General features: G+C 39.6%; 1 protein-coding gene across 2 annotated transcripts; it reads left to right on the top strand.

The window, feature by feature from the left end:
* Positions 1 to 31,552: 31,552 nt before the first annotated feature.
* On the top strand, positions 31,553 to 71,814 carry LOC126481512 (zinc finger protein on ecdysone puffs-like). 2 transcript variants are annotated; one of them, XM_050105310.1, is made up of 16 exons: positions 31,553 to 31,656; positions 49,620 to 49,907; positions 52,016 to 52,168; positions 53,270 to 53,478; positions 55,276 to 55,411; positions 55,489 to 55,569; positions 55,881 to 55,982; positions 56,648 to 56,794; positions 61,437 to 61,538; positions 61,692 to 61,779; positions 61,858 to 62,082; positions 62,169 to 62,305; positions 62,402 to 62,488; positions 64,618 to 64,797; positions 70,870 to 70,969; positions 71,051 to 71,814. In XM_050105310.1, exons 2-16 carry the CDS (start codon positions 49,620 to 49,622, stop codon positions 71,281 to 71,283), a joined length of 2,268 nt encoding a protein of 755 aa, XP_049961267.1. In that variant the 5' UTR covers positions 31,553 to 31,656; the 3' UTR covers positions 71,284 to 71,814. The 2 variants fall into 2 exon arrangements, with proteins under 2 accessions (XP_049961267.1, XP_049961266.1); XM_050105309.1 differs by having other exon boundaries at positions 70,870 to 71,814.
* Positions 71,815 to 72,089: the final 275 nt, after the last annotated feature.

Genomic DNA, 72,089 nt, shown 5'->3' with positions numbered 1-72,089 from the left:
TCTATGTCATGTGGAAGATCACAGAACTGTGTAGTACATGCTGCATGATTGGAGTGTTTGTTCTACATGGTTATAAAGTTTTCACTATGTTCTGTAAGAACACAGAGAGCACAACTGTGCCTTTGAATATGATTCAGGGAACTTATACCCATGAATATTTTTAGGTTAAAAGAGTAGTTATGGAGATTCACATTTTACTTCAGTCAGTATTTATTTGAAATTTCAGTACTTTATTATGTGCTGATCTTGTCTGTTATTACATTTAGTTATACGATTTGCCCTTATTGTTGTGTTTCTAAACTTACTTAAAATATTTCAAGGTGCTTCTTTTCTCATTATTAATGTTATTCATTTGATATAAAATATTCTGAGGTAGTAATTATTTACACAGAATTTTACTGTGTTATTTGTATTAGTTTGAAAAACATTTTGCACTGTGATGACTTTGAGTTCCACTACATATTCATTTAAACACATATTTGTGGTTTCCTTACCCATATATATTGAGGTATGTATGTTAAAGCTATATTCACGTCAAAAAACTATGAAAAAATTTATCAAAAGATGTGGGGGGTGTCGATAACACCGGAAAAATAGATATGAAAAAATTTTCTCAGCTCACTTCTCATGAAGAAGCAACACATATGCTGTGAGAAACAAATATATGATTGGAAGTCACATTCCTACCTGTTTTAGTACACTGTTATGACTTTTCAGTGATCCTTTGGTATTCACAACAATTTATGATTTCACTTGACGATATTTTCTTGTATGTGAAATTTACGTACATTGTGAAAAACATGTTCTATAATAATCACTGATGTAAGATTTATTTTCTTGTAGATTACGTAATATACTGTTAAGAGATTTCACCTCACATTTTTGATACATTTGTCTATTAATTCTTCTACTTCCAGCTCAGCTACTGGTGTAGTATGCATCTATAATATCTCATGTTAGGAGAACCTGGTTCTATGCATTTATGCTAAGAAAATGTTGTACGGCAAATGGAGAGTACTCTTTGAAGTGAAAAACTGCTAATACCATACCTGGACAGAGGTGTGACATCGAGAGGATGAATAATGGAATAAAGACCATAGCTATTTGTAAAAGAGAAGTTAGAAGAACTGATTTTAAGTCAAGCCCCGTATACATACTGTAAACACTTGTAAAATGTAATTTCGTAAAATTTCATAAAATATTTTGTATAGATAGTAAGGAAAAATTTTATTAGTATTGGCTTGAGCATCATGTTACTAACAGATTCCCACCCATAAATAGTTATGTGAGGAGTTCCGTATGATGGGACATGTAATTTAAGCAAACAAGTGATAAATTAGGAATCCTACACTAACAGCAGGTATCAATATCTTTGTTTACATAAAGAAGAATTCATATAGAAAACTGTGTCCATAAAAATCAATTATGTCATGCTTAAATATTTATGTTCAATGTATGTAAATTAAGTAGACGTTTTAACATCAAATATGGTAAATTTAGGTCCATTATTTTGCGAGATCTGTTCCAGCAGTTGTCTATGACAAAGAGGTAATCACTTCGTTTTTTATTGTATCTCCATTCTTCGTCTTTGTGTTCAGATTTGATGGGAGATGGTTGTAAATTGAATTCAGATCGTTTTGTGAAGCTGCAGAAGACAGATGTATTATTTGTTTCGTTTGTTCAAATTGTGCCGTCATGATATGGGAAATCTCACACAGTACAAACGTTCAATGGATCAAATACTCTACTTCAGTTAGTACTTCGAAAACTTCTCAGATTTCACAATCATTTCATCAGTTAGTTTCCTCCATTCTAGAAGAAAACATGTACACATTACCATCAAGATAATCAGTTAAGCAAAACTCCATATTTTCGTATGTGATGTACCTCTTGATGCAACTCATTTCGAAATAATGCCTAACGCTCCATCTCAGGACAGGGCACTTAATCTGCAGCATTGAAGAGGGACCGTACCAACCTCATCCACTTGCATTTTTAGATGCTTGTGAAGTCTTCTGTGACCTGCAATAAACTTAACTAAATGAACTTTCGGGTCCTGGTCCCCACTATTCATAACATATTTTTCTCTGTCAGAAGTCTGCTCCAATAATGTAGTTCTCAGCAGTTCACCTTATCCTCAAAGGCCCGGAATTTGACTGCCTTTGATAGGGTACCAATTGCGCCCTTGAAACTAATTGTACTCACTTAATCACTTCTTTTTGTTGGTTTTAAACAGGTTTCGTGAGGCCAAACTTACCTTCTTAGATGTATCCATTTCTAATACAGAAGTAACTCCTCTAGTTTTGATAGTACTCTCATACCATGTCTTGGCTTGTTCTCTACGATTTGCATTCTCTTCACAGAATTCCTGTTCAGTAACAATCTACGATTTTGAGATATATGAAATGTTTTGCACCACAATCTGGACGCCCTGTTGCCCACACAGGACTCCCATTGTACATATTTAGTTTTCCCATGTATTTTACTATTTTGTAATCCAGGCTGCTTATTGAACAACTGTCTCATTTTCTCGAACTGTTTCTGTTGCATCAATTATGTCAAGAGCATAAAATGTTTAGTGAAGGCAGAACGAATGTTCAAGATGAAGACCACAGTGTACGACCGTCAACCTGATCGATGGATACTAACTTGGCCAGGGTGCGTGAACTCATACGATCTGATCGAAGGTTATCTGTGAAAATGATTGCAGAACTTAAAATCAGTCGAGAAACGGTTCATCTAATAATAACTGAAGATCTTGCTACGAGAAAGATCTCTACAAAAATGGTTCCCAAAAATCTCAAACCATAACAGCGAGAAACACGGAAAAATGTGGCAGCCCATCTGTTAGAGCAAACGGAAATCAATCCACAATTGTTGAGCCATGTTATCAGTGGTGGTGAAAGTTGGTTTTTTCAGTACAATCCAGAGACAAAACGCCAAACGTCGCAATGTTGCTCAAAGGGATCACCCAGACCAAAAAAAGCTCGCATATTAAAGTCAAAAATGAAGGGCATGCGTCTTTGATTCCAAGGAAATTGGTCATAAAGAGTGGGTGCCTCCTGGACAAATAGTTAAGCAATATTACGACAAAGAAATTTTAGAAAGATTCGTAAAAGAGTTATTTGTGTCTGTGCCAACATTGCTGATAGCTGGATTCTGCATCACAATAATGCGCCATCCCATACTGCTCTGTCAGTACAGCAATTTTTAACCTCAAAACAAATTTCAGTACTACCACAGCCACATTATTCACCAGATGTCGCTCCTTGCGACTTTTTTCTATTTCCAAGAGTCCAAAACGGCAGTCAAGGGACACCATTTTCAAACAACACAAGATATCCAAAAATCTGCGACGATGGTCTTGGAGGATTTACAGAAGATGAGTTCCAGAAATGTTACCACCAATGACAGAAGCTCTGGAAAATGTGTATGCAATCAGAAGGGAACTAATTTGAAGGAGATAACACTACACTTGACTAAAACGGTAAACAACATTTTTTTCATGTCAGTCTCATTACTTTATTGTCGTACCTCGTATATTATCTGGTAGTTATGAATTTCTTGCTTGCTCTTGGGGTTCACTTCTCACTTCAAGTAACCTACACCATTCTAACCTCTCACATTAAATACAAAGAACATTTTCTCTTTCACCACATGCACTACGAAGGTAATTTTTTGAAATACACTCCTGGAAATGGAAAAAAGAACACATTGACACCGGTGTGTCAGACCCACCATACCTGCTCCGGACACTGCGAGAGGGCTGTACAAGCAATGATCACACGCACGGCACAGCGGACACACCAGGAATCGCGGTGTTGGCCGTCGAATGGCGGTAGCTGCGCAGCATTTGTGCACCGCCGCCGTCAGTGTCAGCCAGTTTGCCGTGGCATACGGAGCTCCATCGCAGTCTTTAACACTGGTAGCATGCCGCGACAGCGTGGACATGAACCGTATGTGCAGTTGACGGACTTTGAGCGAGGGCGTATAGTGGGCATGCGGGAGGCCGGGTGGACGTACCGCCGAATTGCTCAACACGTGGGGCGTGAGGTCTCCACAGTACATCGATGTTGTCGCCAGTGGTCGGCGGAAGGTGCACGTGCCCGTCGACCTGGGACCGGACCGCAGCGACGCACGGATGCACGCCAAGACCGTAGGATCCTACGCAGTGCCGTAGGGGACCGCACCGCCACTTCCCAGCAAATTAGGGACACTGTTGCTCCTGGGGTATCGGCGAGGACCATTCGCAACCGTCTCCATGAAGCTGGGCTACGGTCCCGCACACCGTTAGGCCGTCTTCCGCTCACGCCCCAACATCGTGCAGCCCGCCTCCAGTGGTGTCGCGACAGGCGTGAATGGAGGGACGAATGGAGACGCGTCGTCTTCAGCGATGAGAGTCGCTTCTGCCGTGGTGCCAATGAGGGTTGTATGCGTGTTTGGCGCCGTGCAGGTGAGCGCCACAATCAGGACTGCATACGACCGAGGCACACAGGGCCAACACTGGGCATCATGGTGTGGGGAGCGATCTCCTACACTGGCCGTACACCACTGGTGATCGTCGAGGGGACACTGAATAGTGCACGGTACATCCAAACCGCCATCGAACCCATCGTTCTACCATTCCTAGACCGGCAAGGGAACTTGCTGTTCCAACAGGACAATGCACGTCCGCATGTATCCCGTGCCACCCAACGTGCTCTAGAAGGTGTAAGTCAACTATCCTGGCCAGCAAGATCTCCAGATCTGTCCCCCATTGAGCATGTTTGGGACTGGATGAAGCGTCGTCTCACGCGGTCTGCACGTCCAGCACGAACGCTGGTCCAACTGAGGCGCCAGGTGGAAATGGCATGGCAAGCCGTTCCACAGGACTACATCCAGCATCTCTACGATCGTCTCCATGGGAGAATAGCAGCCTGCATTGCTGCGAAAGGTGGATATACACTGTACTAGTGCCGACATTGTGCATGCTCTGTTGCCTGTGTCTATGTGCCTGTAGTTCTGTCAGTGTGATCATGTGATGTATCTGACCCCAGGAATGTGTCAACAAAGTTCCCCCTTCCTGGGACAATGAATTCACGGTGTTCTTATTTCAATTTCCAGGAGTGTAGTATGCTGGGTAAGTTTGGCACATTTTGACAAAGAGAGTTTGATACATTGGTAATTATTCCTCACATAATAATTTTCATAGTTTAAAAAATCAAAACTATTTTCTCGTTAACTTCTGCTGATACTGATCTTTTATTTTTTGGCATGTTCTCAAAAGGCTATGATAAAATGTGTAAACTGATAAGTCATATAAACACTCCAAGAATTTAGTTCTTTGTCATTAACTGTAAACTTCAAGAAGTTTCTTATATGGTAAACAGCACATTTGCCAGAAATGATGTTTATAGTTTCAACAACAGTTTAATAAATATCCAGATTGTAGAAGGAATGTGCTGAGTGACTAGAGGACTTTTCACGTACACCTCTTGTGGCTGCTTTCGTCCTGTGTCTAGCTTGACTCTCCAGATTTTGCTTTCAGCATTCCACATTATCTTGTGGTCAATGACTGACATACTGCAGATTGTCTATTTTTTCAAAACACACGACACTTAGTAATAATTCCTTTATTGTATGTGGCAAAAGCTTCATATACTCCAAAGAGTAAAGTAGAATATACTCTGTCTACAGGATGGGCAGTCAAATAGTTTCTGGAATTTCGAGGTAATTGTTTTATTACACCTCATATTACTTTGAATTAATTGCTCTGATTTAATTGATTATTCTTGATTACTGTGAAATTATTTGCATGACTTTTTGTTTATTTTGTTCATTTACAGGTCAGAATCTGTGGTGATCTGTTGGCACAATGTCACAATTTGGGTAAAGGGCAAACATCGAGTACATGCACAGTTTGGGGAAATCTGCTGCAGTCTTTGTTAGTCTTAAAAACAGTTTATGGGGACTCTGCTTTAAAGAAAACAGCTGTTCACTAGAATTGTAGGATGGGCAGGAATAGTTGGAAGACGAGTATCTCTGAGGAAGACCATCAACCTCCAGAAACACAGAAATGGTCGAGCAAGTGAAACAGTCAATTATATCAGACTGATGATTGAGCTGGAACCAGAATTGCAGATATCTCATGGACCCATTCACGCAATCCTGACAGATGATTTGAAGATCGAACTTATCAGAGAAAAGTTTGTCCCACAGATGCTGACACTGGATCAAATGGAAACTCGTTACTTGACTTTTTCGAAACGGTCTGAAAAAAGCACAGTAGACCCTAACATTTCTTAAGACAATCGTTACTGGAGATCAGATCTGGGTATCTGCATACAACCTGGAGCAAAAAAGGCAATCAACAGAATGGCATTCAACGTCCTCTACTTTACCAACAATACACATCATGTCAAATCCAAAACAAAAGTTCTGTTCATTGTCTTTTCGACAATGAAGGTGTGGTTCACCATGAATTTATACAAGCAGGGCAAACTGTTAAAGGCTGTTGCTACATGCAGGTTTTGAAGCGACGGAGGGAGGCAATGTGAAGAAAATGTCCTCCAAAATGGCAAGGGGGATGGATATACATGATGACAATTCTCTCTCCCACACATCACTTGTTGTGGGGACATGGCTCGCAGAAACGAACTTTCCAGTCCTCTACTAGTCTCTCTACTCATCGGATTTAGCACCAGCGGATTTCTGGCTCTTCCACAAGATCAAAAAGCGCCTTAAACGTAACTGTTTTCACACCATAATAGACATCAAAATCAAAGAGACAGTAGTGGCATAAAGCGTCTTCTGGCATATTTTGCTTGTGCAGATTGTATACATTCAGGGGCAAGCACACATTCAGGGGTAAATTAACCTCCTCCCCCATCCATTAATATATTGTTCTGTTAAGTAGTTTTGTCCCTCTGATAGTTGATTTATGACCCCCCTGGGAATAATGTGTTCCGAGAAATCCCCACCACTGCTCCTCCTACTTCTCCTCCCTGCACCCCTCTGTTAAAAGGGGCACTTTTTGTCACCCCCTCTTCGGTTCTGAGCCACTTTTCCTCCTCCTGGGAAATCCCCAACCCTCCTCACCCCTCTCCAACACCCCTCCTTCCCTATCTGGAAATTGGCGGGAAAAAGGCCCAGTCTGTGCTGAGCTGCTGGAGAGGAAATGTCAGTTGACATAATAATGTACTGTTCTATGATTGCATATTCTTTATTTAATCAATTTGCGGGAGACAGAGCTCCCACACTTAACTACAGCTCACATCTGCACCCCTAACCCCCACTTCCCATGATGTAATAACTGTAAGCACTGAGGGGTTGAATGAAGTGCAGTATATTAGCTGCTATTTTAGTGGCCTGTGCATATGTCTTTTGGCTGGGTCATAGAGTGCCGAGCAAGTACCTTGGAGGTTGGGGTGGGTGGGCTCCACTGGGTACCAGGCAAAGAGTCGAGTATGTGCATCTCGTGTGGTGAATACTTTTCAATAAATAATGGCGATGCAGCAGAATGAATTTTGCAAGTCATAGAGACTACTGGTCATGCTGGAGCCGTTTGCGAGTTTGAAATGGTCAATCAATCCAAAATGCAAGAAACATCTTTATCCTATTCCACTAACTCAGGCAGAATGAACCATTGGTGCTCGCCCTTGAGTATGGGACAGAACTAAGGACGTTTGAAACGGGTTTTACTCCCCTTTCCTATTGCATATGTGTAGGTGTTTAGTTGGATGAGGGCCAATCAACCAGCACACTGGCTAGTTCACTATTCACCCATCCAGAGGGCGCCATGAGCGCCATCTCTGTGACTTGCCCCAGCAGCTGCAGGCAAGAGCCGAATAGCCTGCACCTTTCTTTATACCTGCTGGCTGTGCAAGGCTAAGCTTGTGGCTTCTGGTCCCCAGAAGCCTTGTGTCCACTACTACCATTGGTCATGGCACACTGTGATACAAGCATGCAGGGCATGGACATATTGTTCTAACTGCAATTCCAGCCCCAACTTAGACTCTCTAGGCGATGTTCTTTTCAAGGAATTATATTGAGAACGGACATTTGAAGCTGACTGCAGAAGGATTCCACTGGCGCCAATATACATTTTGCGTAAGGACCACGAAGGTAAGATACAATAAATTAACACTCATATGGCGGCATATAGATAGCCTTTTTTCCCTCATTCTACTTGCGAGTGAAACAGGAAAGGAACTGGCAAGTAGTGGTACAGGATACCCTCCACCACGCACTGTACGACGATTTGCGAAGTATGTATACAGATTTAGTCTACCTATTAAAATGTCAGTCTATCCATTTACAGGCACACAAACTCACAGAAGAATGTTGTCTCAACATTTATCAAGAAAATAAAAAACGAAACAGCTGCTTATCGTCCCTCAGTAAAAACCTTTGTATTAATCCTTAATTTGCTCAGTGCAGTCATTTTTCGAGACGTATGTGAGAGGTTGTAACATGTTTACCTACAACACTTAGAAGAAGCGGTGTAGAGCTCACCTCTCAACTCACCTTCTGTCGGAGTATCGCTTACCTGCCATATTCTCACGAATCTTCCAGTCTTCGATATTTGAATTCACGAAATTTCGACGAGTAAGAGATATGCTCCGCCAAGTCACAGACCCCTTCTAGTTCTCTCGCAATCGCATCATGTTCCAACAGCACTGTTCCGTTAGCTAGAAGACTGTCTAGTCCTCTACCTGTCACTAACTAGGTAGAGAGCTACCACGATGAGAAAAATATCATATTCACGTTCAGGATAAAATTCACAAACACGAAAGGATATTTGCATTGCACAAAGCAATTTAAAAGTGTAGCACTTGCAAATCGTCGATATCGAATGATTGTCTGTAAATATTCCTCTGCACATGTCCTAATCTCCTTTGTCGGATTCCTATGATTAATGCGCTAGAAATACGACAGTGTAATGGTAGCAGAATCCTTGTTGACAGCATAGTGTTTCGTGAGAATTACATCACCTTTTTTCAAATTGAGCACACCTCCTTAATACGAATCTAACACTATCACAGAGCTTCCAATACGCTATCCTTTGAACCATTTACATTGGCTCAACAGCCTTACAGCTACACACATAATTCAGAGCTACTGCAAGAATAAGGGGATATTAAGGACTTAATCAAAACATTGGTCATTTTTTATCCCCACATGCTTGCCTGCCCAAGGAACCTCCCTTTGTTCTTGTATAATGCAAGTTATTTATTTAGAAGCAACTATCACACATCGAGAGCCAATTAACCAACAAGTACGAGCCAGAGCAAATCAATGTCAATGTTTTCTCCATCAACAGCAGTCACCACATTACCTGTTACAGCTCATCCTGTAGCGCAACAGTCTCAAGGTGATATACCGACGGTATCTGCAGCCACTTGCCTCCTGCACTGTCTCATCTTAGTGGGCAGATCATACCCCCCTTAAAAATTCATGCAGATGAATTTGAGCCTGAGATATTCTTCTACGTTAGCTCATTGTTTTTTGTCAGTTCTTAGTGTTTGTGTTGCGTCCCTTAAGATTCCGGAAAATGAATCCGAATGCACTCTACTTCAGCTTGCTCTACAAGCTTACTGCTAGGCATTGTTTTTTTACGGCAGTTAACGCTTCCGATGACAGTGTATGGGATTTCTAGTCCCATTTATGTGTAACAGATTTAGTTATGTTCAGGTCGACTATCAACTCCACCATAGGACTTCCCACATGCTTGAAGACAGCTCCATTACCAACGAACATCCCACATTTTAAAACAAATCCGCTGCAAGAGACTGTACATGGTGGAGAGCACATCGCATCAGTATGATCCATTACTCACCTACCCTTATCTAACAAGTTGATCGAGTAAAAAATTGCCTACATATTTCCGTGTGTAGCCTAATCCACTCCTATGTTTCAGAGAGAAATAAGTCGTCTTTCCCAGAGATACACTCCTGGAAATGGAAAAAAGAACAAATTGACACCGGTGTGTCAGATCCACCATACTTGCTCCGGACACTGCGAGAGGCCTGTACAAGCAATGATCACACGCACGGCACAGCGGACACACCAGGAACCGCGGTGTTGGCCGTCGAATGGCGCTAGCTGCGCAGCATTTGTGCACCGCCGCCGTCAGTGTCAGCCAGTTTGCCGTGGCATACGGAGCTCCATCGCAGTCATTAACATTGGTAGCATGCCGCGACAGCGTGGACGTGAACCGTATGTGCAGTTGACGGACTTTGAGCGAGGGCGTATAGTGGGCATGCGGGAGGCCGGGTGGACGTACCGCCGAATTGCTCAACACGTGGGGCGTGAGGTCTCCACAGTACATCGATGTTGTCACCAGTGGTCGGCGGAAGGTGCACGTGCCCGTCGACCTGGGACCGGACCGCAGCGACGCACGGATGCACGCCAAGACCGTAGGATCCTACGCAGTGCCGTAGGGGACCGCACCGCCACTTCCCAGCAAATTAGGGACACTGTTGCTCCTGGGGTATCGGCGAGGACCATTCGCAACCGTCTCCATGAAGCTGGGCTACGGTCCCGCACACCGTTAGGCCGTCTTCCGCTCACGCCCCAACATCGTGCAGCCCGCCTCCAGTGGTGTCGCGACAGGCGTGAATGGAGGGACGAATGGAGACGTGTCATCTTCAGCGATGAGAGTCGCTTCTGCCTTGGTGCCAATGATGGTCGTATGCGTGTTTGGCGCCGTGTAGGTGAGCGCCACAATCAGGACTGCATACGACCGAGGCACACAGGGCCAACACCGGGCATCATGGTGTGGGGAGCGATCTCCTATACTGGCCGTACACCACTGGTGATCGTCGAGGGGACACTGAATAGTGCACGGTACATCCAAACCGTCATCGAACCCATCGTTCTACCATTTCTAGACCGGCAAGGGAACTTGCTGTTCCAACAGGACAATGCACGTCCGCATGTATCCCGTGCCACCCAACGTGCTCTAGAAGGTGTAAGTCAACTACCCTGGCCAGCACGATCTCCGGATCTGTCCCCCATTGAGCATGTTTGGGACTGGATGAAGCGTCGTCTCACGCGGTCTGCACGTCCAGCACGAACACTGGTCCAACTGAGGCGCCAGGTGGAAATGGCATGGCAAGCCGGTCCACAGGACTACATCCAGCATCTCTACGATCGTCTCCATGGGAGAATAGCAGCCTGCATTGCTGCGAAAGGTGGATATACACTGTACTAGTGCCGACATTGTGCATGCTCTGTTGCCTGTGTCTATGTGCCTGTGGTTCTGTCAGTGTGATCATGTGATGTATCTGACCCCAGGAATGTGTCAATAAAGTTTCCCCTTCCTGGGACAATGAATTCACGGTGTTCTTATTTCAATTTCCAGGAGTGTATTTTTCCTTCTTGTATTCAAGTGGATTATGGCAACCTGTACGATCCTAGCAGCATCCACACAATGCTTTGCAGATCAGTCACATACCACGAACAGATGTAGGCTCGCAGGATTGGTAGACAGTGACTATGTAGTATTATGGTGTCAAATCGATGTTATTGTTCACTGGTACGTATCTCTATCACAGAACATCGAAGTGTAGTATTAGATTCCGAGCCACAGAAATATTCAAACATAGCCAAATGTTGGGAAATTTACAGAATTAAGTTCCCAGTTAGACTGCGACCATGAAGCACTGTCGATCCAATCCCAATAAAAAGCTGACATTTTTGAAGTAGTCATTAAATGAGCTGAAAGAATTCCTTGGAAACTAAATCTAACGGTCGACAGACGTAATGGATCCTTTCATGAACAAGAGTTAGGATAGTGCATTGCTTGATGCGAATGGCCGCAGACGATTTAATACGATGCATAACTTTGGCGAAAGTTGGAACAATATTTTGATCATGATACCTCAGCAAAAACGACAATGCACGTTGCAGTCTTACACTACCGCTGTGAAGTTTATCCAGCGTCCAGACGTAACCATATATTTTCTCCCCATAGAAGTAAACAGTGTGAGCCCTGAGTTTCTCATCACATGTACAGTGTTCAAATAAATTACAGGAATTCCAGCAGGCGTCATAGTAGACAACTGCCGATATTTCAGCTCTTATACCTAGAAATGGTTGTTTTCGTTTAAATTCTGGAAAGAATCCTGCTCTCTCCAATGTCTTATAGATAACTTCTGACTTTGATCATCTTTGGTCTGTGTGATGGCACTTGTGTTTATAGTGTATGTGTGTTTGTGTGTGTGTTTGTGTGTGTGTGTGTGTGTGTGTGTGTGTGTGTGTGTGTGTTCTTTCTCGAGTTTTCCGCAAACCGAGATTTTAAATTCTCTTGCACAGCGTTTACTTGCTGCAGGTTTGCCTTGAAAGAGGCAGAATATGATCCTGTCAAAATGTCAGGTGTTGTTGACGTCACTCAACTGCATTCCTGTAAGTTGTTTGAACAATTTATTTTCAGTCACTGTACGTGCATTTTCATTGTATTTATCACTTCAACAGCAGAGTTTCGAGATTGTTCTTATTGAAGGAGAGCAGAATGTAGCTACCGTCACACCAGACAGTTTACCTGAAGGTCCTGAGAACCGCCTTGACATAGTGGAGCAAGTGCTGATACAAAGAATTTTCTGATGGTGGGTGGAATATACTACAAATACTATTTAGACAAATAGAAGATGAAAATCCCATTTGGTTTCAGATAAGGGACTGGTAAAAAACGAGCCAAAGAACAAGTGCATAGCTCATTATATTCTCAACCAATACCGATATGTATTATTTTATGGGAGAAGAACTGATACAGAGGAATGGTTAGTGTGCATTGCTAAGCAAGCTGAAAATAAGTTGACTTGACATATGAACAGAAGGCTTGAGATAAAGAAGGCTCTAAGTGCCAAAATCATAAATTTGAGGAAAATGAGTTTTAAGTATACTAGGAAATTAACAGTCATAAGTGCACTATTAATGTGTTTTATTTGAAATTTAAGCACAGTATGTACTTAGTTTCAAAACGAAGTTACAAACATTGTAATACAATAATACGAAAAACTGACTGAAACTGGAAATGCAATGAAAAGCTCTAAGTGCCATAGCTCAGTATTCAGCAAAAAGATAGTAAAAGTTCAGTCTGCTCTTGTAAAACTGTATGTGGTCACTATTTGTCAGGTACTGCATCATTTGAATCATACTTTTATGATTTTCTTCACAGATGTGACTCGTAACGTCGTTAAAAACCTTTTCTCAGAACAGGGATACCTTTCCAGGCCACAATTACATTTAAGCTTCTCCTGGTCTTAATGAGGCTCGTGTTTGTCCAACTATTTGTTGCTTTCTTGAAATATAAGGATTCAGATACGATAAATGACTTTGTCTTGAATGTTGTATCATGTCCTTCACTCCTTCTGGAGCAATACATTTGGTAATTCAAGAAGAAACATTCTGTCCAGCTACTGTGTAGGTTAGAGATCAATAATAAGACTTATGTTCTGTGCTTGATGAGCTTTTTCAGGAACTTATGTATTCATTCCCTCCATTTTTCAGCTTTCGCCTTCTTCCTGCAACATTACTTTTTCCTTTAGTTTGTAGCTTCTTTAGACTCAGATTGTTGCAAAAATCAGCTGCCTCCGCCATTTTATCTAATGCTGAGGAGTAAACGCATGGAACACAGAGCCTTTCATATGTTAACAGTAATAGCTGTTAAACTGCGTACTGTCTCTTGATTGTATTTGGTGTTACATTTTCGTTTGTGGCCATTTTAGCCTTTTACATGTTATTGGACTTGGCATATAGATCCCATTTCACACAAAACATCAAAATTGCTTATTATGGTACTTAGAGCCTTTGTTATTACAAGTCTTCAATTATGCACAGGGACTCTTTAGTATAGGATGACAATTATTGAGCTATATGAAATCGTCATAACGGTTTGTGTTAGGATGTTCAAACTGCATGGTTCATCGAGGGGCATGATGGGAATTAGTATGCTCTGTATGGTTTGGCTTAGCAACGAAATCAGTAAGCAAAACTGGCGGATTTGGCTGACTGAGAGTGTGCATTTCGCGATCGAGAAGTCTCTTCGTCCTCAACGGGTGACTGCATGGTGTGCAAAATCTCGCACAGAATAATTGGTGTGATATCCCTTGATGGCAAGGAGACTACCGAATGGTATGTGAAGGTTTTGGAAGATGATTTGATCATCATTATCCAAAGTGATCCTGATTTGGTTCATGCAAGACAGAGCTCAGGCCCATTGAAGCAGGAGAGTGATATCCTGAAGAAACACTTAGACCGTATTCTAATACTGCAATAACCCCAAAAGCATTGCTGAGCTGAAAACAGGAGGTCATCGACAACAATGATGTTCCAACACTTAAGCGAGTCATGCAGAATTTCGCTATTCGACTTTGCCACATCATCACCAATGACGGCAGGTGTATCAAATATATCAGAACCTCAATCCGAATATCTGTAGTGACGTTTACGTATTGAATAAAGTGTGTGCATGCTGTAATTTGTAACTAAGTTACGTTTTTCTTCATATAGTTCAATAATTGTCACCCTGTATTGTTAAATGCACTATAACACTTAACAATAACTGCTACTTCCATAATGTGCTTACAAAGTGCAGAATGTCTTAAAATCTTGTTTACTGTGACAAAGAACAAGACAAGCAATAAATGTAGGAAAGGGTACTAAATTCTTATATCCCTACCCAACTACACTCATAAAAAAAAAAGTTCTGCATCACCCCAGTTCCCAAATCTCCTGAAGATAGACGTTGACTGTGGATATTGTATCACAGACACAATCCCTTTGTCTGTTCAGAGATGTCACTCAACCCGCCTAAAGATGTAAACAACCATGCGTGAGCAGCGCCTATTAGATGGACGGGGTCCGACAGCCGATCAGCTCCAGTCATTCCACCAGGAAGGAGGTACACTGCTCGTGTTGTCTATAGTTCATCCATGCCTAGACGGTCAGTACCGCTGTTCGATCGCGTCCGCATTGTTACTTTGTGCCAGGAAGGGCTCTCAACAAGGGAAGTGTGCAGGTGTCGCGGAGTGAACCAGAACGATGTTGTTCGGACATGGAGAAAAGACAGAGAGACAGGAACTGTCGATGACATACCTCACTCGGGCCGCCAAAGGGCTACTACTGCAAAGGATGACAGCTACCTATGCATTATGGTTCGGAGGAACCCTGACAGCAACGCGACCATGTAGAATAATGCTTTTCATGCAGCCACAGGACGTCGTGTTACGATTGCAATAGGCTGCATGATGCGCAACTTCACTCCCGACGTCCATGGCGAGGTCCTTCTTTGCAACCACGACACCATGCAGAGCGGTACAGATGGGCCCAGCAACATGGCGAATGGACCGCTCAGGATTGGTTCACATTCTCTTTACCGATGAGTGTCACATTTGCCTTCAACCAGACAATAGTTGGAGATGTGTTTGGAGGCAACTCGGTCAGTCTGAACGCCTTAGACACATTGTCCAGCGAGTGCAGCAAGGTGGAGGTTCCCTGCTGGTATGGGGTGGCATTATCTGGGTCCAATATACGCCGCTGGTGGTCATGGAAGGCGGCGTAATGGCTATTCGATACGTGAATGCCATCCTCCGACCAATAGGACATCCATATTGGCAGCATATTGGCGAGGCATTCGTCTTTATGGACTGCAATTCGTGCCCATACCGTGCACATCTTCTGAATGACTTCCTTCAGGATAATGACATCGCTCGACTAGAGTGGCCAGCATTGTCCCTATCGAATATGCCTGGGATACGTTGAAAATGGCTGTTTATGCACGACGTGACCCACCAACCACTCTGAGGGATTTACGCCGAATCGCTGTTGAGGAATGGGACAATCTGGACCAATAGTGCCTTGATGAAATTGTGGACAGTACGCTACGACAAAGACATGTATGCATCAATGCAAGACGACATGCTACTGGGTATTAGACGTACCAGTGTGTACACCAATCTGGACCACCACCTCTGAAGGTCTCGCTGTATGGTGGTACAACATGCAATGTGTGGTTTTCATGAGCAATAAAATGGGCAGAAATGATGTTTATGTTGATCTCTATTTCGATTTTCTATACTGGTTCTGGAACTCTTGGAACCAAGGTGATGCAAAACTTTTTTTGATGTGTGTATATAATTGCTCTGGACATCTATGATGCTTTAGCAAAAGATTAAGGAGGAGAGAAATATGTTTCTATGCGTCTGAAATTATGCACTACAATGAATGCAGTCAGTATTGTGATAATAAAACAGGGCAGAAGTGACCATTTCATGGATGTTGGGTAACGAGATGCTACTTTATTAGGAAATGAGGGTCAATATACCTTTGGTCGAAGGCGAATTTTCAGTCAGATTCAAATGTTAGAAAAAACCTTTTTTCTAACTTTCATCTGAAACCAAATCCAGTGGAGACACTCTTAGGGAGAACTCATTACGTTAATGAGATTATACTGTTCTAAAAGGCAAGGAAGGTGATTTGGCTAATTGTGCCACTTTGAGAAAGTTACTACTCATTTGCTTCATTGATATATGGGCTAAAACACCACACAAATTAATGTTATGGCATGAGGAGTAGAAAGCATAAAAATGCCCTTTCTAAAATATACCTGTGATTAACTAGCACTCAAATAAAAAGTGAGAAATCCTGTCTTCACACTGATTAACGAGCATAGGAGATGAGAAGTATTTTGACAGAAATGATGTGCGCAAGAATGACTATAAAGTTGGAGATCAAATTCTTCTATCGGATCACAGAAAGTCATCACTCATAGCGATGTATATAAGACAATGCGAAGTGTTGTATACAGGACCATATAACTGCTCACAAAGCGCATGCAGTAGCATATTTACTAAGTTATTTAACTTTGGAATGTATTACAAATACATATGTACTCTGCAAGCCACCTACAGAGCATGGCAGCGGTACTTTGTACTACTGCTAGCCATTGTCTTTCCTGTTACAGTGTTACAGACAATGTTCACAAAAAACCTTAGTATACACTGCTACATTCCACTAAGCGGTGCCAGACAAGTATAAATAGGTGTTAGAACTTTCTATTATAGATGTTACTGAATTGCTTTACTAAGAAAATCCCACACTTGCCTTTATTCCAGGCTCTGTGATCGAGTCAAGACAAGATGTTTCAGTGCTGTCCAGAAATGTATATACTGGGCTCTGCTGGAGTCCAGCTGATGGCTAGTGGGCAGTGCACTAACAGGGAGGCAATTTTGAGGCTGATTTTGATTATTAAAACGTGCTTTTAAATAAATGAAATGATGAAATTGCATTGTCTAACAGGAATGTTAAAAAGTGGCATTCTTCTAGACATGTGCCTGTTGGTGTTTCAATGTACATAAGAATTCCTCAAAAGAAGTATAGTGGTATCTCTAGCAACAGAGATGCAAAATAGATAAGAGAAGATAATCTTCTTAGTAAAAATCTCTAACAGTGATCTTTATCTTCGATTACTGGCTTCTACAATCAATGTTAGCATCTCCATATCTCGACAGACAGGTAACTGTATATTTCTTAAAATAGCAGTAATAGTACTTTTTCTCATGAAGTGGCAGGTATGTGTCAGATTAGAAGACACATCAGCATGTCAGAATTAAAACAAGGATATATACAGTTATCGCCACTCACAATGAGCACATCATTGCAGCCAGGTCATCGCTAGAGAGCAAAATGATTCAAATCTCATCTGTCTATTAGAAAACAAAGGATGTCAGTGGGAAAGAGTTCTGTATTAATCTATTAGGCACCATCCATCTGTGTACTGAGTACAATTGGTATCCAAGAAGTTTCCATCTTAGGGCACTTACTCTTTCTTTTCTGTATCAATTATCTTTCATCAAAAACTTAAACAGATGCCAAATTTGTTTTGTTGACAGATGATACAAATATTGTAATAAATAGAAAGTAAAGTATATTTTGGTAAGACTGGTTAATGAAATTTACATGGACATTAATAATAGGTTCCTAGACAATTATTTGTCACTAAACTTAGAAAAAGTGAGCTATATGCAATTCAGAAATATAAGAGTTCCCTCCCCCCTGCCTCCCAGTGTGCACCTAAAATATGATGATAGGCAGATAGAAGAGGCTGACAGTATTAAATTCTTCGGTTCAAAAATAAATTCAGCTAGGAGGAGTATACCATAGAACTGTTGAAGCGTCTAAACAAATCTTTATTTGTAATGTCGATGTTGTCAGACATAGGTGATACAAAAATTTTAAAAAAGCTAGCGCACTTCACTTACTTTCATTACTTAATGTCATACAGTACGATTTTTTGGGGTAACTCATCAAGCCACACTAAGGTTTTCTGACTCAAATATGTGTAATGTGAATTATGTGCATATGCTTGACATTACCAAGTTGCAGACGAACTAGATTAATGTATAAACAAAAGTATTGTTATTGTACAGCATTTTTTTATGCTGACCAGTTTCAGCAAACCACATTGTCATTATCTGATCTTTTGCAGGACAGTTCACTGAATCTTGATCAAATGCATATTATACCATGTCATATCATAGAATGATACTTTATGAACATGAGAACAATAGTATATCAGCAAGTTAAGCATAAAATAACTGTTACATTAAAGAGTCTACATATTGCACTGACTACACAAGCTCACATTCATACATTAGCAAAATGCTTGACTTGCTGATATACTATTATTTTCATCTTCATGAGGTATTGTAATACGATTTGACATCTTATAATAAGCATTTGATCAAGATTCAGTTAAGTGAACTGCATAAGATTTTATGATGGCAACTTAGTTTGCTGAAACCAGTCATCACAATAAATGCTGTACAATAACAATCTTGGCTGTTTGAAGTTGTTCTTCTATTTATACATTATTTGTGGCGTGAACTCAAGAAAATCCTTCAGAGACCTGTTCAAGGAACTGGGGCCACTAACAACTGCTTCACAATATATTTATTTCTTAATGAGTTATGTCATAAATAATACACTTCTTTTTTCAAACTAACAGTTCAGTGCATGGAATCAATACTAGAAGTAACAATAATCTTCACAAAGATTTAAAATTATTTACTTTGATCCAGAAAGATACCATTAGTCAGGAACATATATTTTCAGAAACTTTCCAATAGCTATAAAAAGTTTAACTACACTATTAGTGCAGTTCAGTATAAGGGGAGCCTAAAGCGTCTATTGGCATTCAACTCATTCTACGGTTCTGACGAATTTCTTAGTAATACTGACTAATATTTGTGTGTTATTAACAATATTAAACAATGTAAGTATATGTACATCTTTCATGCAATGGTGCAACAGCATAAGAATTACCATATGCATCTCAGTGTACTGAATATTTACATATTTTGTGATAGAGTTGTTTTCACCTTTTAAATAAAAATATGTTTAAGATTTATTCGCTTACTCCACATCCATGAGGAACATTTCAGCTGGGATCTATAGAAGGTACATCATCATTTTTTCTTGTAAATGTGTATCATGTATTCCTCATTTTCTGAAATATTCTATGTCATTGAGGATCTCCTCACTGTGGATCTACGGGTTGAAATGTATATCTTATCTAATCTAATACAAGATATCCGTAAAATATATTTACAACTTAAGACTTTAAATTTTAAAACTGTACTAAATATTGACTAGTGGTTTTCAACATGTGATAAGATAACTCATAAATTTTTTTACCTTCAAGGTGACGCAATTTTAACGCAAAATTGAACTTAAAAACCTGATAAAATATGGACACCATAATACAAAGCTCAGTTTGTTGTCTGGCTCACACAGATAACGTCTGATAGCCAAGTACAACGAAATTTTCAAAGAGGGTATGGAAGGCAACCACAATTCTGACCAGCTATTTGGTTTTGGCTTAGGTCGTTTGTGGAAACAGGTTATGTTCTCCACAAAAAGGTAGGAGGTCGCCCATCTATTTCATACGGCAATGTGGACATGGTGAGGCAGACACTTGCAAGGAGTCCAACAAAATCGATATGTACAGTGGCCAGAGAGTTAGAAATGAGACAACAACAGTGCACACTGTCATGCATAAGAGGTTATGACTGTATCCCTACAATGTGTAGCTGCTTCAGGCATTAAAGTATATGGAAAAACCTCAGTGCAAACAGTTTGCAGTGGATATGCTTGGCAAGACTGATGAAAACAATGAATTTGCGGAAAAGATTTGCTTCTCTGGTAAGGCAACGTTTTACGTATCTGGCAAACTGAATCGTCATAACGTTCGTGTATAGTGTTCACAGCATCCTCATGATACCTGTGAAAAGGAAAGAGGCAGTCCAACAATAGTGGTATTTAGCTGGACATGTTACAAGAGTTTCCGGTGTCACAATTAGAAGGCCTGCAGCATGATGTCCTATTCCAGCAGGCTGGGGCACCAACCCACTGGTCCCTAAATGTCCATCCCTTTCTAAATGAAAAATATCCAGATAGGTGGATTGGACGAGATGATCCAGTTCGGTGGCCGCCATGATACCTTGACCTCAGACCACTAGACTTCTGCCTATGAGGTTTAGTAAAGAGTATGTTTACTGAACCAGGGTTAGTGACCTACAGGACTTGAAATTATGCGTTCTATGTCATTGTGGAGATCATGAATCATATGTGGAGACAAATGGGATTCCGACTAGACATTGTCCATGCCACCAAGGGCGCTCACATTGATGTGTATGAATGAGGAAACAAAATTTGATGAGTTGTCTTATCCAACGTTAAAAACCATTTGTTAATATCCAGTATATTTTTAAAGGTGTCATTGCTTATGAATGAAGGTGTGGTCCCTATAAGAGCGATGAGACAACGAAATCGCGTGTAGACCGACATGGGCGGACATCCACAAGAAGGCATAGTGAGCATGTGCATAAGTCAACCAGTCAATCTCCACTGCATTCACTCATGCTGAAAACAGAGAAATAGCGGCTTCGAAAGAAGAACAACAAGTTTTGGTGGGTGTCGTGATGTTATCAGAAGTATACGAACAGCACTGCATGTCCATTGCAAGAGTCAAGGCAGGACGACTGTCGTTGGCCGATGATGCACGATTTGGAATATCACACGTTGTTACTGACACCACGAGCGTCGGAACTACAATGGACATGCAGCACTCTCCGAACACATGTGCCATTTTTCGATGAATTTCCGTTCCCTACATTTCTTCCGACATCAGGAAACACACTACGCGCCTTTGCTCTTTTCCTGACGTCCATTTCTCTGTTTTCAGCACTGCTGAGTGCAGTGGTCGAGAGACACAAGCACATACTCTCTGTCGCCACTCAAGTGTGTCCCTCTAGAGGCGAGTTTGGGGCTGAGCGCTCTTAGAGGGACAACATCTTCTTCCGTAGGCAATAGTATTACGTTCCCTTCAGCAGTTTTCATTTTACAGCCTCCTGTTTGTGTCTTTTTGAATGGCTCGAATAATATCAGGAAAAAGGAAACTAGCGCTGAGGAAGATTGTTTGTAATAAATCAAGTGTTATAACGCATGTCCTTGACAAAGTTTATACGATAAAGTATTTAGAAGGAAACAATAGGTAAAGTGCTGTCCAAACACCTTCAAAACACCAACATACAATTGACAGAAAAAATGTACATGCAAACAATTGTGACCGTCGTGTTACGAGATGAATGAACAGTTAGGGACACATTAAATACTGTACAGAAGAACCATTACAACATAAATGTATTTATTTACAATATATTCATATAATCATGTGTAACTTTCTATCCTTGAGTCTCTCTGCTTCCTCTTTCTCTATTCCAGTAGTCCTGGTTATCAATATTCATTATCACTCGGAGTAGCAAAGTCGTCGAACTAGGTTCGTAAAGTCTCACTGGCATCGTCTTGCGTTGGTAAGATCCCACTGCACTATTGTCTGTACGCTTAGTGTACTTGGAGAGTAGTCCGATGACAATCTGAAGATAAACTGAGGAAGTCTGACTCGGAGTTCTGAGTGCAGTGGCTTAAAAAGACGTGTGGACCAGTCGGAGTTGAAGCAGTGAATTGGTGTGAATACGGCGTCCTCTGGCGGCGTAGGTAGGGCGACCGTGCACCAGCTGATGAATCCTCTCTAGCAGCAGCTCTTGGTGGCCGATTCAAACCTGTTTTCTGCAGAGAGGAGAGTGGCGCAGGACGCACCAAATTTGATCCACCAAGAAACCATCAATGACACATTCCTCCTTCTCCTCCCTCCCCCCCCCCCCATCCCCCCCATAACTGCACACCATAGTGTGAGTGCAAGTGAAGACATGAGGCGGCGTCAGTGGCGTGTTGCGGCCAATGGAGTTCAATGTGATGAGAGAGCAAAAGGTGTCAATGACCCCATGTTCCGACATTTGCTTTGGAAAGAACCGAGAACATCTGCCAACAAACCTGAAGTAGGACGTCCACACAACAGAAGAGAAGAGTGCAGCATTGACGCTGCTGTGGACGCCGAAGACTGTACAGCTGATGCAGTCTCGATGCCTGTGACTGACGTCGCTGTGAACAGCAGCAGACGCTGTGGTTCAGGAGGTAGCAGTGGCTGCGTATGTGGGCAAGGATCAACCTTCATGGCATGATGTTCCTTGCTCTCAAATGGCAAGGGCTGCTCAGGGGCAGCAGTCTAGGACGCAGGCAGCGTTTCTAAATCATGGAACTCTACGGTAGGTTCACAATAATCACGAAAACGTAGATGATGTTGGTGCTGTCAATAGTTGTCTTATTTGCCACGAATGGACAGTCATCTGCGTGATTCTCAATTGTGGCGTTTGTTAAAGACATGGTGGAAAATTTTGTCCTTTGTGTGGAACTTCATTATGAAGTTGGCATCTGAAGCAGGCTGTTGAGGGTGAAATAGATGCAGCAGAGTGGGATAGTGACGAACATGTAATAATTCCGCCGATGAAGCGACATGAAAAGGCAAAATGTGACAGATGCTGACAAACAACGGATAAACATTTTCCCACGAGTATGGAGCGCGAAGTTTGGGCATCTGAGCCTTGAAAATGCTGATGAAACATTCGGCTTCACCGATCGAGCGAGGAGAGAACGGTGCTTTTTAGATATGATAAATCCCATTTTGTCGCAGACTGTTGAAAATCCATTGAAGAAAACTGTGAACCACTGGCCAAACTGATGGTTTATGGCAAGCCTTCTAAACAAGAGACAGAATTAAGTGTTTTTATAGTGGTAGCGCTAGTTGTCGAATTCATTGGAAAGACAAATGGATATCTACTGTATGCATCGAAAATAATTAGCCCCCATGTGTTCCATAAAGGACAGCAAATCGATGTAAATGCGTTGCCAAGGCCTATCAGGTCGACGTCTATTGAAACATTCCTGGCACAGCACTGCCTGACATCTCAGCATGTGTGACAGTGGGCAGTCACCTGTTCAATCTACTTGTCAAGCCCGAGATGTGTACAATGCTACAGCACTAGCTACTTATTTCTAGTGATTCCCCAATGTCCTCTACGTAATAATTTAAAAACATATTCGTGGAATGATGCAAGAAATGACTCACATTTGTTGATTAGAAGTATGCAATAAAATTACACCATTTTAAGAGAAAGGCTGCTGTGTTTCCCACAGTATTTGCAGATTAATATATCTGAAACTGATTTCGGATTATGAGGTCAAACTATCTGAATGAAACTCTTTAGGAATCGTAGTGACTGATCCTGTTCAGTAGCGTCTGCGAACCACTGATAATAAACGGGAATGGGTTGCAGCATATGCAAATCAGATTGATCAATCTGAAGTCAAGGAACTTCTGATGCTTCGAATTCTGGATCATTTCCCATAGGTAAGCGAGACTGAGTGTCTGCGTTTGCATGTTATGCTTTAGAGCGAGAGAGCATTTCGTACATATAATTTGAAAGTAGTAGCGACCATCGTTACAGCTTCTGTGCTGTATGATAAGGCACATCTTTTGTGAGATGGAAAAGAGCAGTCTACAGCTTGTGATCTGTCATGAGAAAAAATTTTCTACCATGCAGATATTGATTTCGTGACACCATAGACAATGGTTAAGACTTTCTTTTCTGGCAGACTGCTGTTGGCTTGGACCTTTTTAAATATCTAGGATGTGAAAGCTAATGGGGCTTTCAATGTTGTCAACTTTGTGAGATAAAACATCCCCTGTTCAATATGATGACGCGTCAACTAAAAGCAGTACTGGTTTTTGGAGATCAAAATGAATAAGCCATGGATGACCAAGCAATGCATTTTTCAGCTTTTGTAATGATTGCTTGTACTATCCAGCCCTTTGAAATGGAACATTTTTACATTGGAGGCGAAGCATAAGAGCAACAACTTGCGCTGCATTCAGAGTAAATATGATATACACTGATAAGCCAAAACATTATGACCACTCCCCACTGCGATACTTGATGCTGCCTGGAGGTGTTGTGATCATGTCACATGGTGACAAAAGTATGTAAGCAGCGCAGATGTGGATGGAGGATCACCCTAGTGAAGATATAGGCTGCAAGTGAGGAAATCCATGGAGATAAGTGACTTTGACAAAGGGCAGATTATTATTATGCAGAACCTGGGACCACGAAAGCAGTGAAGATGGTCGAATATTAACATGTTGCTGTTGTGAGCATCTATGGAAAGAGGCAGAAGGAGAATGAAACTACCATTAGGCTCTAAATGGTAGGATGTCCACGACTCTTCGCAGAATGTGAGGTTCGGGGGCTTGTCTGCTCTTAAAATAGGATAGATGGTGATCTGTGAAGTATCTGCTCAAAGAGCTCAATGCTGGTGCATGCACAAGTGTTTTGGATCACACCATTCATGATACATTGTTGAACAAGGAGCTCCACAGCAGATCATCCCTATTTGTTCACATGTTGGCCCAACGACGTCGTCAGTTTCGATTGCAGTGTGCAAGAGACCATCGGGATTCAACTGTCGACCAGTGGAAATGTGTCGGCTCTTCAGGTGAAACATGTTTCTGCTTCACTAGGTCGATGTTTGTCTCCAGAAACGCCGTCATCGAGGTGGATGGCGCCTCGAAACGCGCAGTGCGCCACGGACGCAGGTTGGTGGGAGCAGTATTGTGCTGTGAGAGACATTACCCTGCGCTTGCATGGGACTTACAGTAGTAATCAAAGAAACGCTGACAGTTGTGAACATTTGCATCCCTTTGTATTGAATGTCTTTCCCAACAGCGATGTCATTTTCCAGCAGTGTAGCTACAGTGGTTTGAGGAGCAGTATAGTGAACTCACATTGATGCTTGGTGACCAGATTCGCCTCATGTAAATCCTATGGAACCCATCTGGGTCGTTGTCGGGCTCCATCACTGAGAACGTAAATCAGTGTCCTGTTATATATGTGAATTACCTGCACGTAGATGTCTAATGCCACATACCTCCACAAACCTACCAAGAAATTGTTGGATCCCTGATACACATAATCAGTCATATATTCTGTTCCAAAGACGAACAAACAAGCAATTACGCAGGTGGCGACACTGTTGTGGCTGATCAGTGTAGTAGGTCAGTTTACCCAGAACTGCCTGTAGTTCTTATGTATTTTGAGGAGGAGGTAATCTCCAGATGGCCTCAAAGTGCTTAGTCGATGGACAGGTGCCTTGGGCTCAATGAGATATCCCAAATACTCAGTTTCAGTACTGGAAATTGAACACTTCCGCAAATTACACTTAAGCCTGCGTCATTTACAGCTTTGAAAAGAGATTCTCAATTTCTGAGATGGTGTTTATGTGTTTGTCTGGACATAATGATGTCATCCAAAAAATCTGAAGATTACCAAACTTTCGCCATCACTTGTTCAAGAAACCATTGAAATAACACAGGAGCAGATGCGCTTCCATTTGAACGCACCGGTACTGACACAAGCTGACACTTGTACTGATCACCACAAAATTTTTAATGCCTTCATCCACAGGAAGTTGAAGGTAGGCATGAGATAAATCAGTTTTAGAAAAGAATTGTCCACCTGCTAGGTGATCCATAGGCTCCTTTATTTGTTGAATAATCATTTGACTCTTACCTATTGTCCTACTGTAAATGTAAACTCTGTCCACAGGCCTTAGCAGACCCAGCAGTACGGACCATCCGCGGTGTCATCCTCAGCCCATAGGCGTCACCAGATGCGGATATGGAGGGGCATGTGGTCAGCACACTGCTCTCTCAGCTGTATGTCAGGTTCCGAGACCAGAGCCGCTATTCCTCAATCAAGTAGCTCCTCAGTTTGCCTCACAAGGGCTGAGTGGATACCACTTGCCAACAGCGCTCGACAGACTGGATGGTCATCCATGCAAGTGATAGCTGAGCCCAACAGTGCTTAACTTCGGTGATCTGGTGGGAACCAGTGTTACCACTTCAGCAGGGACGTTGACAACTATTGTTTTAAAGGTGGCCAAAAATCTAATATTCCCGTTGGTCATTTTTTTATGATGACCGAAGGAGATGTCCATTGACTATCAGAAATAGGTTTCAAGACACCAATTTGTTCTAAGCTGTTGAGTTCAGAGGCAACTTCATTGCGAATGGCTTGAGGCACTGGACGTGCATAGTAAAACTGTAGTTACGCATTCTCATTAAGTATAATGTGAGCGTGAAAATTCTTTGCTACCCCAATGTACCATCGAACCAGTGTCCATATTTTTCACTCAGTTGGTGTATGCTAGCAAGAGAAACTTGCATATGAATAACATGCACATTGTTCTGAATATCTAATCCAAAGAAATCAAATGCATCCATACCAAATATATTAAGATTTGTGTAAGGTTAAACAACTGTGAATGGCAAAGATACAGTCCGATTTTGATATTTTGATTTCAGAGTGCACATCCTGGCAGAGATGATTTCACCATTGTAGTCTGTGAGACACAGATGTGTCCCAGTTGCCCATAGTAGTTTTACTGAGCAGTGTGACTGAAGTATCAGAAATGATACAGAGTGACTGCAGATCTGTAATAATATGAATAGTTTGCAATTTTTTCCTGAATATACTGTCAGTTCCAACTTTTGGAAGTCTGCTTTTATCTGTTTTGTGAGAGACAGAGTCGTTTCATTTTTGTCCATGTAAGGAGAGCCGATTGCAACTAGCCAACATTTGCATTCTAGAGCGTCGCTTTGTGAGTCATGTCCTTATGTCTATCGTTTCTGTGTGTATTGCCAGGAGTAGCAGGTAAAGATTCAGAATGTGATATTATATTAATCTCGATTTGCTCAAATCTAGATGGAAGTGGAATAGAGGGTGTTCCGATTTGTGACAGTGTAAGCATTCCACTTGGTGCAAGAAACAGTGTTTGCGAGCTTGTGTGACATAAAACTTGACACTCGACTTTGCAGCTCATGAACTTGCAGTATAAGTGACCAGGCCCCTTATGCCCATCTATGTTGTGGTGTGTGGGTACTGTCAACACGAGCTGTGTAGGGTAGAGCATGCTTAGAACTAAGCTTGACCAGTGCTGCAACAACAGGCACTTGAAAGTCAATTTGCGTGAAATCTTGTACTTCCTGAACTTCGATTACTTTAAGTACTTCATTGTACAAGGACTGTGATGCTTCAGAATCTCAGCTTGTATTCTGCTGTCTGCAAGATTCTACATAATGACATCGTGAAGCATTTCCTCGTGAAAAGAAGCTCCACAAGTTCAGTTAAATTTACAGTTCCTAGTCATGTCCTTGGGTTCAGCAATCTATTCCTTGTAAAACTGATGATGTGTATGATTAACTTTGAAAATAGTGGCAGCTACATGAATCTGTACTTATAAAATGTCATCAAGTTTTCTAACGACTTCCCCATATGGTAGGATTTGGAGCTCTACTTAGAGGAACAGCTTAGGATGCAGAAAAAAGAAAGAACGTTGTGCGTCTCCTGTGATTCTGTAGGCTGTAAAGGTTGTTCAAGCTGGCTGCAGTACTCTGTTAATTCCTTTTGTTTTTCATCAGAAAGAGAAGGGAGGAACTGCCACCTGGTCACCAGAATTCTGTGCTTCAATAGTAGTTTGTTGTCCTTGCTGCGCATATAGCAGTACAGTAATGCTCGAGAATAACTCTCGAATTTGTTGGCTCTGAATTAAATATAACTGCAGAGAGTGTTCAGTCTCCAGAAGTTGCCAATGCATACGAAATTTACATCACTTCAAGATTAGATATAAAGAATTCATAAACACTCTTATAATAATGAAAACCTAAAGAAAACCAGGCACTTTCCGCTGGTGGCTGTTTCTAGAAAAGAACAATTTCAACTCATTCCACCAACACTGAAAGAAATATTGGTTATTTTAGCATGCATAGATGTTAAATCACCTTCCATAGATTTATGTAGTCACAGATCACAAACTCATCACTATAAATATCTGTTGTGTCCATTAGTGTAATAAGATGGATGAACACACTGGAACACATATAAAGCCCGGTCCACACGCAACGATCTGTCTGCGCAGACATCGGCGCAGATGTCTGTACATGCAAAAGATCGCTGCAAGTGTGGCGTGTTCACACGACAGCCGGCCGAAGTGGCCGTGCGGTTAAAGGCGCTGCAGTCTGGAACCGCGAGACTGCTACAGTCGCAGGTTCGAATCCTGCCTCGGGCATGGATGTTTGTGATGTCCTTAGGATAGTTAGGTTTAACTAGTTCTAAGTTCTAGGGGACTAATGACCTCAGCAGTTGAGTCCCATAGTGCTCAGAGCCATTTGAGCCATTTTTTCACACGACACAAACCGCAATCTACTACTCGCCCGCCATCTGTCGGTGTAGAAAAGAAATATCAGTGGCAAGCGACTACGCTCCCCATAATCGTCAAAAATTTAATTCAGTTATTTTGAAATACAGAAATGGAGGAAGTTCTTTTGTGGTCTGTGTTCGCAACTTGTGTTGCAAAAAACATTCAGACCAACCGCAGGAAACAGAGAAAGCGGTAAAAATGGTGTATACAGTGGCTGCTAAAGCGAAAGCAGTTTTCTCACGTAAATTTACTGCGAGAGCTGCAGGGCGAACCTAACGACTGGCGAAATTATTTGCGGATGGATGTCGAAACTTATAATTATCTCTTAAAGCTTGTAATGCCTCAAAATGGTTCAAATGGCTCTGAGTACTATGGGACTCAACATCTTAGGTCATAAGTCCCCTAGAACTTAGAACTACTTAAACCTAACCAACCTAAGGACATCACACACACCCATGCCCGAGGCAGGATTCGAACCTGCGACCGTAGCAGTCCCGCGGTTCCGGACAGCAGCGCCAGAACCGCTAGACCACCGCGGCCGTGTAATGTCTCATACTATGAGAAAAAATACTTGTATGAGAAGGGCAATTTCTCCTCATGAACGGCTGGCGGTAACATTAAGATTCCTAGCAACATGAAGGAGCTACAAGGATTTGGAATTTTCAACTGCAATATCGAAACAAGCGTTGAGTGAAATAATACCCAACACATGTGAAGCTATTTACGCTGTCCTGAAGGATGAGTTCATGAAGGCAAGTCAAGTAAATTAAGTCTGCCAAGTTACAGATAATATTTTTGATGTTGTAGACGTGTTTGAAACACAGTAGGCCTATATTATTAGAGATTATATACCTACATGGCCAATGAACTATGGTTTACTTTGTTTCTGAGTAGGCATTTTCAGTTCACTACTGTGTAGAAGCAACCTGTTACAAACTTTTGTTACAGGATACAAAACTCCACTCTGAATTCTAGATAGAGTTCGCAACGAATTTTTTTTTTTTTTTTTTTTTTTTACTATTGTTACTGTTTCTCTGTTTCCCGAGGCGTCAACTGCCCGCAATTTTTCAACTAGAGCATTGTATGCTGCTGTCTGTTTGTGTCGGTCACTATATTCTTTACTTTTAATCTCACACAAACATGGGTGGTTTCTATATATTTCAATGAATTCGCTTACAAACTCTCGAGAACACTGACGAGTATCAGCCGTTTTAATGCCCTGTGCGTACAAATACTGAGCAAACAGCTGTTTCGCGCCAGATTTGCGGCGATCTCCTGTCCACACGCTCCAACTTGTCTGCGCAGATGTGGTTTGAACCCACAGATTTGAGAGGTTTCGCTCAAACCTCCAACTCCAACTTCCAGGTTTGCACACACCTCAGGTTGGTGCAAATCTTCTGTACACACGCAACGATCTGTCTGCGCAGATGTCATGTGCGCAGACATTTGCGCAGACAGATCGTTGCGTGTGGACGGGCCTTAACACTGTATGAGAAGGATTAAAACATAACTGTATTTATTTACAATATATTCGATACAAGCACACATAACTTTGTTTCCTTGAGTCTCTCTGCAGTCTTATACTCTGTTCCACAGCCCCTGGTTACCAATATTCGCTAGCAGCTGGAATGGCAGTGATATCGAACTAAGTTCACAAAGTCTCACTGGCATGTGTTGTGTGCATAAGATATCACTGTACTATTGTCTGCAGTCTCTGTGTGATCAGAAAGTAGTCTAATAATAATAAAAAGATAATCCGAGGACAACCTGAGATGAAACTCTTGAGTGCAGCAGTTTAAAAAGACACGCAGAACAGTAACAATTGCAGTCAGTATGGTGGTGTGAATACGGTGTCCTTTGGTGTCATGTGTAGCACTACATGGCGGTGTGCTGCATGATCTATCTAACAATGGCTCATGACAGCCGATTTAAATGTTCCTTTTGCAAGGATGAGAGCAGCATGGGATACGCTGAGTGAGATCGACGAAGACACTATCCATACCATGAAAAACACATCAAACATTATTCACAAGCAACATATAGAGCTTTTTGCCACAGGGTTTTGATTCCATCTAAGTATCAAATAACGTCAAAGTAAAATGTTATTGATGCAAAGTGTAGGTTGTAGATATCTGACTTCTTTTGTGGAAAAACTCTCGTGGAGAAAATACTCAGATCGTCAAGGAACATATGCAATGTGTCACTAAAACAAAACAAACAATAAAATGAAGACTAAGAAAACAATTAAGCATGAGATCACTACTATAACGTAACAAAGTGAAGCAAGAGTAGATTAACTTCCGATGTTGGCAGACGATACCATTCCTCCTTCCCCCCTCCCTCACCGCACCGCTCTCGCAGACACACTAATATCAACGTCATAAACTTTCTCCCCGAGGAACCTACATTTTGAGGTCCCTTTTCCGTTCCGTTGACGGCTTGTGCGAATGCTACCACTTGAAATGCATTATGGAATGTTTTGACGTTCCGTTTCTTTACGTTCTGTCAAACATGAATCGACTAGAACCAAAGCCATCTCGTCTCACTAACTTCATCTCAAAATATTCCTTACGACAACTCTTGATGTCGCCCTTCTATTTTTGAAGGTGTATGTATATGCCACCATTTGAAACTGATTGTGGTATGTTTTTTACGTTCCTTTCCGTGACGACCAGAATATAGACCGAGTCGCATTCTGAGAAAGGTCTATGACGGTTATAAAATAAGTTTTACATTACTTTTTTTCAAACGTTATTTAAGAAGCATTTTGGTACTTCGTACGGTAGTAATCTAACAAAGATATTAAACCGTTCTTACGTCGAATTTTCCATTGATCTTTGCTTAAGTCCACGCCAGAGTGGTCAGTCTTCGTTTCCGCTGCCTTTGGAAAGGTCTTTAGCATCGCGTACCCGGCAGGTTGGCTTTGCGGTGCTGATACTGAAAAAGCGAGGAGGTATTTTAAAGGTAAAGATTGCAACTGAACCATTTTAAATTGTGATAATTTTTGTAATGAGTGTGAGGGAAATTTAAATTTCAACTAATTAGCCATGGAAAAGGCCAATTCCGTTGTATGAAAACAGGCGAGGCAATGACGCCACCAGAATGGCGGAGGTATTCATTGGATCTATAACGCAAAATTATGTTTGTTGTATTTTCTGTAAAAATAGTTTTAGGGAGGTTATCGGCGTTATTAAATGTATATTTAAAGTAGATTTTGATGAGTTTTTAGGTTGAAATATAGTCTACTTTAATTTTTTACACTTTTGCCGCCATTTTTGTTCAGTAGCGCTATGATGTCGTGTCTCTTGCCGGAATTATCGACGAGATGTACTATTTCTCTCATTAAAAATTGTTTCGAAGGAATTTGTTACACTTGATTTCATGTACATTTTGATGGATTTCTGAGAGATTCAGTTGCAGTGGGAACTAATTTAGTTACCAGTTAACTATATCCTGCCAGTGGCCTATAAGTGTGGGAGTAAGATTTTTTGTTCTTACGATAGCCTTTTGTTGACCAAACTAACTACACAGAAAACGTATTTACTGCGAAGCTGATGTGGATTGGACATACAGGTTGCATTGTTAGGTCCCACAGCAAAAAAAAAAAAATTGCCACTTCATCGTAACTACAATTCGTGCGTTGAGTTTGGGAAGCTTATTCATAGGGGATCGTGTCAGTGGTCTAGGATTATCGGTACAATACTGTGGAAATATAATAAATCAAAATTATGTGTAGGGCAGGAGTTGGGCGGTGGCCGTTATGAAGAATGTGTAGTTGGGAGTAGCCCCCCACCCCCCCTCCTCCTCTTTCCGTCGTTTAAAAGAGTAGATGAAATTTACCTCGTGTTCTGGTCAGACAAGTATATCGTCTGTGGCACATTTACAGTAGGACTATGGCTACAAATCAGCATTTCACATCTAAGATGTGTTTGTGTGGAGGGGGGGGGGCGGTGGCGGCAGAGTGTTGATTTACACTAAATCACATTACTGGAAGTATATTTTTGTTTAAGGGCTTATAATATGACAGTCATGCAATGCTTCATACTAGTCCATTCGTTTTAAATTGCAAGAACCTAGAGGAAATGTGTAATACAAGTTTACACACAATTTTTATAGTAACTTTCGTACCAAATGAAAACAGATGATTGGCTGGAAGATTGTTGGTGACTTAAAGATGCATTTGAGTGGTGTAATGTGTATCTACCTTTATAATATTTGGCTTTAGTTATTTACCACTTTATTGGAATTGGGCATGTAGGGTACTAAAGCTATTAATGAATGCTAAATTTGGAATGCTGCTTGTGCCAGCAGCCATCAAACAATTTGTTCCTAATACTTTCAATTAACTGACGGAATTGTTAAGTTCCATCCTTGATTTTGATGTAGGCTAAATTGACGTGTGCTGTGCAAAAATTTCTTGTATATTCTGCACAATAAAGCTGTAGTCTCTTCCAGACCACTTTTTCGGAGACGGAAAAGTAACAAAGAAATCTTAAGTTTGGCATGCCACGTATCCTAATCTAATGGAGCTAGCTGCTTTGGGGCATGGTAGTACAACTTTTTGTGCTCAGCACATGAACTATGCAAGTTAAGTTCCAAAAAGAATGCTTTTGGTGTAATCTCAGTTTCAGCTTCTCTGCTATATGGTGAGTGGTAACTTTTCATAATATTGTGAAATTTTTTTCTAATGTCTAAAACCGTTGCTTGTGGCAAACTGTATTGCCACCCTAGGGTCAACGAAAGTGTCAAGCTCCACCCATTGGTTTTGACCCATGACTTAAGGGTGTTGTGAGATGTGGCTTCATGACGGCGCAGAGTTAAGTTTGTGTGTGTTCATAGATGTCGTTTTGTTGCGGTTGGTGGTGTGTTCAGGTTGTTGTATTGGGTTCAATTTGGTATTGCTGTTTGTCCTGCAAGGTATTGGTTTTGACTGTGTTGTGCCAGGAATTTTTCATTGAGTTTCTGTAGTGTCTAAGTTATTGTAGTGCTGTTTGCTGTATGTCTTAGGTTCGTTCGAGCAGTTACCAGAAAGCGCCAGACAACAGGCTGTATTGTGCATGCGCAGCTAAGATGACGTAGGCAGCCTGTGCTTCGTGCTTGCTCTGTTCATACGCTTTTCGTCGTATTTCTGGTGGAATTTTGTGCGTTGCGTGGTGGGGCATCACGTGACCATGTGCAGCGCTGCAGCATGTTGTTCAGCGGACATACTGAGTTGTACTTCGAGCAATTGTTTTATCATATCCCACACAGATAAAGGATGCAAATAAGGAAGCAGTTCTTGGCTAAATATCATTTCAAAATTAGAGACTCCACAGCTCTAAGTACCATAAAATTTTGCTAAGGGGTGACTTTGACAGATTTTTTTAAATTCGTTGTAGCATTTCCAACAGGTTTGCATCTACACAGCACTGCAAAAAGCTAGGATGGAATAAAAATTTCTTGCAAAAAAAAAAAGTTTCTTGTGTAGCTTACACCGGAATAAAGGAGAATAAATTTCAACATTCAAAATGTGAAAAAATTCACATGGTTGTCTGTGAGGCAAAGAAACTGTACAACTGACAGTTTATATTCTACTCTAGGAAGAAATATGAAGCCATCTGGCGAGTCAAAACGATAAAACACAGTATGTGGCCAGTCTAAAATTTAGCATAGAATGGCATTCTATAAATTTTAAGACGTAAGCACAAATTAAGAAATAACTTCAGGCCTAGAGGAAGTACTAGACAAGTGCTTTGTGATCGAAAAACACCGTTTCACAGAAGGCAGATTTGTGAAATTCTGCTACGGCTGTCATTATATTTGAAACAAAGTATTTAGTTCAAAACTATTGACCAAATTTGCCTACTTAGCTTCAAGTCAATGTTTATGTATGTTCGTACGTACATTGCATTACGAGATCTTACAGTGTCATAAAAGGAAAATAATATCAGAGACTACTCCAGCAGTATCAGAATTTCATAAACTATACTAAAATGCTTCATTCCACTCTAATTGCACATTTCTATGTCCAGACGCACTTGGAAGTACCTGATATTCAGCTTTTCATGTGGTTTTTGTGATACCAATTTTCTTGGAGGTCCAGTACTGTATTCTCATGCTTGGTGCTTTATTATGGTATAAAGTCATTCGTCCCAGAAAATGAAAATTTGCACTTTAAAATGAATGAGGTTGAAAGTAGCAGATAGTGCGGAATGAAACACTTAGTTTCAAATAAACTAACTGCCTCAGTGGAAATAAATTAAGAGAAGCAAATTTCTCTGTAAAACAGACAGAAATAGCTTCATTAAGACATTAATGGTTGATCACTTATGACAAGGAAATCATATATCAGAAAATTGAAACTACGAACTTATTTTGGTCTTTCATGGTTATGAGAATGTATATTAATTCACCTGATGGTTCCCAGCCACAGAAATCTGTTTTAAATTCATTTGACGTGAGAGCTGTAAACAGAGACATGGAACACATACACAGGTCACATCGGGAAGGACCCCCCAGTATAACTCAGCTTGCTCTGTGCATGCGCGAATCTGGCAGCTTGGGCGTGCCATTAAAATTTTTCCGTATAGCTTCTGGCTACTTGCTGCTACTGCTCATACAGCAAACAGCCACACTTCAAGGAGCCAGAAGCGGGAGGAAGGCACTGCTCGTATGCGAATTCAGCTATGCGCACGAGCCCGCTGGCAACTGCTCATGAACCTCTTGTGTTCATTTGGTTAATTTAATTTGTGGCTGCTTTCGTTAGGTGTGGATATGACGGGTAAATTGAACAGCACTCGTTGGTGTGCGGAAATGGGGGCAATGCGTTGTCCCTTATAAAATTTTTGCAATTGTATGTGTGTGGCTTTGTGAGATTGTAGCGGCTGACCTAGAGTGCAGTGCCAGAACTTTTTTGTGGTAAGTAGTCGTTCTTTTCAGTGTACCTATGTTTTGTGTGTTAAGGTGGTTTGTGGGGTACTTCTGTGTTGTTTGGTTGGTGGTATCGGTGTTCTGCTATCGTGACTTGCTGTTGACCTATGTAGGTGAAGGGAAGTGTCAGATTCCAATGCACGGTTGTAGCTATGGGTGTTTTCATATTCAGCTGCCGTTGAGCTACATACGTCAAGGGAAGTGTTACATTCCAATTTTGCTTGTCTAGGCATTCGTTTTGTGGTACCAATAATTGTGGCGGTGATGTAATTTTTGGAGGCTTATAATGTGGTATCGACAGTCACAGTTGAGCTGTAGTGACTGATTCCATAAGATATTGTGTTTAGTGGAATTTTGTGTTAATTTATTTTGTATTTTGTGTCGTTTGGTATGGTATTCTGTGTTTGTGTTTAAATTTAGTTATTTCCCCACTCAAAAACCCCCAATTTCCTTTGCTTGTCCCGTTAGTTTGATTATGTATTTGGAGGAAGATGTGTTGGTTTATCTATTTTCATCTATGTTGTCATGTTTACATAGTGTCATTGGAGTCATAGTGAATGGTTGTTTCTGCCATGTTGGTGACGTCATTGGTCAAAGCAGATAGGTGGAATCGGATGCTTATAGTCCCGCCACCCTATTATTGATGCAGCTGGAACTGGAATGACTGCAATTTCTGTTCTGGAATCCAGGCCAATGAAATGATTGAGCAGATCCATGAGGATATATGAAACCATTTTCAGACACACATAAGCAATGTGCTGGAACATTCGCTACAAAGGATAATGTATCATTTGGTACTCCCTAGAACTGAAGTTGCTTCTCACAAATTGACACAAAATGGTGATGCTCTCTAGTACCAAAAACTGTACATCTGTCCTCAAAATGCTCTTCATAAATTTATGTATCTTCAGTTTTTTTGTATATAAATTCAGTGCCGTGCACATTTGCTTTGGGCAATTCCATGTCAAATCAACAATTGCTACAACCTGACACTCAGATTTTTTGAAATTAAGTATGCATATGTTGTCGTTGTCTTCAGTCCTGAGACTGGTTTGATGCAGCTCTCCTTGCTACTCTATCCTGTGCAAGCTTCATCTCCCAGTACCTACTGCAGCCTACATCCTTCTGAATCTGCTTAGTGTATTCATCTCTTGGCCTCTCTCCACGATTTTTACCCTCCACGCTGCCCTCCAGTACTAAATTGGTGATCCCTTGATGCCTCAGAACCCTTATTCTAGTCAAGTTGTGCCACAAACTCCTCTTCTTGCGAATTCTACTCAATACCACCTCATTAGTTATGTGATCTACCCATCTGATCTTCAGCATTCTTCTGTAGCACCACATTTCGAAAGCTTCTATTCTCTTGTCTACACTATTTATCATCCATGTTTCACTTCCATACATGGCTACGCTCCATACAAATACTTTCAGAAACGACTTCCTGACACTTAAATCTATAGTCAATGTTAAGAAATTTCTCTTTTTCAGAAACGCTTTCCTTGCCATTGCCAGTCTACATTTTATATCCTCTCTACTTCGACCATCATAAGTTATTTTGCTCCCCAAATAGCAAAACTCATTTACTAATTTGTCTCATTTCCTAATCTAATTTCCTCAGCATCACCCGAATTAGACTACATTCCATTATCTTGGTTTCTCTTTTGTTGATATTAATCTTACACCTTCCTTTCAAGACACTGTCCATTCTGTTAAACTGCTCTTCCAGGTTCTTTGCTGTCTCTGACAGAATTACAATGTCACTGGCGAACCTCAAAGTTTTTATTTCTTCTCCATGGATTTTAATACCTACTCCAAATTTTTCTTTTGATTCCTTCACTTCTTGCTCAATATACGGATTTAATAATATCAGGGAGAGGCTACAACCCTGTCTCACTCCCTTCCCAACCACTGCTTCCCTTTCATGCCCCTCGACTCTTATAACTGCCACCTGGTTTCTGTACAGATTGTAAATAGCCTTTAACTCCCTGTATTTTATCCCTGCCACCTTCAGAATTTGAGAGATTATACCAGTCAACATTATCAAAAGCTTTCTCTAAGTCTACAAATGCTAGAAACGTAGGTTTGCCTTTTCTTAATCTTTCTTCTACGATAAGTCGTAGGGTCAGTATTGCCTCACGTGTTCCAACATTTGTACAGAATCCAAATTGATCTTCCCTGAGGTCGGCTTCTACCAGTTTTTCCATTCGTCTGTAAAGAATTTGCGTTAGTATTTTGCAGCTGTGACTTATTAAACTGATAGTTCGGTAATTTTCACATATGTCAACACTTGCTTTTGGACTGGCTCTCCCAAGGCTCAGTAGTTTTAATGGAATTTTGTCTACTCCCGGGGCCTTGTTTCGACTTAGGTCTTTCAGTGCTGTGTCAAACTCTACACGCAGTATCATGTCTCCCATTTCATCTTCATCTACATCCTCTTCCATTTCCATAATATTGTCCATCTGAGTTCTTGATATTCATACAAGTGGTTCTCTTTTCTCCAAAGGTCCCTCTAATTTCCCTGTAGGCAGTATCTATCTTACCCCTAGTGATATGCCTCTACATCCTTATATTTGTCCTCTAGCCATCCCTGCTTAGCCATTTTGCACTTCCCTGTCAATCTCATTTTTGAGACGTTTGTATTCCTTTTTTGTCGGCTTCATTTGCTGCATTTTTGTATTTTCTCCTTTCATCAATTAAATTCAGTATCTCTTCTGTTACCCAAGGATTTCTACTAGCCCTCGTCCTTTTACCTACTTGATCCTCTGCTGCCTTCACTATTTCATTCCTCAAAGCTACCCATTCTTCTTCTACTGTATTTCTTTCCCCCATTGCTGTAAATTGTTCCCTTATGCTGTCCCTGAAATTCCGTACAACCTCTGGTTTAGTCAGTTTATCCAGGTCCCATCTCCTTAAATTCCCACCTTTTTGCAGTTTCTTCAGTTTTAATCTACAGTTCATAACCAATAGATTGTGGTCAGTCCAAATCTGCCCCTGGAAATATCTTACAATTCAAAACCTGGTTCCTAAATCTGTCTCACCATTAATGTAATCTATCTGAAACCTTCTAATATCTACAGGGTTCTTCCATGTATACAACCTTCTTTCATGATTCTTGAACCAAGTGTTAGCTATGATGAAGTTATGCTCTGTGCAAAATTCTACCAGACAGCTTCCTCTTTCATTTCTTAGCCCCAATTCATGTTCACCTAAGTTTCCTTGCCTTCCTTTCCCACTGTTGAATTCGTCACTTATGACTACTAAATTTGTCTCCTTTCACTACCTGAATAATTTCTTTTATCTCATCATACATTTCATCAATTTCTTCATCTGCAGAGCTGGTTGGCATATAAGCTTGTACTACTGTAGTAGGCGTGGGCTTCGTGTCTATCTTGGCCACATACTACTGTAGTAGGTGTGGGTGTCGTGTCTATCTTGACCACAATAATGCGTTCACTATGCTGTTTGTAGTAGCTTACCCGCACTCTTATTTTTTTATTCGTTATTAAACCTACTCCTGCATTACCTCTACTTGATTTTGTATTTATAAGCATGTAGTCACCTGACCAAAAGTCTTGTTCCTCCTGCCACCGAACTTCACTAATTCCCACTATATCTAACCTTAACCTATCCCTTTCCCTTTTTAAATTTTCTAACCTACCTGCCCGATTAAGGGATCTGACATTCCCACGCCCAGATCCGTAGAACGCCAGTTTTCTTTCTCCTGATAACGACGTCCTCCTGAGTAGTTCCCTCGCGGAGATCCGAATGTGGGACTATTTTACCTCCGGAATATATTACCCAAGAGGACGCCATCATTTAATCATACAGTAAAGCTGCATGCCCTCGGGAAAAATTACGGCTGTAGTTTCCCCTTGCTTTCAGCCGTTCGCAGTACCACAACAGCAAGGCCGTTTTGGTTAGTGTTACAGTGCCAGATCAATCATCCAGATTGTTGCCCCTGCAACTACTGAAAAGGCTGCTGCCCCTCTTCAGGAACCACGTTTGTCTGGCCTCTCAACACGTACCCTTCCGTTTCGGTTTCACCTACGGTATGGCTATCTGTGTCGTTGAGGCACGCAAGCCTCCCCACCAACAGCAAGGTCCATGGTTCGTGAGGGGGAAGTATGCATATATTTATCATAAACCATGACACAAGTTAATTTTTTCACATTTTTCTGATGGAAAGTTACCGAGTAATGGTCCTTCAAAAATTGAAAAGATGACTAATTTTTTACTCGGGGAACAATGTTGTATTGTTTGAAACTCTTGTTCAAATTAAGCTAGAACAATAAAATTTACTTCATTGGAAAGCTCTTTTAAAGAGCTTTTATATGATACCAATCATCATTAGTTTAATATATATATAAACAAATTGTTAAAAAAGACCGAATATTGAAAGACTGTATTTTTATGATTTTCAAAATATATATGTGAAAGATACACTTTACATCTACATATTCTGCAATTTTCAACTTGGGATGAGCATGGGATCACTATCAAAAGCAATTTTACTTTAAGGGTGGTGCTTTAAAAATTAGTAAAAACTAATTTATTTTAGAAATTAGGCCTACTTCTCAACAGCTTCTGTTGTTGTAAAATGTGGAAATTAAAAATAACTATTTACAAATAGGCATCCTATTAGTGCACTTCTTCATACTTTGAACTAATCAGTCTGTTGCACATCAACATTTCTGCACTGGATAACTTATATGTTTGTCCCGCAGCAGTTTGAGGGTCCACGATTGCCACTACTTCCCTATGCTTATGGAAAGAATGTCTGGATTACTTGGAAATGTAAAAGATGGTGACGGTTGATGTGGATGTAAGAAACTGTGATTTCATCCTTCTACTGACTTTTTTTAAAAAAAAAAAAAAAATACACAGGTTAACCACCACAAGCAACATATCCTTTTGTCTTTGAATGGTATTGTATCACTGTCGGAGACTGTCACCAGTTCAATTTTACTATCATCAGAGTTTGAATACACTTTTGTCCTTGCTAAAAGGAATAAAAGTGTGAAGTTTTGTGTCCCTACAATTTTGCAGCATTTCTCAAATCTCTCCATAAGTTTCATTTCTTCATTTTTGTGATTTTCTTTAGTAGCATAGAAGTTCGTTCCTTCTATGTTATCCTTGGCAAACATATAAAGTTGTTTTGGTGTCATTATTTGATCACTGTATGGCCGTTGCAGACTTGCTAGAGCTGCAAGTCGTTTGACGGTGGCTGAAAAATGCCATTCCTTCATGATGGCACGTTTTTATAATGAGTTGCTGCTCCATCAGAAATAATATATTTTTCTTGGTTTTCTAGTGAATTTGACAGTCAGGAAGTCCATCAATTACGATTGGAACAAATGCACAGCAACGGTGTCATGTGTTAGGCATTCTGATATGATTACAAGACATGTGCTGGAGTTTGTTCCCATCCTTGTAATAAGCAACAATGGGATGAATCATTGCTTGCATGTTTGTCCAGTGATAGCCTTCAACTTCGTCCTGGATGACAAAGGAGTAATTCTCAGAAAAGTCACAGCTTGCTAAGATCTCGCCTTAAAGTTCATTTCTCAGTCTCTTTTGGAATGTTGATTGTTGACTAGCAACAAATGAATGTTGTGTAAGCGATTTTATAAAAAAAAATCAATGAAGTTGTCAGATGATTTTGTGATTGTTTCTAGAAATGTGTGATCAACGGAAACCATTGCTGATAAGTTATATTGTTGTTGTTGTTGTTGTCTTCAGTCCTGAGACTGGTTTGATGCAGCTCTCCATGCTACTCTATCCTGTGCAAGCTTCTTCATCTCCCAGTATCTACTGCAGCCTACATCCTTCTGAATCTGCTTAGTGTATTGATCTCTTGGTCTCCCTCTACGATTTTTACCCTACACACTGCCCTCCAATGCTAAATTTGTGATCCCTTGATGCCTCAAAACATGTCCTACCAACCGATCCCTTCTTCTGGTCAAGTTGTGCCACAAACTTCTCTTCTCCCCAATCCTGTTCAATACCTCCTCATTAGTTACGTGATCTACCCACCTTATCTTCAGCATTCTTCTGTAGCACCACATTTCGGAAGCTTCTATTCTCTTCTTGTCCAAACTATTTATCGTCCATGTTTCACTTCCATACATGGCTACACTCCATACAAATACTTTCAGAAACGACTTCCTGACACTTAAATCTATACTTGATGTTAACAAATTTCTCTTCTTCAGAAACAATTTCCTTGCCATTGCCAGTCTACATTTTATATCCTCTCTACTTCGACCATCATCAGTTATTTTACTCCCTAAATAGCAAAACTCCTTTACTACTTTAAGTGTCTCATTTCCTAATCTAATTCCCTCAGCATCACCCGATTTAATTTGACTCCATACCATTATTCTCGTTTTGCTTTTGTTGATGTTCATCTTATATCCTCCTTTCAAGACGCTATCCATTCCGTTCAACTGCTCTTCCAAGTCCTTTGCTGTCTCTGACAGAATTACAATGTCATCGGCGAACCTCAAAGTTTTTATTTCTTCTCCATGGATTTTAATACCTACTCCGAATTTTTCTTTTGTTTCCTTTACTGCTTGCTCAATATACAGATTGAATAACATCGGGGATAGGCTACAACCCTGTCACACTCCTTTCCCAACCACTGCTTCCCTTTCATGCCCCTCGACTCTTATAACTGCCATCTGGTTTCTGTACAAATTGTAAATAGCCTTTCGCTCCCTGTATTTTACCCCTGCCATCTTCAGAATTTGAAAGAGTATTTTCCAGTTAACGTTGTCAAAAGCGTTCTCTAAGTCTACAAATGCTAGAAACGTAGGTTTGCCTTTTCTTAATCTTTCTTCTAAGATAAGTCATAAGGTTAGTATTGCCTTGCATGTTCCAACATTTCTACGGAATCCAAACTGATCTTCCCCGAGGTCCGCTTCTACCAGTTTTTCCATTCGTCTGTAAAGAATTCGCGTTAGTATTTTGCAGCTGTGACTTATTAAACTGATAGTTCGGTAATTTTCACATCTGTCAACACCTGCTTTCTTTGGGATTGGAATTATTATATTATTCTTGAAGTCTGAGGGTATTTCGCCTGTCTCATACATCTTGCTCACCAGATGGTAGAGTTTTGTCATGACTGGCTCTCCCAAGGCCATCAGTAGTTCTAATGGAATGTTGTCTACTCCCAGGGCCTTGTTTCGACTCAGGTCTTTCAGTGCTCTGTCAAACTCTTCACGAAGTAGCATATCTCCCATTTCATCTTCATCCTCTTCCATTTCCATAATATTGTCCTCAAGTACATCGCCCTTGTATAAACCCCCTCTATACTCCTTCCACCTTTCTGCCTTCCCTTCTTTGCTTAGAACTGGGTTGCCATCTGAGCTCTTGATATTCATACAAGTGGTTCTCTTCTCTCCAAAGGTCTCTTTAATTTTCCTGTAGGCAGTATCTATCTTACCCCTAGTGAGACAAGCCGCTACATCCTTACATTTGTCCTCTAGCCATCCCTGTCTTCAAAGTTTGCGTAAATTACTTTCAAATTACTTAAAACTAGCCTTTTTTGTACTTGTAGTTTTTCTCCATTATCTCTCACAAGTACAAATTCTTTTTTCCCATGCTTATCTCATCAGAATAATAAAAGTTTCTAACAATCAGCAGTAGTTTGATCAAGAGTCTTGCCAGGTTTTGGGTTTGGTGAAGACAAAATTCCCTTGTCCTTCACCAAATATTTTACTCTTCGAGCCATGTAATTTGTTACATTAAATTCATCTGAAGCTTCTTAACACTCCAGCTTTTAGGTAAAATGGTAAGAATTTCCATCTGTTTACTTCGAGATGTACACGCACGAAATTTATCTTCTAGCTGACTGATCATCTCAGATTCTGCATGATCATGTCCCTCTTCTTTTTTGGAAGAAAGCAATAATACCTTTGTTTCAATTGTTGAAGTTAATTCAATTAGTTTTTCCTTAGGATATTTTGCTTCACACAGTCATTTCTCCTTAGTTGGCGATTCACCAACGGACTGCAAAGAAGCATTCAACTTTTCTAAGGCCTCACTTGCTGCAGTGTCTTGTACGTCACTATCACATAAAACCTTTTCATGTTCTTGCTTCACCACAGAATACAGTAGATCATCGTTTTCTATGCTAGATGTACCACAAATTTCTACTCGTGCAATTTTTTTACAGCAGTTGTCACACCCTTTTTGATTTAAAGTTAAGAAAGGTTTTCTTGCTATCATCCATTGTGAAACAGGCTGTAAGTTTTTCTTGTGGTTATTGTGGCCCTTTTCATTACATTGATTACAGCACAAAGATGAAATTTTAGGCATTTTATATTTCTCAAGTTAGCAAACTGATTAAAAAATGTTTTTGAAGTTGAATGCCCCAGCTTTCTATATTCAGTACTACACAATATTACTTCTTTAGTCTCTCACTTCCTGTAAAAAAAATATTTCATTATGTTAATAGTATGAAAACATTAACTGGTTGTAGGCATACAAACTTACATACTCTTATGAGGTTTGTACAAAAGTACCTTTAAGCTAGATTCAAAACACATTTCAGAGTTACACTTAATTTCACTACAGCTGCCTCACAACAAAAGAATGTGTGGGTCACTTTCAACCATAGGTGAAAATTGCTGACAATATTAACCATAGATAAAATACTGAATAGATTGCAGATAGTGACACCAAAGAATCATTTTATATATAATCTTTAAAATGGGAGATAGCTTCCTTTCTTCTTTTTTCCTTGTGGTTTTATAGCTATTAATAAATAGTTAGCACTAAAGTTTAAAAAGCAGTTACTCATTTCAAAAGTAAAATTTGTGGACTATGTAACAAAATCTAACAGTGTAATATTTTCATGTGTAGCAAAATAATAGACATTCACCTACCTGACTGTGATTTTGGAGAATCGTGGTAAACATAAAATTGCTTTTGATAGTGATCCCATGCTCATCCCAAGTTGAAACTTTCAGGATATGTAGATGTAAAAGTGTATCTTTCACGTATATTTTTTAGAGAATTTTAAAAATTCGATAAATTCAACGATGTTGTTCATAAAAACTGTGTGTGTAAAAACTAATATTAAACTAATGATGTTTGGTATGATATAAAAGCTCTTTTAAAAAGAGCTTCCCAATGAAGTAAATTTTATTATTCTAGCTTAATTAGAACACGAGTTGTAAAGAAAACATTGTTCTGAGAGTAAAAAATTTGTCATTTTTCAATTTTTTGAAAGTCCATTACTTTGTAACTTTTTATCAGAAAAATGTGAAAAAATAGAATTGCATTCTGCAGCAATGCCAGAACTTGTGCATGGTTACTCCAACTCACTGAGATCTGATTCTCCAACTGCTGCAGTTTTATTAATAATTGCACCTTCAACTTGATGCATTTTTTGCTTTGCATGTCCTTTTGTACCCCTTGCACAAATTTGAAGTTTTAATGGTGATATTGCAACAGCTATTAAGCTTGCATTTAAATTGTGAGAAACATTAGTTTTGCCATCTTCGTCTGAGGTGAAACATCCATTTGTAAATATTTAATTCTATCAAATTCTTTTCTACAGGATGGGCACATTTTTGGGCTCGTTTAATATCAAATGTGGTTTTCCTGTTTAGCTGGTAAGCTGTTTCCAATGTGCTTGAGTGCAAAAAATTTCGAGCAGTATGATTTTTTCTTGCCAAGAGGGTTGCAGGTTGATCTTAACAAAAATTTGTCTTTTTAGGAGTAAAGCTTCATGATGGAAACACACTAGTGTTTTCGGTGGTGTGTAAACCAGTGTTGTGTAAGCAATTATTGTTCCTTGACAGCTTTCAGTCCTTTTAGGGCACTGTCATTAAATGGCATGGGGATTCCACATTTCTAATAAGTAAATACACATGTTAGGCTCTAATTTGTGAAATAGCCAGACAATAGTTTGACAAAAGACTATGTCCATAATGCCCTTTCCTTACCACTTATGGCTTGTGAAACTATGGGACAGATTTGTTGAGACATGATGTGTTGCTCACTTTGAACTGAGATTATGCCAAAAGCATTGCCTTCTGAACTTAACTTTCCTTGTTTATGTGCTGAGAACATAATGTATCACTATGCATAATGTTGTATCACTATGCACAGAAGCATAGATTAGGATAAGTGGCATACCAAACTTTGATTTCTTTGTTACTTTTCAGTCTCCTAAAATGGGGTAGTTACATAAATGGCTCTAGTAACTCAACCAAGTTATAGGTGAACTGAATCTCTGCAGTTCATGCAGGTCCCTCAGGTACAGACTAAATTTCATGAAAGTGGACATATGCTGAAGGTGTTTGTGGCTTTCCTGTTGTACACCGTTGCTTGTAATGATTCATGCCATGAATTGGGGCAAGGTGATGTAATGAACCAGGGACCACGTGTAGCAAGCCAGTGAGATCTCATTCGTAAATAAAGTTACATGGAATATTGCTCTATTAAGTCAGACTTTAAACATGTCAGTAGAATGTTGAGGAAAATTGGAAATAGGTACATAAGTAGGTTATTGCAGTGATGAACGTCGGGTTATGCTATACATCAGTCCACACGATGTTTCTTTCGTTGTGCGCAATTGCAGATGTGTGGGAATGAAAGGGCGTGCACACAAATTTGTGGAATGTACGCATGTGTGTTCTCGTGTCCACATGCTTCCTCATTGCACAAGCAGTCTATGAATCCACTTTTTTGCTTGGAAGCTTGCATTGGGTTTGTTGTGATGAAGAGGTGACAGAAAGAGAAAACAGGAAAGCGACCAATCAAAGAAGCATTATAACCAACAGTCACTATAAATACAAAATGACATTTTGTCTGCAAACTTCGGGTCACAGAGATTTTTGATTTTTCTCCTTGGGAAACTAGTGATAAGCCTGCTAATAAAATTTTGTTAGCGAGTAACTGGCAACTTGTATACTTTTGGAAGTATTTATTCCCCTTTTCGAAAGGGATTTTAAAGTCTGTTAGATTTGTAGCTTATAATGTTCATTATTTCATTGTTTTATACCTGCAAGAAATGCTCAAGCTTGTCGTTATTAGTGTAATTTGTTCCTATACAATATTGCAGTTTGTCGATTAGCATTACACTGAAGAGCTAAAGGAACTGGTACACCCACCTAATATCTTGTAGCACCCTCGCGAGCACGCAGAAGTGCCACAATATGACGTGTCATGGACTGACTAATGTCGTAGTGCTAGAGGAAATTGACACCATGAATCCTGCAGGGATGTTCATAAATCCACAATAGTACGAGGGGGTGGAGATCTTTTTTGAACAGCACGTTGCAAGGCATCCCAGATATGCTCAAGTGGAAATGTTTGTCCTGGAGCCAGTCTGTAGCAATTTTGGGTGTGTGGGGTGTTGCATTGTCCTGCTGAAATTTCACAAGTCCATCGGAATGCACAATGGATATGGATGAATGCAGGTGATCAGACAGAATGCTTAAGTATGTATTGCCTGTCAGTCATATATAGACAAATCAAGGGTCCTTTATCATTTCCACTGTACATTGTCCACACCATTACAGAGCCTCCACCAGCTTGAACAGTCCCCTGCTGACATGCAGTGTCCATGGATTCATGAGGTTGTCTACATACCTATACTCATCCCTCCGATCGATGCAGTTCAAAATAACTCATCTGGCCAGGCAACATGTTTTCACTCGTCAACAGTAAAGTGTCAGTTGACGGAACGAGGTGAGGCACAAGGCTTTTGTGTCTTGCATTCATCAAGGGTACACGAGTGGGCCTTTGGCTCCGAAAGTCAGTATCGGTTTCGTTGAACGATTTGCACATGGACACTTGTTGATGGGTCAGCATTTAAATCTGCAGCACTTCTGTCACATTGAATGATTCTCTTCAGTCATCATAGGTCCCGTTCATGTGGGATCTTTTTCCAGCTGCAGCAATGTTGGAGATCTGATGTTTCAACAGATTTCTGATATTCATGGTACACTCATGAAATGGTCATATGGGAAAATCCCTACTTCATTGGTATCTCTGAGATGCTGTGTCCCACTGCTTGTGCGCCGACTATAACACCACATTCAGTCTCATTTAAATCTTGATAGCCTGCCGATGACACAACAGCGATTGATCTAATAACTGCACCAGACACTTGTCTTATATAGGTGTTGCCGACTGCAGTGCTATGTTTACATCTCTCTGTATTTGAATATGCATGCCTATACCAGTTTCTTTGGCACTTCAGTGTATAAGTACTGTTCTTACATAATTGTGGCTTGTTCCATATCCATGCAATTCGCCTGCATACTAGATCAATGGGACACGAACAAGTAAATAAATAAAAATAAGTGATTATTCCTGAAACAGAGAACAACTTGAAGGTTATTAGTTGTTGTGAAGGTTAATTTACTTTCACTTTGTCATTTAATCATGAAATATGATATGAAGATTAACATCCTCAGAATCAACAAATTTGATAGTTTGAGATGCCAGAATCTGTTGGAATGGGAGTTTTGTTATGCATCATAAGTGTGCTTCATTTCTGTTTTTGATTGGTTATTGAGGAACTACACATACATCATGACTTCTTTTGTTCAGATGTCAGGCTCCTCAGTTACCTGAATATTTGACCGGTTTCTGTATACACTTTTCATAAATATTTGGCTTATTGTACTGTTTACTTACTTCGGAACTTACGGTATCTTATTCTTTACAGAAATATGATCAGAGACTTTTATGTAATATGTGACACTCAGGGCAACACATGTAGAATTATGCAAAGAATCTTCAGAAGTGGCATTCCATATTACTCTTTTGCCTGTAATCACCTGCTGCTTCCTTTGGAGTCAACAGAATTATTGCATGTAAATCGCTTTTCAGCATAACCCCAACACACTACACAATTAAATTTATATTGGCCCCAGCTGCCTGTTGTCTGCAAAAAGGTGCAGAGATTCCCACCAAAGGTGGCTAGCAGTGCCCTTTATGCACAGCCTCTATTTCCAGGAAATTATGCATGCACAAATGTGGATGCATAGTCGCTGTCGGAAAATTATGCACATGCACAAAGTTGAAAACAAAGGTGTTGTGTGGATGCACCTTTATTACCGTGGCAGTCGTATTTTCATGTTGAGATTTGTAGGCTTTGCCAACTCACAAGGAATTTTTCATGTGCTAATCTAGTATCTGTGTGCAAGACAGGTCAGTCAGCAGAGTTTTCTTTCATTCTTGTGTGTTGGATTTGCAGCTGACAACCAAATTTAGGGTAGAGGAGAATTTGATACTAGTTGTTGGATTTGGTCAGTGACACAATGTTAGTTGCTGCTGTGACCTCATCTTTCGGTTTGTACTTTCAGTTTGGTTGTTAAATGGTGAAAACATTGAATGTGAAAGAAAAAAGCCAGATTTTGATAGCTTGTTCTGTAGCTTAGCTTGTTGGAAAAATAATTGCCACCAATCACCAGATTGGCTGCATCTAATGCATATGAATTGCCAAGGTCAGCATGCAGTGGAGGAGCTGCACTATAACCCACTTTCCAAATTGTTGATCTGTTTCAATGTTTAACAAAAACAGAAAATGGAAAAAGAGAATTTAAGCTACTCTTTTTAAAAAGCTTATTTGTGAATGGTGTTATAGTCTCCATCAACAATCCTTAGTTGGATAGCATAGTTACACATGATCCACCATAGATAAAGTAATGAAAGATGCTATTTTGAAAACAGTTCTGGCCTGCTAGGACAAAATTCTCTTCTTAAAATGCTTTATAGTAAGATCGTTAACACTGCTGGTTAAAGTTCAGTGTTTAGAAAAAGTCCTAAAGGTTACCTCAAAGGAGACGCAAGTTTAACAGTGGAAGGTTCCATTTCGAACTGTTCAGTGCTGTGCACGTTCATTGTAGTTACTTGGCAATCTCTCTCTCTTTCTTAAAAATCATTATCCACACAGAAATGTTTCGCAATTAGCCTGAAATGATTCTTATTTTACATGTACTATGTCAGTCTGTTTAGCATACATATGAACAAAAGCAATGGTTTTGTAATTCCAGATGTCGCAGAATCGTAACTATCGCCGGAATGATAGGCAGTCTTACCAGATGAATGCCCCAGGTGGTGGCTTTGGTGGTAACCGACCATCCCAAATGAATGTAAATCCATGGGAAGGTGGTCTTGTACCTGGGAACCCAAGGGGAGGTGGTGGCTTAGCAGGACTGTTGCCAACTCCAACACAACAATCGAGCCTTGTTTCACAGTTATCTTCAACAGAAGCTCAGCTTGCTATTGCTAGCAATCTGCTCACAACACTTCTTAGACCACAGCAACCAGCACAACCACAGGTATGATATGTATTATTAGTGCCCAGAATTTTATGAATAACCTCAGGTTAACTTCATGTATTCACAAACTTTTCTCTGTAGTTACTGTGCCTAGTAGTGTACGTGAATATTTTTTACAAAATGGAAAAGTTCTTAGTTAGCAGAATTGTTAAGTATTGAGATTGAAATAAATGACAAGTGTTGTGGTAAATGTTGGTATTAGTGATAACATGATTCTTTGCCTCGAAAAATATAAGCACCTAATGTTAGTGAGAAAATTAGAGATGAAAAGGCTTGCACAGAATAGACTAATTTCAGGTGCAATGGTTGCACAAGAGGTGATAGTTTCAAAGAGGCCTGTGAACTTGACTTCCTCCAATGCTGATAAGCGTATACTTCAAAATTTGATACTAATGTTTCAGTTGTAGTGCGTCATAACATCTAGCAACCTTAAGCACAAGCTTAATTGAGGAGTCAAGACGAAATATAATACAAAGAATATTCAGAAAGTAGTCAGTCCTCAGCATCAATACTCATATGATACAAAACTGATGGCGTTACAAAACTATCAGATACTGCCACTGGTGATGAGAATATTGGTGCAATGACACTGATTGCGCCCCCCCCCCCCCCTCCCCCAATAGAAATAATGAACAACTTCATAATGGAATGAGAGTTGTACTTAAATGGAACAAAAATCTCAGTTGTAATCTAAGTGGACACTTCTTTATAGTGTACCCAAAAGTGGATAATATGTATAATGTACAGTGTACACATGTAATGACTGGTGGGGGAAGGGAAAGGATGTGGGGGGGAGGGGTGTCATTATATATGCTGTGTAGAAGTTGGACTATTGACAAGTTAATTCTTGTGACCTATTTGGCATTGGTGTGTCTCGTCAAGAATGGAGTGGAGAGCTACATCAGACTAATATCAGGACAGAAGACCTAAACAGAATTGATTCACAGAAAAGTCTGTTCAGATCATGTAATCCTTTTGTATAGGTATTAAGATTAGTGGCATTAAATCAGCTTCTTGTGGACTGATGACCTACTTTTTACTAGTAGTTGTGTATAAATGTTAAACCTAAAGTATATACATTTGTATGATCAAGTTATCAGACTAACTTATGACATTCAGCCCACTATGTGGGAAATAAATATCCTCGCTACCAGTGTTTCTTAAGGTCTTGATGGAGGCATAGTGTAAAAGTAGTAATACTCTTTCTATATTATTTTGTCAGGCTTGCAGTTCAGTCTTCAGGGAAGGAATGTCAGATGAAAAGGCAGTTCATTCTTTTGGTTTGTGAGTAACTTGTAGAGTTCAATGAGTAGAGGACAGTAAGTGTTTGTCCACAATTTCACAAAAGCATTTTAAGTGGAAAGTTGGAACATACATGAGATTTTGGGAAAACCTGAATTCATCAATTCATGTCTAGAGAATTGCAAGCAACAGGATATAGATTCAAATATCAGTGCAATGTTGTAAAGTGGTTGGGAGGTGTTCCCATTGGGTTCTGTTTCTGTTGTCTCTTATTGTATTCATCTGTAAAAAGTTCAGATAGTGAATAACGATACCCTCTATGGTGGAAGTTATTGGGAGAACCATGTGTCGTAATAGAACAGTGTGCAGTCAGCTCCAGATCCCTGGGATATGGGTTGAGGTGGTGCTTGGTTCCTTCAGGTGTTTCAAATTTGAAACAAATAAATCTTTGGATTGTTTAGAAATGACTATAGGCCTCTAGCTTGTAGCTAAGTTGAAGGCCTGAACCAGAAGCTCTGGCAACACTAATAACTTTTTTGTGACACACAATTTTGTGATCTTCAGTCCTAAATAGGTTGGGGTGCACTTCCCATAACAGAAGAGCTGGTTGTTGGTGTGGAATGCATGCAGGTGTTTTTTGGAATAGGTGATTTTTCCATCCAATCACAATAAACATTGTAACAGATAGTACCAAGATACTCTGGGGATGCCCCAAATAGATGAGAATTTCCCATTAAATACTAAGCATGCTATTCTCATGTGAGGTTTTTGGAATTGATTGTACAGTTCAAATTTTACTTTTTAGTGTTGCAAGCAGATAATGAAGGAATTTACATTTTGTGATTGCATTTTTTTCTACGTACTAGGTTCCTCCATTGTTAAGTCTTGGCACTTTGGGTCAACTTGGTAATATAGGCCAAGGCTTCAGGCAGCAACAGCAATTTGGTTCAGCTCCAGGTAGATTTCAGGACAACAGAAGACGACGGCTTGATTCTCGCAGGACTGAACCGTACAATAAGGTATGTCAACTGTGGTATAGAAGTATATCCTGTCAAGCTATTGATATACAAACAAGTTCTACAGCTATGGAAGTACGGCAGCTGGGGGGGTGGCAGGTTTTTAATAATGTCACAACTATTAACTTACTGATATTAAACAAGTTGCCCTCCTTTTTAATTGGATTTTAGGCTCGAGTTACTTAAGGAAGCTGAAGCTTGTCACTCTAGCAGCCTCTTTGCTGGAACTTTGCATTCAGTGGCTTCATTGTAGTTAAGACATTTCATCTCGTTCATAAGATGGAGTATGCATGAGCATTTTTCTCATTTGCTCATTACCACTCAGAAATAACTCACATACTTCATTGGCAGTGGCCAGTGCCGTGATGTTGAATGTGACTTGAGGTCACTTCTGATCGGTTTCTAGATCTGTCCGTTGGGAGAATGTTGGCTATGAAGCAGGCATTCTCGGTAATAGTGCCTGCTTACGAACATCTGGATTTCTGGCCTCGAGATTACCAGCTGTGTACTGTTAACAGCCTTATATGAACATTAAACTAAGATGTTCCTTAACATTTTCATTTTTTGCATTTTTTGAAGCATTGATATTACAAATTCTTAATTCCTTATCTTCATTTTATTACACTTATGCCATGTGTATACACTGTTTCAGTGTTCTAATGTAAACAACTTCTATATGTTAATGCCTGTTTTCCTCATGTTTATGATTTAATACTACTGAATACTTCACAGTAAAAGCATCAGTTAAATACTTCAGCTTGAGTTGCTGTTAGCACAGCACACCCAAGACATGCTGTCATAAAATTTGTATGTTTGCAATCATGTACTTGCATTGCAAAATAACCTTTTTTTTACTTATATGTCAACTTTCTAGTTTCACATTTACATGTTATGTCACTCTGTGAAGGCTTCAATGAATTGTTTCCCTATACACACACAACCAACCACCTTGAAATTTGGCCATTTTAATTGCTTTGAAACTGTTCCCAGTTATTGATCCAGAAATATCCGGATCATCCTTTTTACTCAATTTGGCCAAAGAATTGTGGTTGTTGCTGATGTTGTTGCTAATTGTGATTACAACCCGTCCTTGCGACGTGGCAGAACGCACAGGGCCGTCGCTCCACCCCTTCGAAGGGTGGCCCCGAGCGCAAGCCGGGAGCTCAAGGGTTTCGCAGTCCTGTAAGGAAGTCCCGGCCAGGTGCGGGCAGCAAGCTTGGGGGTAAAGCTGATGACAAAGAGCATAAGGATAAAGAGGAGGAGGATAAGACAAATGGAGATGTGCAAAAAGCAGATGAAGAGGATGGGAAAAGGTAAGCAGAACTTACTGCTTCATCACTGTTCTATCTTACTGTTGTAAGTTTGTACCGTTCACTTCTGAATTCTCAGCATCTTGCTGGGATACCTTTCAATGGCAGCTTGCCATTCTTTCTGCAACATAATCTATTGCATCTTGGCTTCCCACTTTGTTAGTATCTTTGTGTTCCTGTAGAAGTAAATATCTGGTGGAATGCACACTTGTCTTCATACTTCTATTGACCTTAAGTATTATTGTGTGCAGACCTATGTATTATTTTTATTAAGTAACAGTTGCAAAAGAAATTGACAGCACTTGTTTCTGTTCAAGAGAGAAGAGTTCAACAACAAAACTCAGTAGTAATCCAGGCTTTGAAAGAAATTACTTTTTTAAATCATAATTTTTCAATTTTAATTTTAAGTGTTACTAAATTAAGTATAATAAGCACATAGTGTCTTACACTTGTTTCTGGTTAGCAGCAGTGTGCTAAATGATGTATGCTTGCCTCCATTAATCATTCTGCAGATTCCTGAATTAGTGTTGGTTTAAAGTAATTTATGTCCAGCAGCTGCTGATTTCTGGAAAGCTTCAGAAAAATTTTCTGTAAATAACTTCTGAAAGCCATTTGACTTTTTTTCCATTTCATGATAATCTTGCAAATTTGAATTTGCTTATTTTTTAGTTGGTTTTTGAATTAGTAATGTGGAAACACACTTCCATGACAGTAATGTATGTTAACCAATTTAATGTCATTGTTCAAAACATTAATTGGAAAAAATGTGGCCTATTATAATAGAAAGTTCCTGGCATCATCAGATTATATAACTGAACAGTAAAAGGGAAAAGTGTCTAAAAGACATGTTAACATGTTAAGAATCAAATATTTCATGAAGCTACCCTTTTGCATTGCTCTCTGTTTGACTTAGTTACAAGAGTTTCTCAACTACCACTTTTTGCCCCTTATTGGTATATACTTGTTTCTACTTAAAATTTATCGAAGAACGTTGCATAAGTAAGCCTGTAGATATGTGATGACTTTTAATTATGGCAGTTTGTATTGTTCAAACATTATCTAGACTATTTTGTAGTCTTGCGATCTGGAGGACAGTGAATCTTTGTTACATAAGATTGGGATAGACTTAACTGAGCAGCTTCTCACTAAAGTTATTGTGTTGCAGTTCTTACTGTTAACATTGGGAAGCTTACAGGCAGGGATTGAGCTGCTAGTAAAGTAGATAAAGGGCTTTACAAATGTGGGGTCTGTTACGTCAGTCAACTGTTCCTTATTGCACATAAGAAATGAATTGAGGATGATGCAGTTGATGCATAGTCATATTAAATCGTGTATGCTATTTTTACAGTGAACTGCAATAACTTTTCTACTAAGTTGTCATGTAATTGCATTGAAATAACTGTGCAGAGATTTGTGGTGAAATTGAAGAAAGTGCTATAATTGTAAATAATTTTGCTTTAATGTCAAATTGTCACTTAAATGAAAAATAAAGCTGGAAACTAGAAATCAAACTGTTTGGTGTTAAACAGGTTACTTCTAAACTTACGAGAACTTATTGCTCTTATGCAAAGTTGTGGAAGTTAATAAATTTTTCTTGATAGTGTTACAAATATTTCAACTAAAGCTTTTAATGCCATTCTGTTGGTCAGTGTTGCCATTTTAATGTTCCATATTGATTCCCAAGTTTTGATCAGTGACACTTCATTTCAGTGCCCATAAAAATTTAACACTGTAAAATCATCATTAATTTTAAATTTTAGTGGAGGGTAGTAGCATAACAGTAACTGATTTCATTAACAGGGAGGAAGGTGAAGGAGGTGATGATAAGAAGAGAGATTGGAAAGAGGAAAGGAAACCAGAAGATGGAGAAATTGTGGAAGAAGAAGACAAAGGTGATGGTGAAACTGAAGAGGAACGAGAAGATGATGATGATGAGGTATATAAAATTAGTGCTCATTTTTATTATTAATTTGTTATGAATGTGAATTAATTATGTTTCCTTTTTATTAACAGGAAAAAGGAAATAGATACAGTGGTATACCAAATGCTCTCTTCTTCTGTCATGTCTGCAAAAAGCATATGTGGGATGGTAATGTAAGTACTTATTAGTCCTAATTCACTTGCAGTTGAAGAGTGAAAGATAAAATCTTACTTACTGGGGTCATATGACACACTGTTGAATTTTTACATTTCTAGTTAGTTTAATTCCATACACAGATTGTCTGTTGTGATCATTCTTAAGTGTGTATTTGCACTTGTGCTTAAATTTGTTGAGACTGATATAGGTACACCAAGTTTTCAGACTGTATATAACAAATTATTTTAAGATATTTACTGAAAACAACATAAGCTTTCAAACTATATTTATAATTTTTTGAGGTTACTAATAATTAATTTTGTTTCAGTCCTTTGAAAGCCACTTGAAGGGCAGGACACACCAACTGATGATGGATAAGTTAGAGGAAAGCAATAAAATAAAGGTGGAGTTAATGAGACATAAATTAAAAGTGAGTACTATAATTAAACTTTGTGCAAACATTTCTCATAAAGGTAACACTGTAAACTGCAGTACAGACGTGGATGCCAAGTCTTTTTGGTTGGTTCCATTTTCTTTGGATCACAGTACTGATCTGAAATGCTGAAATGAAGTAATTTATATCGTGTAGAAGTGTGTCCCTCATTTAGCATGAATGGGTTACCAGTGTCTTTGTTCTATAATTCATTTTAAATTAGTTCACTATGTTGGCAACAGTATTTACTTAGAATCTGTTTCTGTTGTGCTGAATTATATAGTGGATTTACTGTTGTATTACATGATTGTTATAAGTATTCCTAGGTGTTCGAACATATGCCTTAAAGACTGTCATGGTTGGATTCTAATTGCACTTGTGCAGTGGGTGGTTTCTCTAGTTAGCTGAACTGCATGAAAATGAGGGTGCTGAGCAATGAAAATAGTGTTAAAGCATTGTTCTGAAATGTCCCTTCTCACTCACAATTCCACTTAACGTAATTCTGTACTCCCTCTGTAAATGTTATGCTGCTGCTTCATTTCATATGTGTAAATTGTCTTAAGTGTTGCCATTGTAAGAGCTAAGTGTGATTTTGAAAATGTTGTAGGTCTTTGATGTAACGAAATCTGATTGTGCCTTTTAACAAGTCAATTGTTCCACAGGTTGCTGAACAACAACGTGAAATAGAAATGGAACGCATGAAACGACAGGGAAAGAAAGTTCACATGAAAACTAGAGAATATTGTACAATGTGTGATCTACATTTCTATGGTCACCTAATGGTTCATCGCCGCAATGAGAGACATCAGGTTTGTGGATATCTAAAAATGTATGCGAAACATTAGGTCAGCTTCTACATCCATGCAGTATCTTGGTTGTTTTTAACATTTTCATTGGTTGGAGATCTTGAAGCTTCACTGAACCAATAAAAATTTCTCTTAAAAGCATTTACTTGGCCATGATAAAGTTCTAATGAGAAATGAATGTCCCAAAGTTTGGAAGTAATCATTCTTCTGCGACACAAATATTAATAACTGCTGGAGTTGTGAAGATAGATTATTGAAGTGTTGACTCTACCTATGAAGTGAGACATGACACTCAAGTGTCCTGGGTTTGGCAGTAGTGCTCATCTTGAGTTAGAAGAATGCAATGCAAAAATTATTTTATTAAATCCTTGATGCCAACTGTGGTGAAATTCTTTACACACTGTCTGTGATGTCTCTTCTCATATTTTGATGAATCTCTAACTCTTTGTGTATTGGGAAAAGAATAGAATCACACTTAATTCACAACTTTTCGAAATAATAAAGTGACATTGGTGGTGATTGGGCAGATTTAGTTTCTTATAGAAACTACATTGAAGCACAGGGATTGAAACATCAAATACTTTGTGAATCAAATAAAACTGAATATTACTGACACCTTTACTTCTGGTTGTCTTTCGGTGATTGCTATAGAATTTGCCTGCTGAAAGTAAGTGCTGACCACAATTTCCATCTTATGATTTATTAGTTGTCTTTGTTATGCCCTGCAGACATGTGCAAAACAGATGTGGCAATCTTCTATTGGGCTTGAGATTTGAACATTGGAAATTGATTGGTAGGAGAGGAAAAATATCCTTATTTTGCTAAATCTGGTGATCAGTAGACAATCATGACAGGTCACTTGTCTATTAGCAGTTGTCTTGAAATTTTTGCCTTTGTGTATTACCAGTAGATGTTGTGCTCTTCAGTCAGAAAACAGTTTGATGTGTGCAAGCATCATCTCCGAATAACTACTGCAACCTACATCCTCCACAGTCTGTTTACTGTATCCGTCTCTTGGTCTCTCTGATTTTTGCTACCCAAACTTCCCTAGAGTACTAAATTGCAGTTTCCTTGGTATATCTGAATGTCTTGTCAACTGATCCATTCTTTTGGTCAAGCTATGACACAATTTTTTTCTATCCATCTAATCTTAAACATTCTTGTGTAGCACCACATTTCAAAAACTCCTTTTTGTCTAAACTGGTTGTCTCCCATCCTTCACTTCCATATGTGACTACACTCAAGACAAATATCTACAGGAAAGATTTCCTAAACAAACATCTGTTATTTGGAACTGCTTTCCTTGCAGTTGCCAATCTACATATTATATCCTCTCTGCTTGAGCCATCATAAGTTCCTTTGCTGCTCAAATAGCAAAACTAAATCTACTACTTCGTGTTGTTTCCTAATCTAGTTCCCATTGTGTCATATAATGTTTTGCTTTTGTTGTCTTATTTCCTACTTTCAAGACATAATTCCTACTCCAAATTTTTCTTTGGTTCCCTTCACTGCTTGTTCAGAATACAGACTGAAGGATGCTGGTATAGGCCATAACTCTCTCTCTCACTCTTGTCAACCACTGCTTCCCTTTCATGTTCCTCAACTCTTATAACTGTCGACCCCTTTCTTTCTTTCTTTTTTCTTTTTTTTTTATGTTGTGAAGAGGACTTTGCCACCTGTATTTTACCCCTACCAACTTTAGAATTTGAGGGTATTCCAGTCAGCATAGTCAAAAGCTTTCTCTAAGTCCACAAACGTAAGTTTCTTTCCTTAACTTCTCCTGTGTCATAGGGTCAGTATTGCCTTGTGTGCCCACATTCCCTGGAATCCAAACTGATGTTCCCTGAGGTAAGCTTCTACTAGTTTCTCCATTCTTCTTTAAAGAATTAGTTAGTATTTTGCAGCCATGACTTCCTAAGCCCATAGTTGAGCAATATTCCCAACTTTCAGTAACTGCTTTCTTTGGAAGTGGAATTCACTACATTCTTCTTGGAGTGAGGGTATTTTGTCTCTCATACAGTTTACATGCCAAACGGAAGGGTTTTGTCATGGCTGGCTCTCCCAAGACTATCAGTAATTGTGATGGAGTATCACCATCCCCCCCGCCACCGCCAGTGCTTAGATTCTTCAGGGCACTGTCAAATTCTTCTCGCAATATTTCATTTTAGTCTACACCACTTCACTTCCTATAATATTGCCTTCAACTTCATCTCTTTTGTATAGACCCCCTTATAGCCCTTAAACTTTTCAGCTCTCCCTTCTTTGCTTAGAACTGGTTTTCCATCTGAGCTCTTCATATTGATACAATTGCTTCTCTAATCTCCAAAGTCCTCTTTAATTTTCCTGGAGGTGGTCTCTATCATTGCCCTAATGAAATATCTTTCTACATCATTAATTTTGTCCTCTTGGCCATTCCGGCTTAGCCATTTGGCATTTCCTATCACTCATTTTTTAAACGTTTGTATTTCCTTTCACCTGCTTCATTTGCTGCATTTTTAAATTTCTCCTTTCATCAATTCAGTATCACTTGCGTTATCAAAGGATTTCTACTAGGCCTTGTCTTTTTACCTATTTGATCCTGTGGTCGCCATTACTACATCATCTTTCAAAGCTATCCATTCATCTTCTGTTCTGTTGCTTTCCCCTGTTTGTCACCTCTGAATCTCTCAACTTCTGGTTCTTTCAGATTTGCCAGGTCCCATCTCCTTAATTTGCTACATTTTTGCAGTTCATAAATAATATATTGTGGTCAGTCCTCATCTGCTCCTGGAAATGACCTAAAATTTAAAATCTGATACCTAAATCTCTGCCTAATCATTATATAACCTATCTGAAACCTTCCAGTGTCTCCAGGTCTCTTCCACACATACGACCTTTGGATTATTAGTATTGGCGATGATCAGATTATGGTCTCTCTTGTATACCTTCCTGCAGTTCACATTCACCTATTTTCTTTCTCTTCCCTTTTCTACTGTCAGATTTCATTCCCCCCATCACAATTAAGTTTTAATCTCCCTTTACTTTGAGTAATTTCTTGCACCTCATCATACATTTCTACAATCTCTTCATCTGTGGAGCTAATAGGCATGTGAACTTGTGCTGCTATGGTAGGCATGGGCTTTGTGTCTTGATAATGTGTTAACTACTCTCTTCATAAGAGCTTACCTGTGTTCCTGTTTCCTTATTCATTATTAAACCCATTCTTGCATGACCCTTATTTGACTTCATATTTATAACCGTGTTCACCTGGCCAGAAGTCTTGTGCCTCCTGCCACTTAACTTCAGTAATCCTTGCTATATCTAAATTTAGATACTGCTTTTAAAATGTAATATAGGTGCATCATCATCAGTATACGTCTAGCTCTGCTCTGCTTTTCAAAATTCGTCACACAGTTCACTAAAATCTGCCTGTACTGCAGAACTGTCATCATGACAAATCCTGATGTGCCATACTTCTGGTGTCTGTGGCAGCATACAGGAGAATAGTCTTAAACAGCAACTGATATAGACCCACAGCCAGTACTTGTTAAATTGTTCAACATTGCAAGCACCAACAAACATGCACAAAAAATGTATTCCCATGACTTTTTTGAGGAATGAAATTGACTTAAGCATGATGGCTTTTCTACATTTAGCTCTCACAGGATGAATTACATGTCTGTTTGCAGGTGACACATGTAGTTATCAGGAAGAAACACATCAACATTCATGTTTCTGCCTGGTGCGTCGGCAACAAAACTTCCTAAGAAACTTAGTCAAGTTTAGCATTACATGTTAAAATCATGTATGTGCTATTGTGTGTGTTTTGAAAATTCTGATGTAGACTCTCATCTGTTTGTCTTGTGGCTATGCAGCCTCCATACTGTCATGCCTATGTAATATCATACTTCGCTTTGATAAAATGATTAATCTGTCTGTAATGTATTTCTAAATTTTGTGATTTAATGGTGGCACCACTATCAAAACACAGCAGGATTGTCATTGCTTTTATGTTTTCTGTGCTCTGTGACATTTTCCCACGCACACAGTATATTTTTGATGGAAGTCAGTTATAATACACCAATTTCATAATCATTGAAGATGTCTGGGCTCATTTGTCAAGACAAAATACTCTTCAGTCCTTTAACTTTGCATGTCCATTGCCTCATGTTCTACCCTTAACTATTGATTAGAGAAGTTATAACTTTTGTTGTTCAGTGATGTGGTCAGCCGTTTGATGTACTGAAATTTTCATTGGCTTCACTCACTAAATACCTCACTGTAGGAATGCATCCATTTGTTTCCAGTTCAGGAAACATATCATAAATACTTAAAAGTGAAAAACTGCCACATTGTGCATGACATTTAAATTTATGTCTGTGCTACTCCTAGCAATATATTTTGTAGACAGTCTCCACATATGCCACTAATGTACCTACAAAATTATATTGTATGACACACAGACTGAAGTACAAATGACTTTAGTCAAAACCAGTAGCCATCTATAGAGCAATGAAGAGGTCTTGTCATAGATATTTACAAAGTACAGTTCCATCATAAATGCATGAAGATAATTGAAGTAATAAAATACACAAGTTGTGGGCAATAAGGACTGCATATACACTGAGAGACTTTATCTGGTGCTAATTGTGTTTTCTTATTACAGCAACTTAAAAAATTTCTCCATCCACGATGTCATCTGTGCAAAAAGGAGTTCCCTACCAGGATTGAATGGGACCATCACCGATTGACGCCACTACATCTCAAGGTAAAGATTTTAATGTCATCTTAAAGCTTGTCGCACACACTGTGTTTATAGTCAGAACCAAAACACCAAAGTTGTAATTTCTGTTGAGATAAACTGAAATTTAATGACAGTTTTATCATTAACTGTGGCACTAATTGTTGATTACATTTACAGAAATCTGCAGAAGCTCGTAAGCATCGTAAAGATGGCTCAGATGATGACTTTTTGCCAGAGGAGCTCGACTCTGACACTGGTAGCTTAGGTAACTTGAGATGAACATATGTGATGTACTAATTCAGAGTTGTGTGGATATTTAGTAATTGGGTTTTAATTATTCCAGATGATGATTTCAAGAGGAAAGATATTAAGGTTAGAACTCGTGAAGAGGAGGAAGAGGATATAAAAGAGGTTGATAAGAATAAGGAAGAAGGTGATAAGGATGAAAAGGGAGAGGGAAAACAAAAAGAGGGTGCAGAAGATCCCACACCAATTGATGAATTATCAGAATTGTCTTTCAGCAATCTGCGGACACGAATACCAAAATATAATCCTGATGTTCCAATTGGTAAGGATTCAATTAAATGCTGAATACAGGGAAAATTCTGTATTTAAAAAAAATAGTAATTCATGCAATACATTTAATTTTTGTAGGTCAGAGTGCACTCAAGAAACTAACAGGAATAAAATGCCGTGCTTGCTATCGTTTCTTCTTGAATGACGATGATGCAAAAATTCATTGCCGCACATTGACTCATTACAATAATTATGTTACTATGTTGAAAACAAAGGTAAGCAAAGATGCATTTTTATTGTTGAATCATATTTTATGGCTATTTGCTGCTTGCTTAGTTATTTTCAGTGTTTTGACATATTGATATTTACAGGCAAGAGTAGTTGAAGCCAGAGAGAGGAGAGAGGCTATGGCAGAAGAAGCAAAGAAGAAGGCAGAAGCTAAGGAAAAAGCAGAAAAGGTGGGTTGGTAGATGGATATTTCAAACTGAGATTGTTTGTCTAGCAGTCAGTCAACATGATGAATTCTGTTGTGACTTGACATAAAAATCTCAACTTCTGAATAAGGTGGTGGTTTCTAAGTAGTGGAATAAAGATAGTGATACGAGCAGTCCAGTCTGTGGCCAGAGACAGTGGTCATGTGTGTATAAGTTGTGCTTGTGTGAATGTCCTGTTTGTCTAATTTAGAAAATTGGACTTCACAGGTGAAAAGCTCAACATGTGGCAGTCTTTGAGACTTTTCTCTTATATACGGTGAGAAGCAATCTTCGCTTTTCCTGATATGTTGATAACTAATCAGTGAATAGACAAGGTATGGAGTGGCAGACACATGATCCATTAACGATTTTCCAGTTGTGCACTTGTGGTGGAAGTGCTTTACACCATTGTGTAAATACTCCTTCCAGATCTTGTTTCACAGGAGCAGCTGACAGTATCGTGGGCTGCTCTGTACCTTTTTTGTCTAAAAGTTCCTTTTCATGCAGTTTTCTTGATCGTTTATTCCAGCCCCTTTACATGTGCAAACCCCTAATCAAGGGAAGGGTGGTACAGAAATTTTGAATGAGGAGAAGAAGAAGAAGCAGCAGCAGCACAGATTCTTCAGATGAAGAGATTGTGAAAAGTAACTTTAGAATGTCAGACCAGTCAGTGATGGAAAATTAGATGGCCGAAAATTTGTATAGTTGCAAATTTGTTTACAATGGTTGGAGTGTGTGTCATGAACAACATAAAAATCCTGACTAAGTGCAGGGGGGTGAGGTGGAATGGAATCTAAGGTCACATTGTCTTAAATTATGTGAAAAATGCAGCTTCCAGTGAAGTGAAGTGTTTGTTAGTACAAAATTGAATTCCCTACAAGGTAAGTTTTAATTTTTTTCTCTGGGACTAATATTTTCTTCATTGCATGTTCACAAAGTCATATCAGCCCTTTCTCAGTGTGCCCTATGAAGGCAGTATGCAGGCACTACATAGTGAAAATCAGTCACTGATAATGTAATTCAAGAAACACACACAGACAGAATCTATGCAAATCTCTGAATGCTGCTAGAGAAATTTCTTAGCCATCCTGTATGCCAGCTGTAGAGTTCTTATGGGGAAGATAATTTCAACAATTAATTTAATACCATAATTGTACCATTTTTAATAATCTATGTGACTTTTCCACCCTCTGCAATACAGAAAGTTAGCCCTAGAAACAACGAATGTGACTTTTTGTAGGGAATTCAATGTGGTTTTGATTTTGCGCTGGGAAGTGTTTTTGCTAAAAGCTGTGGGTTGAGTTACTTGAGGAAGATAGTGATCTTTTAATGCCACATTCCCCCATGCTTGCACCCCACTGGTATATTTGTGTGGCACTCCCCATACCACTGTACCAAAATTTTAAACACTAATTTTTTCTGTTATTTGGCTTTTGTCTTTGTTGGCTTGGCTGTAAAGGTGGATGAGAGGAATGCCATAAATCAAAAACATTTATACTTTCAAAACTGTAATGAAAATATTTACTTTGGAACCCTATAAATGCCCAAAATGTAACGGCAGTTCCTTGTAGTAAGAAAAATTTTGACAATCATGGCAAGTATGCACAGTGTATGAACAGACTGAGGTAGCAAGTGTGCTAAATGACTGACTGCTGCGAGATTTAAATTTCTTGTTTACTGTGGTTGTCCTCTCGCCACACCCGCATACTCGCTGGTAGGACATATGCTCAGTGTGTGGAATGTTCACAGGTATAAAAGGTATCCCAAGCAACTTTGCATCAGTCCCATTGCTGTGTCTAGTAACTTGACCTGTTGAAATACTGGGTGTGTCTGCCACAATGTTCTGGTTGAATGAGTAAGACCTTCCCCTCCATAATATATGCCAGGAAAAGTTAAAGAATTTCAAAATTCTGTTCAGCAAAAATTATCTTTGCACTGAGTTGACAGGTGTTGGTATTGATTTAGTTTGGTGAATGAAAAGAAAAGGGTTAGCTGGCTTCAGTGAATGTAAGTTCCATCAAAGGCTTGTTGAAAATTTTCAGCAACTAATTTTAGTTGTGCATTTTGTCATGTGTGAGATGAATTCTTTGCTTATTCACATAATTCATTTACAGCAAGGCAAACGTACAAATGATGATGAGACTACAACCTATGAAGAAGGGAATGTGAAGCGCCGTAAAGTGATTAAAGAAGAGGAAGATGGTGAGGCTGGAAAGGGGGATGGGCAAGAAGAGGAAAAAGATGGTGAAAATGAGGAAGAATCAATGGATACTTCTGAAGCTGATGAAAAGAAGGTAACAATTTAGTGAAAAACAGTTCTAATTAACCTGATAATAAGATTAACACTCAGAATGCCCGCGAAAGGCAAAGCTCCAGAGTTCGAGTCTTGGTCAGGCACACAGTTTTAATCTGCCAGGAAGTTTCAAGATTTACACGGACGATTTGTGAGCTACTTAACGTGATATTATACGTACAGTGGGACTAGGCCCTAGGAAGTCAGATGACTTAAGGTCAGCACAGGTCGCCAACATGTGCTACGAAACGGTGAAGGTGGTGATTCTTTTCTAAAACTTAGAATCCTCAGGGAATTAGATTTTACTTGAAAAATCAGGGACTTTCAGGAAGTTCATAAAATCTCAGGAAAATCTGCATTTTGACCCTAACATTGAAATTGAATTTTGAGTTTCATAAATAACAAATTATATTAATATTATTTCATGAATTGTCAGTGCTTAAAAACTAGTTAAATTACTGTTTATGGCCAGGATGTAGCTCAGATGAGAGTAAAGGCATTATTGTGGAGGGAATTTTTTCCAAATTTGGGTAGCCATCCTGGTTATTATGCACAAAAGCATTGCACTGTGAATGCAATTTTAATTTCATTGAGCTGTCTCCCGTGTGAGAGGGGCAAGGCTTATTTCCTTACACCTGTTGTGCTGCTTCAAACTATACATTACTGTGTACTTACGTTCCCAGCATCCCTTGCAAAATGGCTAAAGTACATTACATCTAAAGCTCATTGCTTTTTATTGCTACTATATTATCACTAAAGCTTTGTGTTTACAAAGGAATGAGCACTCGTACAATGAAGCTTATAAATCAGTGAATCCTCTAAAAAATATTGCTCTATGTGGTTAGTTCAGAGTATAATTTATAGCAAAGAAATACGTGAAGGTCTGACAAAGAAGTCTTTGATAAACTTAGGCCAACTGGTTTTGTAAGTATTAAAAGAAAGGGTGGTAACCATGTTGACAGTACTTTAATGCCAAGTTTAGACAGGAACATGCTCATTGTCACTTTTTTGATAATGTGAAATATTTCAGTTCAGTGCTGAACTATGGAATTGACACATTTTTAAATTAGAATAGAACTTAAAAGTATGCTTGCATCACTTACATGCCATTGACAATTTGAAGTTTTGTTGTGTGTAGTGGCACTCATTATTTTGTAACAAATTAAAACACACCATTCAACTTTTTGCCTATGGTCAAATGGTATTTGAGATATTACAGAAGATAAATGCTGTTCTCAAGTAATTGGATTAAAAACACGGGTTTTCTGTAGTCACATAATACTGCTTTCATAGTGTCTGAAAGAAATCTTTAGATAATTATTATAAAAACTGATTAACTGTTCCCATTACTCCTGTTAAGTGTACTAATGCTCTTGGCCTGGTTGGGAAAAGCTTACATGATGTGTGACCAGAAAATTGACACATTTTCTTAGCTGAATTTAAATTAACTACAGTGGTCATGACATTTGGGTTTGTATTGGTGGCGTATTCTTGATGGAAGCTAAACCTTTGCTCTCAAATGTTAACTGACCTTTTGACAAACTAATCTGGTCACTTGTACCTACAGCCATATTTTGAGAGTTGTAGAATGAAGACACTGTTTGGTCCATGGTCCACTATGTACAATAAACAAGCAGTGGTGGTGGTTAGACCAAATACCCAGTCAATCCAGACTTTTGTGGCCCAGTAACAGAGTAATTTTCATTGTTAATGTTAAACAATCATACAGTCTGACTGTTCCTTTGTTCTACAGATACAATACACATATCTAGTTTTAAACTGGTGAATTGAGGTATACCCTAAAATTTTCTTAAGACACTGATCAGCTGGAACATTATTACCACCAACCTAGTATCGATATAAACCTGTCCGGGCGATAGCACCACCTGGTGAGGAATGACTGCTAATGAGAAACATGCAGGGTGTGTATAATATCAGTGAGAGTGCTGTTCTTGTTTAGAATGGGGAAGGCATGCAAACTGATTTTGATAGAGTGCAGATTGTGATGGTCCAGAGGTTCGGCATGAGCATTTTGGAAACGGTACGACCTGTTTTGTGTTTGAGGAGTGCTGTGGTGTGTGTCAACACGTGGCGAAAGAGGTGAAACTACATCTAGATGTAGTGGGGTTGGGTGGCTGCCATTCATTACAGGTGTTAGACTCGTAAGCTGGGCAAACTGGTAAAATAGGTCAGGTGGCAAACAGTGGCAGAACAAACATCAGATTTAAAAGCTGGACAGATTAAGTGTCTGAACACAGCAGCCAGCCCATATGCATGTACCAATGTTAATACCTCGACAATGGCAGCAATGACAGAAATGGGCATGTGACCATTGGCACAGCGTTGGATGGTCTGATGAATCCCGAAACGTTCTCCATCACACCAGTGGGAAGCACAAATCTGTCTGAGAGGAACAGCTCCTTGACACCTATACATTGGGGCAGACAAACTAGTGGCAGCACCATTATGCTCTGGGGAACATTAAAGAGTGCATCCATGGGTCCAGAGCAGCTCATGGAAGACACCATGATGGGCAAGGAGTATTGTATGTTGGTCTGCAGACCGTGTACATCCCCTTAGTGTCGTGTGCAGCGACATTTTTCAAAAAGATAATGCGCCATGTCATAAGGCCAGGTGTGTGATGGAGTGGTTTGAGGAACACTGAGTTCCATTTGCGCTGAACCCCTAACCGAATTGAAAACATTTGGGATGCGGTTGAATGTGTCGTCAAAGCTCATTGCCGCCCCACCCTCCCTGGAATTTCTGAGAATTAGGTGACTCGCGTGTACAGGAGTGGTGCCACCTCCATCAAGCAACCTACCAAGGCTGCATTGCTTCAGTGTACTGGCTATTATGTAGGTGTTATAATGTTCTAGCTGGTCAGTATGTACCAATAATGAGGAGATTGAAGAAATGTATGACGAGATAAAAGAAATTAATGGGACAAAAATTTAGTAGTCGTGGGGGACTGCAATTAGATAGTTGGAAAAGTAGTAGGTGAATATGGACTGGGGTAAGGAATGGAAGAGGAAGCTGCCTGGTAGAATTTTGCACAGTGTAACTTAATAATAGCTAACACTTGGTTTAAGAATCATGAAAGGAGGCTGAGTACATGGAAGAGGCCTAGACACTGAAAAATTTTGGTTAGATTATATAATGGTAAGACAGATTTAGGAGCCAAGTTTTAAATTGGAAGACATTTCCAGGGAGATGCGGTCTGTGACCACCTCAGTTTATTGGTTATGAACTGAAGATTAAAACTGAAGAAACTGCAAAAAGGTAGGAAATCAAGAGGTTGAGACCTGGGTAAATTAAAAGAACCAGAGGCTGTAGAGGGTTTCAGAGTATTAAGTAATGATTGACAAGAACGGGAAAGAAATACAGAAGAAGAATGGGTAGCTTTGAGAGATGAAATGGTGTAGACAGCAGAGGATCAATAGGTAAAAAGAATAGGGCAAGTAGAAATCCATGGGTAACAGAAGAGATATTGAATTTAATTGATGAAAGGAGAAAATGTAAAAAAAGCAGTAAATAAAGTAGGTGAAAAGGAATACAAATGTCTCAAAAATGAAATCAACAGGGAGTGCAAAATGGCTAAGCAGGGATAGCTAGAGGACAAATGTAAGGATGTAGAAGCATGTATCACTAGGGGTAAGATATTGCCTACAGGGAAATTAGAGAACTTTGGAGAAATGAGAACCATCTGTATGAATATCAAGAGCTCAGATGGGAAACCTGTCCTAATCAAAGAAGGGGAAGCAAAAACATGGAAGGAGTATATAGTGGGTCTATACAAAGATAGAAATTGAAACAAGGCCTCAGGAGTAGACTACATTCCATCAGAACTATTGGTAGCCGTAAGAGAGCCAGCCATGACAAAACTACTGTCTGAGCTAGATTTGAGAGACAGGCAAAACACTTATTTCAAGAAGAATATAATTATTTTATTCCCAAAGAAAGCAGGTGTTGGCAGATTTGAAAATTACTGAAATAGCAGTTTAATAAGTCACAACTGCAAAATATTAACACGAATTCTTTACAGATGAATGGAAAAACTGGTAGAACCCAACCTTGAGGAAGATAAGTTTGGATTCTGTAGAAATGTTGGAACACACAAGGCAATACTGACCCTAAGACTTAGAAGATATATAAAGGAAAGGCAAACCTAGCTTTTGACAATGTTTACTCGAATACTCTTTCATAATCTGAAGGTGGCAGGGGTAAGATACAAGGTGTGAAAGGCTATTTAAAATTTGTACAGAAACCAGATGGCAGTTAAGAGTTGAGGGGCATGAAAGGGGTGCAGTGGTTGAGAAGGGAGTGAGACAGGGTTGTAGGAATTAAAAGCCATAGAGAAGAAAAACAACAACAAAGCAGAATGAGAATAGTGGAATGTAGTCAAATCAGGTGATGCTGAGGAATTAGATTAGGAAATGACAGCTGCAGCAGTAGATGAGTTTTGCTATCTAGGAAGCAAAATAACTGACGAGTCGAAGTTGGGAGGATATAAAGTGTAGACTGGCTATGGCAAGGAAAGTGTTTCTGAACAGGAATTTGTTGAGATTGAGTATAGATTTAAGTGTAAGGAAGTCTTTTCTGAAAGTATTTGTGTGGAGTATAGCAATGTATGGAAGTGAAACATGGACTATAACTAGTTTGGACAAGAATAGAATATAAGCTTTCAAAATGAAAGATTGGGTGGGTAGATCACGTAACTAATGAGGTAGGTAGGACATGTTCGGAGGCATGAAGAGATCATCAATTTAGCATTGGAGGGAGGTGTGGACAGTAAAAATCGTAGAGGGAGACAGAGATGAAAGACAGATGAATACACTAAGCAGATTCACAAGGATGTAGGTTGCAGTAGTTATTTGGAGATGGAGGCTTGCACAGGATAGGGTAGCATGGAGAGCTGCATGAAACCAGTCTCTGGACTGAAGACCACAACAATAACTGCTTAAATAACGACATTCATTTGCAAGATCTTTCTGATTGACGTTGTGCTTAGGATAGTGGCATTCTAATAATATATATTTTTTGTTTGCAATATTTCATGGTACTCTCAAGGGGAGGGAGCTCAAACTGTTAATAGAAGCAGATAGTTGCCCCTTCAAAGTCTATAGAATGTCTCGTGTAAATATACCATAGGAAAAGAAGTAACTCTAAATATTTGTGACATATTTGAGCAATAACAATAGTCAGGGGCATAATGGAAGTGGTCAGGTGCACACTGTAAATTCTCCCCTTTGGGTAAGATTCCCACTGCTATTGTCATTTTATTATTATTCCTCACACTGTTTGTACCTGTTCTAATGCTCACCACTTGCTCATAAGCCTTGTGCATCCTGAAATATTCCCCATGTTCTGAAGTTGATGAATGCAATTGTTATTTTTAGAGCCACCTTGTTCAACTTCTTTCCTCCAGATTTGAAGATGAATCGTGATTCCCGATCTCGGGAAAAGATCATGGGAACTTCATTTCAGAATGAGCATAAGTGTAATTGTTGCCCGTTTCAGATGAGCATAAGCATAATTGTTGCAACTGTGTACCAGACGAGGACACCAAAGTACAAGGGAAATACTCATTAGGCTTGAAATTGCTGTCGTTCCATCTGTACTTCAAGAAGGAACCTGTTACATATAGAAGACTGCATGCAGTTCATATGTGGTGGGGGAGGTGGCAGAGAGAGAGAACATTCAAATTTTATAAGAAACATCGTGACAAAATAATAAACAGTTTGTGAGGAGTAACATAAAATGGAAAATCACTATAGGAGCTGGTATCGAACCAAAGGTGGCAGATCGACAGTGTGCATGCTTGACCACTGTGCTACAGAACTGACTAGTTCGTTGCCTCTCATCTGTTCACAATCTTGTTAAATCTTAAATGGGTCGTCTCTCTTCCTCTGGCCTACTAGATGAGATACTGTAGGAATTTGGAAAAGGGATTACCTTGCTTCTATTCATAGTTTGAGAAAAGATGGTCAGTCTTGTCCTGTGCCCCCTCCCCTTTGTCATTTTATTGGAAATGATTACTTCATGTATTAATGTTAACTTCTGAAAACTCTTCCAGTTGTTACCAGGAGAGGAGAAGTATGATCCTCTAGAAGCAGATGCGGAGGGATCCCCTGAAGGTGGAGAGGAAGATGATGAGGGTGCTGAAGGAGCTGAAGGTAAAGTTAAGCAAGAAAATGAAGAAGATAATATTTGGGCTGAAGTAGACCATGATATTGGTACGCTTCTTGATACTGTAGAAGGAGAAGCTGAAGGAGAAAGCGGAGCAGAGGTTACAGAAGATGATTCAGCTGCTTCATCAAAGGCTGAAGGAGCAGGTGCAAAGGGAAAGCCTGGTACAAGAAAAGCAGCTGCAGGTGGGTCACCAGCAGCTGCTACACCTACAGGTGGTACAGCTGGGTCACCTGCTGCAGGAACACGTGGCAGTGGGGCTGCCATAAGAGGTGGACGTGGTCGTAAGCGCACCAAATAAGACTGAATTCCTCACTAATACAGACAAATGTGTTTGCTTGACTGCACCATCTTTTCAAAGACGGCAATATTTACCTTCAACACACAGTTACTTATTAGACTAATGATTTTTTCATGATATATGTATGTTTAAGTATTTGTGATGTGTGGGCCATTCCTTCTGCCTTAGACATGTGAAAACATGACCATTAGGTAGAGTTGTAATGCTGTTACTTCACTGGGGCCTTCCGTATATACATTTCCCAGTTGTCAGTAGTGTGTAGCTTGTTTCTTGATGCATAAACCAGAATCAATTTTAGAATTAATGTAACTCTTGAGCTTCTGACTAAATTTGTGAATGTAGTAATCAGTTTGTAAGACTGTGTTGTAAATTTTCTTTCTGGCTTTTATCGCTTTGTATTCCATAAACAATGCCCTTTTTATTTGCCATATTGAAGAAAGAGTGTGGCATTTGTGTAAGTGTCGTTCCTTCAGTTTTCTATTGTAATGTTAATGTAGGCTATTAAATAAAAGACTACATCTGTGACCATAATTTTTTGTAAAACTGTATACCTTTAGTCTTCCTACTAAAGAAGTGCTGCTTTTGAGAACTGTCACACAAAACAGATTAATGTTCCTCCTACAGACGTGCTGCGTCTGTGAACTGACACAAAACTGAGATTGTTGAGAATTCTGGTTGTAGTTTGGTTGGTGCTGTACAGTATAAGAGTAAGGATCTTGTGAGCTGTAGCACATGAGTAGCTGCACGTTGGAAGCTGACGTGAGCTTCCTTGTTGTGCATTATTCTGATAATTCATAGAGTGTAGG

This window comes from Schistocerca serialis, chromosome 5 (genome assembly GCF_023864345.2).
Source record: "Schistocerca serialis cubense isolate TAMUIC-IGC-003099 chromosome 5, iqSchSeri2.2, whole genome shotgun sequence".
NCBI classification, from domain to species: Eukaryota; Metazoa; Arthropoda; class Insecta; order Orthoptera; family Acrididae; genus Schistocerca; species Schistocerca serialis.
The sequence above is the reverse complement of the archived record's forward strand: the minus strand, read 5'-3'. Positions and strand labels throughout refer to the sequence as shown.

What these genes read in the sequence shown, in the direction of transcription:
- LOC126481512 (XM_050105309.1), top strand. Translation starts at nt 49,620, where the DNA reads ATGTCGCAGAATCGTAACTATCGCCGGAATGATAGGCAGTCTTACCAG. An exon ending in GATGAAGAGGATGGGAAAAG is followed by an intron (nt 53,479 to 55,275) that starts GTAAGCAGAACT and finishes TTTCATTAACAG; the next exon opens with GGAGGAAGGTGAAGGAGGTG. An exon ending in TAATCCTGATGTTCCAATTG is followed by an intron (nt 62,083 to 62,168) that starts GTAAGGATTCAA and finishes TAATTTTTGTAG; the next exon opens with GTCAGAGTGCACTCAAGAAA.